This window comes from Orbicella faveolata, unplaced genomic scaffold (genome assembly GCF_042242905.1).
Source record: "Orbicella faveolata isolate gen_17 unplaced genomic scaffold, um_ofav_v1 contig_46, whole genome shotgun sequence".
Taxonomy (NCBI): domain Eukaryota; kingdom Metazoa; phylum Cnidaria; class Anthozoa; order Scleractinia; family Merulinidae; genus Orbicella; species Orbicella faveolata.
This window is the reverse complement of record NW_028301576.1, coordinates 29,163,794-29,235,882: the sequence shown is the minus strand read 5'-3', so window position 1 is coordinate 29,235,882 and position 72,089 is coordinate 29,163,794. Positions and strand designations below refer to the sequence as shown.

The window sequence follows — 72,089 nt, the reverse complement described above, 5'->3', positions numbered from 1 at the left end:
CACACCGACTTCTTCCAATTCACTATGTTCGCTTACAAGGGATGGTTCCGGTTGTGTATCTCCGTCTCTAGTGCAACTATCTCTTTTATGATTACATCTGTCGTGGGAACTCGATTCAGCAGGGTTCTCATTTTCAAATTTTGTTGGACCACTTGGCACGTCAGTGTTGTTGTTGGCAGGTGAGGCCCAGTTTCGACTGTACTATTTCCTGATAAAACTTGGGGGTGTCTCTTGGGCCTTGCCTGGGCTTGTATTTGGCGTGTTGGGAGTAGAGGATTTCTTGTCACGTCTTGGCGCAGAAAACAACTTTGAACAACTTGTTGCTGATGTATGATTTACCTGGTCATGTGTTTGTGGCACTTGACTTACCCTTTTTGTAGGAATGGTTATCGCGTTGGAAATATTCTTTTGTACCATTTTTTGTAGGCTGCAAATTTTGCTGAAATGAGCTGGTTTTGTTCCGGTTGGTGGGTGAGCTTCTCTTCTTTTCGTCGTAATTTGATGTTTTCACCATCATGCACTTTCACGTGACGGTAATCCAATTGTCTTGTGTGTCAACTTTCAACATAGGAACAAAATGATTGACTTTAAACTCCTTTAACCTATCAGGCCACCCATCTGTATCTGTCCACATAATGCTAATTTTTGCTGTTGTTGAGGTACCAACTCGTGGACTGTAAACTGCACTCAACAAAGAGACCAGAGGAATGTCTCTTGTCAGGGTACACTAGCTGGATGTCACAGCCCAATGCTGACACCAAACCCATTATTTGTAGAAGACCAGAGAATCGGTCGTCATGCAAAGTATTGCAGATTTCATATTGTAATGCGCTTTCAAAACCTCCTTTAGCCAGGGTTTTAGAGGAATTATTGCTAAAGATAACGGCGTCATACAACCCTTCCTTTGACCACTTTCTACCCGATATGGTTATGATATCAGATGACGTTACCACTGGATGGACCCCGTAAAAATCCGCATTGAGAATAAGTTCTAAGGCTGTTCGTAGTCTAAGTTTAGTTGCAAGAATTTCAGTTTCACAAATGGCTATGCTGACAGCATTAAAAAGGCAATTTCCATCCCCTGTCGTTTCTATGGGCCTAACGTCGCCCTTGAGATCTCTGTCTCTAAATAGCTTCATTGCTGTGTTATCTGTCATTCGAACAGGCATCGCCAATTTTCCAGCATTAGCAGAATCAATAGGTTTATCATATTTTGCACTGATCTCCTTTGTAATGCTTTGTAGCCGCTGGAAATTAACAGCTACTGAAGTGAATTTCAAGCACCTCAAATCACCTACTGGATTTATGTATGCCATGATCAACCAAGGACCTCTTTAAGCCTTGATGGGAGAAAGATCATTTCAAATTTGCTACGGAAATCAATCATTAGATAAAGATTAGGAAACTTAATTGCTATTTCGGCTTCAATGCTATCTTAGTATCGTTAAACAAGTTATTTCTTGCTGTTACTTTCCACCAATGCAACTGGCAGGGATTTTTGGCATGCATGCCACGCAAAAAATAGCAATTGGCAGTTATACACTCTGTATTGTACACTCTGGAGAATAACAATAATACATTATATATATTGTGGCTAAATGAGTGGCAGTCCTTTTTTGATGTAGCAGTGCAAAGCACCCGAACTCGAAAATAAAGCACTGTAAAGTCAAAGAGTGATTGATGACATCGCAAGCCAGATGAACTGGAACCGGAACAAAATTTCGTTTGAAGTGAGCCGTTGAAATTTAAAAGGAAAAAAATGAAATACAGTGGAACCCCATAAATACAACCACCTTGGGGCCATGGAAAATTGGTTGCATTAATGGGGTGGTCGTATTAAAGGGGTTCTTTAAATAAGAAAATGACTGACTAAGCTTTTGCGGGGGCCAGAATAAAGTGGACGTAATAACAAGGTGGTCGTAAGGCAGGGTTCCACTGTACCTTATCGAATGATAAAGTTTGCAATGTAGCAAAACACTGACAGTTACCCCCCACTAGTGTGACCCTACTCGTTTTACTAAACGTTTTCCTTCTGGTTGCGGTTTCGCATTTTTGTATTCGGCAAAATTGCTAACTTTTCCCAAGGGGGACCATACATATTAACAACTGCAACAAGCAATTTATTGTGGTTTGGTTTTTCAGTGTTTTGCAGATGAAAACCCTCGTGTAAGTGGGTTTGCGAATGCACGTTAAAGTAATAAAATATACTGACATTTGCTGCGGCCACATAATTTGCCGGTATCGTTATTGCTTCACGACTGTCATGCCAGTACACTCTTCCAGTCACATAACCGCCATGTTAAAATTAATTCAGTACTTTGGTGACCAAGTTAAGTGCTTTGCTTCAGACATCAGGGTGCTTCCTGCTTAGATCTTCGTTTTCGGCGCTAGTTTTTGAGTGCTTTGATTTTGAGTACTTCAATTTCGACACTACCTTCTCGCTACTGTGCATGTGCAATAAAATTAATTACAAATATTTTCTCACATTTGTTTTTGCGCCGTTTTTTTGGCGATTGATCTACAGCATGCGAGAGCAGTTTTGCAGTGTTCGATCGAGTCTACGTTTTCTGCTCGAAATATGGGAAATTAATCACACAAGGCATGCAACTCCAACATCGAATAGTGTTTGAAGAATTGGTTACCACCACTGGGAAATTGTGTAGCGAAAAATGCAAAGCGATTGTTGAGAGCGCCATAGATCTCCATTCAAACCCTTTGGTTATATGACGCAGTGAAAGTTCTAGCCTGTGAACAGGCTCCCAGAGAGGACGGAAAAAATATCGGTGAGTGCGAAACAGAAGAATTCGGAGTGCAAAGCAGTTTGGGCTCATGATCACCGGGAGCCTGTTCGCAGGCTATGAAAGTTCAGCATGATCTAGCCACGTGCCACCAACCAGCCTGAGGTTTGAAAACAGCTTTATCGCCGGTAGTCCAAATTTTTTACTTCAATCCCAGTAAAGGAAAAGACCTTCGCCAAACCAAACTATATGTCGATTTAGAAATGGAAAGTGATAAACAAGAGCGCAATAGATCTGAAATCCAAACTTCGTGCGGCCACTTCAAATCACTAATAAGAGGCTCTTCATATTAGCCCAGTCAACCGGGCTGGCTCGGTTTCCGAGATTTCGCCTCGCCACTCTTTCTTTCGTAAAATTTTCGATGCGCTCATATGAGATGGCGGGCTGGCCCTGCTACTGCAATCTCGGTTTTTGCGACCAAGATCTCAGTAACTGGGATGAAAATTTTACCATATAAAAACTTCAGCCCGGGTGACCGGGACGAAACTTTTTAGACAAAATAGTTTCGCTTTCACAACATAGCGCCTAAAATGAGATAATTTTTGTCTTGAATGTATTTCCATTTTAGGAGTATGTGAATTAGTTTTACAAGTAAAGTTGGCAGAGTGCACAAAGCTACGACAGTCGTGAACAATGCAAGGTTATGTTTCACCGTTTTGGTTGTTTATCTTGGATTTCATCCCGATCGACCAAGCTGAAATTTCCCATTTGAACAGACCACAACATTGGTCCCGGTAACCGAAACCAGCCCAGTTACCAGGCTCATAATGAAGAGGCCCTGAATGACCACCATAACCAATTGTCCTCTGCAGAATAGATATTTTTCTACATCTTAAGTCAACTGTACATGTCACATCAAAAAGGCCTTGCTGTATTAAAACCAAGAACTAAGAAGAGGAAGAGCTTCTATTATAAAAGCTGTAAAATATAGGTGTTGTTGTCTTGCGCGACACACCAGATTTGTGGTGGGAAATAGGCAGCACATTGGCGGTTCTATGAAAATAATATTAGTTTGTTCCAATTGAGTGAAAGTCCATTGGGAGAGTTTAATTTTGCTCAGTATTCTTGACAATTTTACTAGAACTGATTTAAAAATATATATATGGACTGCTGGTTTACTAATGAAGCGAAAGCCTAGTGACAGAGATTAATTTAGGCATGTTATCTTTGATTTTGGGACTGCCGGTTAATTTGTGTTATGACTCTTTTTCAGAGTGTCCCCACGCATGGCTTTATATACATATGAAATAAGTGATAACTTACCTCCTTTAATAAAGTAAGTGACCAACTTGTCGACTCTTTTATCCAGTAGCGCTATTAAACAAAATATTGTCAAATTTAGCCAGGAAATGAAGAGAATACAGTCGAGTAAAAAATGACAATTCCGGAATGTACTAGCAAAAAAGTTGTTCATTCTGTCAAATTTTCTGTCATCATCAATGCTTTACTAGAGCGGATGGTTTAATGCATCTTGAAAATATGGTCCCAAATGGACAAATCTGCATAAGGACCACTGACAAAATTTTCCCTGTGTAAAAACTGGACAAAATGGTTCTCATCAGAGCGGCAGTCAAAGCAGTTAGACATTCATTAACCAATCTTTCATACATCATACGAAATACATAAAGATACTGCTGATTTAACTGAAGTTACAGTGTGATAGTTAAATCAACAATGCTGCAACAGGGCGTATTTTTTGTCGGGTTTTTTTCCAAGTGGATAAAAGTATATCTGGTCTACTTCAGTAGTCATCATTGACACTTTTCTACCCCAGTGCGACCCCACTCAGTCTGACATGAGTTGCTTTCTGGTTGCGGTTTTAAATTTTCTGTGGTTTTTTGGTCGGCGAAGATAAAAACTTTGCCCAAGGGCAACCAATGCCTTAATCGTGTGACTTGTCATTCATTTGTCATAAAAGCCATTAGCACTCGGGTAATGTATCTGGTTGCAAAATTGAACATTCGGAAATTCTTAAATTTTCACTGTGGATGAAACAACTAGCCAGCTGAATCCTGACTGTTGGAACTTGAATCTAATGGAAAAGTATTCTGGCCTTCAGTATCAGTAGACCAAGTCTGTTAAGTGCTGGAATACAACAACCATGCCTTCCTGGGCAATACGACAATGGAGTAGTGTTCCTGATTGTATGAAATCACCAAAGATCCGTAAAAGCAAATGAAAAGGGAAATGGAAAGGCAACTTAGGAAATTTTTGCTGATTCAGATCAGAGTTAATTTCGGGTTACGTTTACAGAAAAACCGGAAACCGGAAAATGGGGCAAAAACCGCAAAACACGCTTCTATCGATAAACTGCACTCATTTGATGCTTTAAAATAACTGTTTCTGGTAAAATCCAGACAAAATAGTGGTAATACTTTGGCCTCAAAATCACAATTGGTCTACTGATCATCCCCCAAGGCTGCCAATGGATAAATCGATCAGTCATTTTTTCCTGGTTAATTTTAGGTTTATTCTAACTAACGCACAAAATGATGCGTTCAACTTCTATAAGAAATGACGTTTTAAGTTTACAACCTTGTAATAGAGGAGACAAGAAAAACATATCTGGGAAAAGATTGAATAATCAAAGTGATACCATCTACAAGGATAAGCCTTTTTGTTGACCTAAAATCGTACATTTGATGCCTAACGTTTGGTAGCTAGTTATCTTCGCGCTCCAAAGACATGTTTGAAGCTATTTCATTTTCTTCCACAGCACTGTCAGAAGGCTCTTCTTCCAGTTGTTTAGCTTTGAATTTTCTCAAACTGGGTTCCCGTGAGTTTAGGGCCTTGAAAAGTGCATCACTGGTCCGTTTTAAGTCACGCAAATAGTTATGCAATCTTTCCTTGGTCCCTGATTGTCGCAGAGGTCACTGAAGATAATTTGCTATTTTCATTTTCAATGTATACCAGTAGCTTGGATATCACCTCATAATTTCCAGAAATTGTTTTTGGTGGAGGCGGAGGATGCCAATTGTGGTAAACAGTTTCTAGGCTATCTTGCATAACTTGCAGTTCAACTGTTCTTATCTGAAGAAGTCGATCCTTTCTAAAGGTCCAATCCTTATCAATGATGCCTAGCAATTCTCCATTGTCATACGTGGTACATTGTTTAGAATTATTTAATTCCTGAACTTTTAAATTCCAGTGTTTCCACCTTTCTCTCTCTAGCCAGCATGGTTGGTTGGAAATTTCATCATCTGTGAACAAAGGTATTTGTCTGTTGGGAAAACAAGGGCTACCCCCCTTTTTAACAGTTTGGTTTTGCTCAGTTTTCTGCTCATGATCACTGCCTTTTTCACTTAATGAGACAGCAGATTTTTCTGAGATGTTGAAGGTTTTAGCACTTGAAGGAATAGTAAAATTTTGCTCAACGTTTTTTGCACTGTTTTTTTAGCATCTGGTATTAATCTGCTTTCACGTAAATGCTTAATATCTTGACTTGTTTTTGTTGATGTTGCTCCACATTTGTTCGCCTTATTGCCTTCCACAAATTCGCTGGCCTTTCTCTTCCGATTCTGCTTTTTGTCATAACTGCAAATAACCAGCTTTTTTCAGTCATGAAGGGCATCTCTTATGCTCATCTTGGCCTCCTGCACTTCGCTTATTGGTGGCCCCCATATAGAAATGAAGCAAAATTCTTGTGGAATAAGCTCATCGACCTCTTCTCGTATCTTTTTACGTATGTCTGTTAGCATGGAATTGATGTGTTCTAACACAATAAATGCTAGACTCACTCTGCTTTCCAATGTAATGTTAATGGAAGGCATTTCCACAAAGATGGTATCTTTTGAAGACAACAACTAATCAGTCCACACTGAGTGGCCCAACCTAGTTGACAGTGTTTTAATATAGAACTCAGTGCGATGTTTTTTCACGCCTTGTATGTCAAATAACCTCAGGGAGTGTGGCAACATGTAAACACAAATTAAATTTAACTCGATTAAATGAAAACATACTTTATTCGTCATTTTATTACCATATGATAGAGACAAGAACCGGCTAAGCTTACAAAATGATACAGCTTTCAAAAAGGTAGCTGCCATGTTCCCTTTGGCTTGCGATATAAGGCTACATATTAAGAAAATAACATAAGCGCTAAAATGTATTAATTTTTTTATGTTTCAGAAATAAAGCTGTCTGACAAAAAGATGCTTCGACTACGGCTATTGATCACGTTTCGTTGATATTGGAAAAGTCAAGTGATATCGTACCAAGAAATTGTGGCTGTAACCCCGGAAATACGATAATAACATATAAACGGTTGTATTGTGCCATACTCTGCATGTGACCAGAACAGAAACAAAATACATACAAACAATGTTAAAAAAACATGGCATTATAAATTTGATTTAAATTAATACATGCGATATTGTTATTCAGTTTTTTGTGATCTAGTTTTCATGGGGTGTGGTTTACATTATAACAAATCTCCAAACTAGGTTTCCTGGACTTTAACATCCTCACACAATCTTGTGTCACCTCTGTCTCACAAACGCAAATGTAGGCTAGTTTTGTGAGGGATTCCACGATAAACATTAGAGTAGGAAGGCATATGGGATGAGTAAGCCAGTCAGTAGTGGGTTGCTCTCCAGAATCCAGTGTAATTCCTCCAAAAAAAAAAATATCCTTCTTGACAGTCCAGTGTTCTTAATGTGGCACAATTTCCCAGAATTGTTAATGCTGAACTTCTACCAAACCCATGGGCATTTTCACGAGGCACAGAGATGTATTTGAGTTTAGGTAAAGCAATGATGTGAGGAAGGGATTTATCGCTTATGCGGGTTCCTGCCAGATGGAGCTCTGTTAACTCTTTCATTTCCTAAAGAATTTTTGCCAAAGTCAAGTCTGTTACAGCAGTGTCTGTTAAATTCATTATTCTTAACCTGGTCAGTCCAGCATTTAAGATGCATGATCCATTAAGAAAGTGGCAAGAAAACAAGTTAACTTCAGTCAGTCTCCTTGATGCCATGAATAAAGTTTGTAGCTTTTCATCTTCACAAATGGCTCATCTGATGGAGATTGTGCGAAGTAACAAATTATCAAAAATAAGACGACTCCACCTCCTTGACACGACCTGCAAAATTATCCTCTGCGTAAAAGTTATAAATGAAAAGATTCAAAGAAGGAGTTTGTCAGGTAGTTGATCCATGTTCTTTAACAATTTAGGAATGGATTACGGCAGGGTTCTTTTAATGTTCACGGCGGGATCCAGGCGTTAAGATGTTTGCTACATTCCCACCAGGAGGGGGGAATTGTTCTGAATGTTTCTATTAGTTCTCAGCAGCTTGCTCATCAATCAATAACAGTTTTCAGACTAAACAGATTTCTTGACCAATTTCACTGAGACTTAGGGATCAAAAAGACCAAAAATTAAAACCCAATTCCCGCTCATAATCATGGGCCACAAAGTGGGAGGCCTCAAAAGGTTAAAGAAGAGTGGTGAAGAAATTCTGATAAAAACGCTGACCCCTGCTACGAGCGTCGATCGCGTACAAGTTTATCTTGGTGTATCAAAAGTGGAATTGTGATTTAACAGAAACAAAACTCCTGAAGTATGAACAGATCAACTAAAAGCTTTTTGAGCATGAAACAACTGCCCAACAGAAGACCCATAAGTGTTCGCCGCAAGCACTGTGAGCCTACTAGTACTTTTGATAGCGATCCTGAAGAGGACATTTATGATCGAAGAGATTCCAAGAAGTCCAAACCGGACATCAAAAATCAAAAAGGGGAAAGAAGCGCCTGTGAAGTAAACAATACGGAACAGATAATGGTCAAAAGCAAAATTGAAAAATTGCAAAATCAGTTCAACTCATTTGGAGACAAACATTTCAACAAAGGTATACTGGAAGATTGTGATCATAACATTCCAAATGAAAGCAGGAATGCCGGAAAAGCGGCAGAGGCTGGGGAATGCTCCTTGGAATATGTAACTATGGAAGATGACAGTGAAGAATTTAATTTTAATGACTGGGTGGAAGAACAGAAGAAGAAGATCCGTGAGATAGAGGAGAGTTAAACTCAGTAGTAGTCAAGTTTCAATTCCACATCAAATATTGACTTAAAAATACAACTCTAGAGAGACTTGTTTACAACATTGATTTGACATTGATTGTTGCAAGATACATGTGCATATTTATCCACTTTGCTTAATGTTTGGAGTATGCTGTTAAATCAGAAAAGTGCATATGTCAACTTGAGATTTAAACTGTACACTTGTGAACAGTCACATTGTTTACTGAATAAATGTGGCAGTTATTGTTTATTAATCTGTTTTATATATCCGGGTGATTTTTAAATTCAAAATATACGCAAGACCCCACAACTTTAAAACTGAATGGGTTGTAATATTTACACCATTTATCACCGGAAGTACCCGCCTGTGTGCCACAACATTTAGCTTGTTCACGTTTACACACACACAGAAAGCCCTTAGGTACTCGGGGGACAGTTGTCTGTTTTGAAAAAAAATTATAATATTAAATAGGCTAAGAATATACTCAAAGCTGAGTTAAGATTTACTTTCACAAAAATGTTGTCTGCTTTTGTTGATGATAGAGAATAAAATAAAGTACAATAAAAATGAGGTGTTTTGAGTGAATCGTTACCCTAGGTACCAGAGGTTTATTCTTAGTGGGGAATGCCTAGGCCAAGAAAGTGAGTACCAGCTTTTATAATATCATGGGTGTTATCCATCGGAGAGTGCGGTAAAAAATATGAGTTTTGTAACATGCCTAGAGAACACTCCTTAGCCACTGTTTGAGCTTGTCACACATGGGGTGAAGTGATGTGTGGGTAAATTGATGAAAAACACATTTACAATTGCTACCAGCGGAAGTTATGTTGATCTGGTCTTACGCAACTACTATTGCAGTGACAAATCATTTGTCGTAGAGCGGTGGCCGAAAGCTGTACGGTTATTAATCCATCCAACTATCTGCTCGAAGAGATACAACTGAGTAAATCTGGTGAAAATGAAGCCAATTAAAGTCGAATTGGAGAGTGCTGCCAGTTTGGTTGTTATTTTAGTACTTGACATGGATGCTACACTCAACGAAATAAGAAAACAAATTCAGGAAGAGGTCAGTGAGCTGGTGCCAGAAGATTACCATTTCATTTCTTCATGGGGGCCACCAATAAGCAGAGTGCAGGAGGCTAGATCACCTTGAATGAAGCCCTTCAGGACGAGAAATTAGTAATTAGAGAAAACACGGGTGAAATGAGCAGTTTAGAGCAAAAGGCCGCAGATATCGACGAAAGCGAGACCACAGCCAAAAGAGCAGCATCACGTGGTAAGCGAGCCATACAATCAACGCTTACTAAAGTATTTGGTGCGAAAAATTCACCAACAGCTCGCTATGCTTCTGCGGCAGTTAGAAAAGGAGTGCACATCTTTTCCGAACAAGACATAGCAAGATCGTCAGACAATGAAAAAGAAAGGAAGACATGGTGGAATGAAAAAGCCAAGGAGTTATGTGAAGATCCAGCATATGACATGTTAAAGGGGGAGGAACTAGACCAAGCATTACACGAACAGTGGAGGCTGTACAAGGCTGCAAAAATGCTCAAAGAGCAAAAGGAAACAAAAGAAGCCATAGAAGATTTCTGGAAGAACATATGGCATCGAAAAGTAAAGCCAAGCAGGCAACAATAGAGCGAAACGTGAAACGTTTGGAGATGGCCAAGAGTATAGTGGAGAGCAGTAGCGACACACTGAAGCACTTGAGTCTTCAACTGCAGAATGCAAAAAAGAGAGGAAGAGAGTTTGAGTCACTGAAGAAGGAAATACAAGAGCAAAAAGAAGCACATCAATGCCACTGCGGGGAATTGGCCAAGGCCCTCGATGCTCTGAGAAACATTTTGGCAATTAGAAAACAACAACTTCATGAGCTTTTGAAAAATAAAGACAGAATCAGAAGAAGTGTCTGGATTGTAAGCGAATGCACAACAGACTAATGATAATTTTACAGTGCAAACTTACACAAAACTCTTCTCTTACTGAAATAATTGTCCCCATACCCCTTCAGATTCCTCCCTTTTAATGTGTTGGCTATGATGATCCCTTCCCCATACAGGATTTTCTCATCTTCACAAGACCCCCCCCTCCCCTCGGATTTCCCCTAACCTCAATAGGGGGGTGCGGAAATTAAATGGAATGGCCCATTTGACGTGTTTCTCTCACCATTCGTTGCACATAAAACAGAAGTTTGCTTTTGTTTACATAACGTCCGATGTACATCGCCAACTGTCAACTTGTTTAATGGTCGAATACCATGAATCTGTGACCCTCTTTCGACACATGATCACCACTGCATCTAAGTCAAAAACAGCTGAGTCATTTGTAGATAGTTGCTTGCTTTGCACTACACCAAAATATTAAGTTTGATCAACAGAGCTGAATAACACAAAGGGCTAGGTCACAGCCCAGCGAATGGGAACGTGGGCTCAGGCATGTGCCGTTTAAAATGGCTGCGATTCGTGGGTAATTTTTTTTGGTATTTAAACTTAAAAAATAAGGAAATTGCTTAGAATTTGGAGGAGAGAAATAAGTATTTTGAAAAATGAAGGCCTGTCGAACATTGTGAAAAATTGTTTTCTTCAATAATTTCGCCCTCAAAGTTACACAGACGCTAAAATATTTTTGGGGACATTGTAACCCAATGTTTACATTCATGTTCTGGGTTTTGTCGGGGATATTTCTTCCTCGTATGACGGGAAATGACAGTTGCTGGCTCGCTGGAAAGACAAGACAAAGAAAGGAGAGCTGCTACGGAGATTTAAGGCCACTAAATGACGCTTTGGCAAGGGCCCTGGGTACACCGCCTCGTACAAAAGTGTGTTTAAAGCACTGGCGATCAATCAAGAAGGATGACAACCGATGTTTGTCTACTTTGTCAGAAACACACAGTCCAAAATTAACTGCCATACCGAGGGGACTGTACAACTACATTGACCACCATGGGGAAAATTCTGAGAAATACCGCCCGGGTTTGAAATGGTGTTACAAATGTCGAGCATCTTGCTACAATCAACCTGGATTGCCAGTCATTGAAAGACGAAAGGTAACATTCCTATATAACAAATGTAAGTACATATTCCAATACTTACACCACAGCTTTCTAAAACCTCAAAACTGAATATTATCTTTATTGAATATTGCAGAAAAACAAAGAAAGAAAACAGCTAACGAATGATATTGGTGTAGAGGAGGCACTACAACTGTTCAGAGTGGAAAAAGAAAAATGTGAGGAACTGAAAAAGGAGCTGACTGCAGTACAAAGTCAACTTTCAGAGATACAAGGTTTCACTACACAAAAATCTTTTCATTCTTTGACTCTGACTAAAAAGCCAAAAATGCTATTTGTGATACTTAGATATGCAAAAGTAGATTTAAATACTAGATTATTAACAATCTCTTTCAGAAAATGCCTTTGAAGTCCAAGTCAAAAATCTCCAGCTTTCCCTCTACAAACATTATGAGACTGAACGGGGCAATCTGTATGATCCCAGAGCTATGCAAGAATTTGCTGCAAAACATTCCCTTGGTCTTTGGGAGACCTCCTGAAGGCCTTGACAGGAGATTGTGGTGCGCTAACAAATGAACGGGCTGACCTGCAAAAGAGGCGGATAGTTGCGTTACTTCACATTCTTACTTATTTTACGTAAGTAATAATTTAAAAAATGATTATTTTTTAGCAAGATCCAGCCAAACAATTTTTGGTAGTAAATATTAAAAATATATAATATCGTAAATTCCCACACACACAAAACAAAGATTAATGAGATGCATATCTCGTCAATAACAAAAATAACTATTATTACAATAATATCAAAAGAATAGTTAAATTATTATTACATCTTTAACAATTCTGTAGTGTTATTTTTTATTTTTAGATCACAGAAAACAAGTCATTTTCAGAAAACAAGTGGACTGTATGCATCAGTGAGCAGCCTTTCACTAGATGGTCTTTCTGCTGGTCAAGTGTTAGGCTTTTCAGCAAACCCACGAACAATTGAAAAATTCAGGAAAGAACTTGTTGACAACCATCACAAGTTTGCGGCAGAACAGATTTCTAAGGGAACAAATGTAACTAAAATATTGTCACAATAATATTTTGGCCTAATAGTTTTGTTCTCAAAAAGGTTACATAAAAGTCAAGATTACATTGACATGTTATTTGTGGGAGACGGATAAAATCTCTAAATCTGGTAAAATGTTCTTATTTTTGAACAGCTGAAATGTTTTATGATATTCATGCTGGATGACTACCATAACATTCATGCCAAGAAAGTGCCCCAGAAGCTCAGACCATCAACAGCTGTACACATGGCCTCCAGCTTACTGGACATCCACATGAGCGTTCCAGTAGTTTCCAAGACATCACAAGCCCCTCTCCACCGCCCAGTACCAGTCTTCATAGAAGGACAGGTGAAAGTGTGCAAGGGTGGAATTGCTTCTGAGGTGGTAAAGAGCATAATGGCAGATGCCTTGAGAAGTATGCAGACAATGTACCTTCACCAAATCCATCCCAAATTGGCTCAGATAGATCCAGCAAAGTTAATACAGTCAATGCAAGAAATGAGGTACATACAGTTAGTCTTTTGAATGAAAACACGTAAGACCCTATTTTTGTTGCGTAACAAGATATTGATTTAGGAATAATTTTTCTTTTCTTTGCAGCGTTTACAATGGAGGTAGTCAAGACGAGCTGGCAATATTAGAAACTTGCACACTGCCTGATGTTTTTGAGCAAGACTTGAAAAGCAAAGAAAATATAGAGATGCGATACCGTACCTATTTGAGATGTACCCAGCTTTAGAAGAGTATGCAAAGTGTTACTATTTACCTTTACCAGCTGACTGGCCAGGATTTTATTATCTCAAAAAACTAATCACACAAGCAAAAGAAAAAAGAATTGCCACAATCATTCCAGAGTAGGGACAATTTCATGTTTACTTGAATGCTGTGGAAGAGGTTGTTTTGATGTTTAAGTTCTTTTTTGATGAAATGTACAAAGCAGTTTTTGGTGGAATTCTTGCAAAGAAACCTAAACCATACCGCTCCACATTATGTGTCACAACAGCTTTTCTTGGATGGAGCCTTGTACGTGACAAAATACTGCCAAAATTTGGCTCAAGCAAGTCTCACGAGTTTGTTTCAGTCCTTTATCTTCTTGACCATGTTGTACCAATTGTGTTTTTCCAATACCAAGCATTCCAGAGTGGTGACCAAAATGACTTTGAGAACTTAATGATCCAACTGTCCATAATATTCATCTCATGGCAGCACAGACACTATAATAAATCAACCCTCTCTTTTCTCAGTGACATGGCATATCAGAAAACATTCCATCCAGCTTACTATCAAGTGAAACAGAAATGGCTTTCTATCATCACAGAGAAAAAAGTAGAAATTTTCCACTCTTTATTGAGAAAAGACACAAGAAATTGGAGTACAAGACCAGAAATCCAAAACACTGCTAGAAAAATAGGATCATCTGGATTTCTTGCATATTTCAAGGAATGGTTTGTTCCAACATATCAACAAGGCACCAGTGAAGCAAACTACTGGAAAATGGCTGGGAAGACAGCGGAATATTTGTTGGAATTATTTAAGAAAATAGCTGCAAACATGGACAAAGCTAGCAAAGTATATACAGGTTGTTTACAGTTTATTGTTTTCTAGCCCCATGTTCAATTCACATTCTCCACTAAATGATACTCCTAACAAATTGTAAGCCTTTTGTTTTTGTCTATTGATACGTTCCTTGTGCAACGTCCAGAAATGGTAAACCAAAAGGGAGGCAAACATTTGAACAACCATCTTTTGCTGCAAATGTATGGCAAGCCGTTACTGCCAAAAGCCATTTGACTTTTGAGTCTTGGTCCAACCGGCTTTTAACCTTGGCGAGTTGCAAATCTTAAATGGTGAGCTTGGAATGTGTATGGGTGAATTTAATAAAGCAATGGTTGAGGTTTTTTTGGGAAGCTTCAGTTCTCGCTAGCTAGTTTTCAATTTCTCACTAGCGAGTTTTCAATTTCTCGCAAGCGAGTTTCCAATTTCTTGCTAGCAAGATTTTAATTTCTCGCTAGCAAGTTTTCAATTTCTCGCTAGCGAGTTTCCAATTTCTTGCTAGTGAGTTTCCAATTTCTCGCTAGCGAGTTTTTAAGTTCTCGCTAGCAAGTTTCCAATTTCTCGCTAGCGAGTTTCCAATTTCTCGCTAGCGAGTTTCCAATTTCTCGCTAGCGAGTTTCCAGTTTCTCGCTAGTGAGTTTTCCAATTTCTTGCTAGCGGGTTTTCCAATTTCTTGCTAGCAAGTTTCCAATTTCTCACTAGCGAGTTAACAATTTCTTGCTAGCGCGTTTCCAATTTCTCAGTAGCGAGTTTCCAATTTCTCGCTAGCGAGTTACCAATTTCTTGCTAGCAGGTTTTAGCCAGGCCTCTCTCCCAGGCCTTCACTTAGAAGGCGATTAATAAGTCCTGGGGATTAATAGGTTGCGATCATTCAATATGGCTGATGTTCATATCTCAACCAACGAAGGTCAAGAAGACCTTGTGAGTTTTTTTACTGGTTTTAATGACCTTTTAGAACAGTTAGATTCCGATGCTGACAATTTTGTGACTGAATACCTGGAAAGGAAACTAGAAGATTATGTCACCATTTTGCTTGGAATGATTTTCAAGCTGGAAATTGGTGAAGGTACAGAACATTGAAACAACCTACTGATGCTCTTAAGAATGCTACATGATTTATCTTATGTTAAGCTTAAGGACATATCCAATGAAATGGAGAAACAGCAACCATCTGTTGGCCAGAGATCTGGTTATAATGTACCTCTTGAGAAAACAGAAGGTCGACCCAAGTTTGTAATAACCAGAGAACAGCTCATGAATGTTTGCGAGACTGGGATGACCTGGGCAAAAATTGCTACCTGTTTGAATGTCAGTGAAAGAACTTTGTACAGACAAGTTCAGGAATTTGATATTGATGGAAGTTTTTCAGAGATATCAGACACTAAACTAGATGAACTTCTCAAGTCAATTATGGCGATAACTCCCCGTGCTGGAGAGAGCTACATACGTGGAAGTTTGAGAGGCAGTGGCGTACGAATTCAGCATTGGAGGATCAGAGAAAGGCTTCAAGCCACAGATCCTGTGGGTAGAGCAGCTCATAGGAGCAGTACAATTCGGAGGCAAGTATACAATGTGCATGCGCCAAACTGCCTGTGGCATATTGATAGCAATCACAAGCTGATCTCATGGCGATTTGTTATTCATGGGTGCATTGATGGTTACAGTAGGACAATAACCCATCTGAACTGTGCCACCAATAATCTTGCAACCACTGCCCTACAATATTTTCAGCAGGGAGTAAATAAATATGGCCTTCCAAGTATAGTGAGGGGTGATTGTGCAGTGGAAAATTTTGATGTTGCAAGGTTTACAATTTCAAATCTTGGTACCTACAGGGAAAGCTTCATAACAGGTAGAAGTGTTCACAATTCAAGGATTGAAAGGCTTTGGAGAGAGGTTAATCGACTTGTCACTAGCCACTACTCAGCTATATTCAGGCACATGGAGCATCATGGAATCTTGGATGCTACCAGTGAACTGGATTTGTTTATCCTCCATTATGTTTTCCAGCCTCAAATAGCCATGTCATTAGAAGAATTTACAGTACAGTGGAACTATCATGGGATCAGGACAGTTGGTCACAACTCTCCTCTTGCACTGTGGAGTTATGGTATGGTATCCCTCAATGCCAGTGGTGACTTAGTGGCAGATCTTCAGAGCTATGGTGTTGACTATGAAGTCTCTTGTGAAGACAGCTCAGATGGCAAAATTGTTGTTTCACAAAACCAATTTAATCTCACAGATGAAGAGAAATCAGTGCTCTTTTCAAATATTGATCCTTTGACAGATGATGGAGATTCTGAGATACAGCATTTCTGCAATGCAAGGTCGCGAGTACTTGCCAGCCTTGTGCAGTAGTAGTAGAACAGAACATCATGAATTGATCATGAGAAAGCCTTTAGTCCAGTGTTTCCGCCAGACCACGCCATTGCGGGAATCCCGTGTTGCAATCAGAGATAGCCCCCAGAAAAACAAAAAAGGGTCAATTTAGCCCTTTACTTTTACAAGGCTGCAGGCCAAACAAAGGATAGTATTTTAAAAGCCATCCCAGGGCTCGAAATTATGACCGATACGGTCGCCAATGCAACTTGCAATTCATCCTTGGTGACCAAACATTCTTGTTTAGTCGCCATAATAGCGACTACATTTCTGTGTTGACGATCAGTAATGGTTATTTTCTCACACATTGTCCTTGTAGAAAATCAGTATTGAGAGATCTTTGCTTCTAAAACATTTGATGTAAGGAAAGAAGTCAATCCATCCTTTTGCTTTGCTGTATTGGCTGTTTTTATACTAGAGGACGCTTATCCATCCAGAAGGATTATGCATCCTTGCCGTTTTTATACTAAAGACACATTATCCGTCTGGACGAACTTGGGCAAACATTTTTAGTTCATCTGGTTATGCATCTCTAGTATAAAGACGGGCACAAGGTGTATTATGTGTCTAGATGAACTATACTTCGAAATTGAAGAATTAGGAGAGATAGTTTGTCTAGACACATAACACATCTTGTGCCCGTCTTTATACTGGAGACGCTTAACCAGATGAATTACAAATGTTTACCCAAATTCGTCCAGACAGATAATGAGTCTTAAGTATAAAAACGGCCATTGATTCTCTCACATCGGAAAACTTCCAAATGAATGACCGTGTGTGAAATCGCCCTATAGTGCATCGCAAACCCTTGATCATTGACTACATTATGTATGCCTATGAATTGTTCTCTTGTAATGCACAGATCCTTTGTACTGGTATCTGGCGACCAAAAATTTGCATTGGGCGACTATCTTTTTACCAAATATTATTTATTGGCCACTTTGCTCCTCAAGTAAAATTTTCTGGCTGAAACACTGGCCTTTGCACAAAACTGAGACTGTTAACCAAGCAGTGTCAACTTGCAATATCTACTGTCTAATGTCATCACATGAAGTCACATTTTATTCATTATATCAGGAAATGGTCTTTTGACAAGACTTCTCTTTGCTACTTGCAAAAGTTGAAATTATAGAAAGGTGCTTTCACTCATTACATTCTAAGTTCGCAGTTGAAACAAAGTTTTAATACGTTTAGTCAGGACTGGCGGGTCAGACTAGTATATTTAAATGAATAGGCCTTTCTTTTGAGAATTTTTTGATCATTTTATTGAAAGGAGGGATTCAGTTTAGAAATTTACTGATCTAACCAAACAGATCTTATTAATAGTAGATAAAAGTGCCGTTTAAGGTCTTATTAATGATGGAATTCTCTTCATGAGTGAATCAGTCTCCCTTAGAATACCTTTTCCTGTGTGAAAGTAGTATTTGAATCATGCAATCAGACAGACAAGGCATTATGTTAATTTAAGTTCGCCTGGTGTTATGTATGAAGTGTTTTCATTGACATAAGTGACATTGTTGATATGTATTAATTCTCAGAAATATATATGGATATGAAATTAAAAAGATTAGACCTGAACTTCTTTTGAAATTGTTTAGGTATTGGCAGTTAAATTTTACTCTTGGCTCAATTTTAATATTTCACTTTGTGTGTGTGTGTGTGTGTATAAACAAGGTACGAGTGTTGAAAACAAAGGAAAGAATAATATTGCACCAAGGGTAAAATTGAACCACAACATATTCATGCACTGTATTGTAAATGTTTGATTATTGGCTCAAGCTGGGACCATATGAGCCAAAGAACAGGCTGCACTGTGGAGGTGTCCATATGAATGGTTTCAACTGTTATACAGGATAAGAGCTTCCCCAACACAACACCAGTAATCTATTAAATTGTTTATCTTTACAAAAGAAATTTCAATAAGTTTATAAGTAAAACAGCTATTATAACATGTAACACTATTAATGTAAAACTCTTTAGCTAGCCACAGAGCATGTAGAATTCCTCCCCAAACAAGTCAAAACAAGTAAAAAATCTTACTCGGCACTCACCTAGTATTCAGCCAACATAAGAAATGGTTTCTCCTAAATGTTACTTTTTTAACAACAATTATGGGAACAATAACAATAACAATCTGCAGGAAAATAGAATTCTTCCCAAACAAAGGCATAAAAATGAAAAACCGTTGATAGCATTTGCCTAATACTATTCACCAAACATATATATGTTTTATAAATGTCATTTTTCAAGCACAACAACAACAATAACAATAACTCCCCAGGCATAAAAAGTAAACATTTTCATTAGCCATCACCAAGTACTGTACAACATGATAACTGTTTTTTTGTAATACTACTTTTTAACTGCAATGGCAACAACACCTTTCAGAAGATGGGCAAACACAGTGGTTAGCCTACCTTAGATCCTCTTAAAACACTACCACAGTTTTCAATTACTAAGGGAATCTGCTTACTTTTTTCCAAAGAAAGCACTGCAAAATGCATAGTCATACATTTGAAAGAGCTCTTTGTCATCCGGCAGCTGACAGTTCTGGCTTGAAACACATCTTGGCAAATGAAGTGTTTTGGAGCATGTTAGCCATTGGAAGAAAGGACCAAGCACTGCTGCCTTCAGACTGAGGAAACTCTATGGTAGGTGAAATACTGAACCCCAAAGGTGGTTCCTCATCAGTTCCAGTAGCAAACTGAAGGATGTGGCTAAAAGTGACAGATTCTCTATGCCCACTTGCAGCCTCCTGAACATACCTTAGAAATGCCTGATAGGTTGAGTTCTCATCTGTACGTGCATTGGATCCAACCTCCAAGAATTGCGGTTTAAACAAATCAAGGAGCTTACGCCTTGATAGCTCTGAAGCTGGAGATGGACAGAATAGATGTAAAAAGGTTGGGAGTGCATTTGCAATCTGGTAAATCCCCACTTCCTCAAATCCACTTCTGAGTTTTCCAAGGCACTCAGAAGGTTGTCCAGATCCAAACACTTCCTGAAGTTGGTCTTCTGACAGAAACCTAGGAATATGTCCATTCTAAAGGACACTAAGCGCCATCACAGTACGCCATCACAGGTTTGAATCTCGTTGAAGCCCTGATTTTTTTCAGGCTTCTTCTTTTCAGTTGCTTAAATTGGAAAATTAACTGCGATGATCATTCTTCACTTTCATCTATAACCGCAGTTCATATATGAAATATTTCATATAAACTTTACATCATTTCACTCCTCACGGGAAGACATGAACTCAATTAATTGACCTCGCTCCAAATGTGTGGCTTCATAGCTCAGTTGGTAGAGCATCGCACCGGTATCGCAGAGGTCACGGGTTCGAATCCCGTTGAAGCCCTGATTTTTTTCAGGCTTCTTCTTTCCAGTTGCTTAAATTGGAAAATTAACTGTGATGATCATTCTTCACTTTCATCTATAACTGCAGTTCATATATGAAATATTTCATATAAACTTTACATCATTTCACTCCTCACAGGAAGACATGAACTCAATTGACCTCGCTCCCAATGTGTGGCCTCATAGCTCAGTTGGTAGAGCATCGCACCAGTATCGCGGAGGTCACGGGTTCGAATCCCGTTGAAGCCCTGATTTTTTTCAGGCTTCTTCTTTCCAGTTGCTTAAATTGGAAAATTAACTGCGATGATCATTCTTCACTTTCATCTATAACCGCAGTTCATATATGAAATATTTCATATAAACTTTACATCATCACAGTACCAGCAAAGATATAGTCATCTGACAGGTGTTCCTTTAAACCACTGTCGAAGTAATCCTTCTTAATTTCTTGAAGGCATAAGCGGAAAAATTCTTTCCTTGGCCCACCAGCATCAACGGTACCTTCCCCATAAAAGGACACCTCCAATGTAACCCTGGGATTTGTGACCTCAGAGAGAGACTGAAATTCCTCTTTGGCACTCTGAAAGACATTTTGTCTGTCATCAAGGATGAAATTTGTTTCCCCATCTAACGGTGCAGAGGGATCTGTGACATCCAAAGGTCGACCACAGAGCAGGAAACACTGTGCACATCTTAAAATCTCCACTGGGTTTTTAATGCTTCTCTCTAAGCAGTAATCAATACAGGAATGAACTGCCTTCTGCAATTCTGACTCCAGTGAGTAGGATGCTGCTTGACCTTCACTTGAATCTGATTGTATTGGACCCTCTTCACCTTGTGGGACTAACATGGTATCATTTAAGGATGGTGACTGAACCTCTCCTAGATCTGGAGGTGTATCTATCTGTTCACTTCCTTGTTGTAATTCTTGTGATAATCCTGTCAGTTGAGCAAAACAAGAGGAGGCCTTTATTATCACACCATCAACTACCTCTTATGAGCCCACAGTAAATGAAATCCTGGAATTTGTCACAGTTGTCCAAATAAGTTGTTGCAATTATTCTTTTATGTTACCTGGACCCAGGCCCATGGAGAGGAACTACCTTGCAATTATGTTACTATACCTGAACCCAGACCAGCTGGGGGAAAGGGGACTCTTATAATTTTCAGATAGGGGTGTGCTGTAAAGGTTCTTAAATCCTGACACTATTTAAGGACAAAGGAGACAAAAACTGATACCTTTTTAAGGTTCAGCCTCCAAAAATGACACCCTATACAGGGGCGAAACAAAACTGAGAATGACAAGTTAATAAGGATGGTGAATACTGAGAATGTCATGAACGGGTCTCAAATCCGTGAAAAATCACTTTGCTAAAACTATAACAGAAAGTTAAGCTTTATCAGACCATTTCTTTTATGTTTAGCTGGGTGTTTACACACTGCTCTGTTAGCTTTTACGATTTACATACCCTATCTAAGGATCACGCTAAGAACACAATGCCCAAAGGGGCAAAACTAATATCCTATTTAAGAGAAGAGCACCTAAAAAACCACACCCATATAGCCTATAAGTATATATGGGAGTATCCCCCCTCCCCGGGTTACAGGTCATCTCATATAAAGCTAACATTGTTGTTTTTTAAACTAATGGTTTAATAATAGGATCAGAAAAGTACCTGCAGAACTAGTTGTTTGTGTTGAGCCCCAAATTGGCTGCATTAGTTCTTTTACTTCATACTTTTCATCTTCAGTTTGTTCATCTTCCTAAAAGGAAATCAAAACCTGTTACCATTTGCCTACTGTCAAACACATTTCAAATGTCTCGCCAGTGATTTTGCATTGTAATGATGCCAGTAGTATCTCCCTAGAGATGGACAACAGTCCTCTGCTTAAGATTTGCTGGTAGGTTTACGTAGCAAATGCCATGTGAATTAAATTATCTGTTGCATACACATTATGTGAGATGGAAGTTCCAAACGTAAATACAAGGTGAAAGGGATTTTGTACTAATTTTAAGTATTATATAGCAAGGCAAATAAGCAGAATAAGAAGAGGGAAGACAAGAGTAGAGAACAACACAGAGTGAAACCACAAAATGGGCAAAGGAGCCAGAACTTCAAATTTTCTGGTGTTAGAAAAACAATATTCTATGAACAAAATATCCAATTTTAGATCAGTATATACCCTGCTTGAGACCCCAGTGTTCCAACTCTACATGTACATGTACACACTATATCACACCAAACCAGCTTGTATGAGGGTGTATATAATATATTACATACAATAGTACATTCTATAACACCTAACACTGAAATTAGGTTGTTAACCTGGACAGCAGGCATCGCAAAATTAATTGTAAACTCTCGTTCACGTTCAGCTGTTCTTACCTCGCTGTCATGCTTTGCTTTCTTGAACGATGGGCCGAGAGGAAGTATCTCACACATGGGTCGAACGTAAACGGGCTTGTCTTTGAAAACCTTTTGGAACAGAAAGCTGGACAAAGCCTGGGCCAGAGCTAGGATAGGAGCCATTAAACGACTATGAACTGACATCACTATCTCAACATCATCAAATGCTCCCAGCTTGGAAGGGAATAACACCTTCAAAAAATCGGGTAAAGCTTTCCCATTCCACTCCTTTTGAAAAGTAGCAGCCACAAGAACATGGCCATTTTCCATAAGCCATAACCATGCTCCTTGCTGGGGAACATTCTCCTGGTCTGGCCCTCCAAGTAAAATCACGTCCTTAATGAACGGACCATTCAGTTCTTTATCACTTTTTGCTTTGCCTTTCTTGCGAGTGTTTTGACCAGCTCTTGAATTGTTGAAATTATAAGATAGCCTGAAGTGCGGAGTCAACATAGAAATTGTGCTGTTACTTGGTCCTTGCTGAGCAGCTGTGGAAGTACTAGTAGTAATGACATTGCTAACAGTGCTAGTAAAGCTAGCATTACTGGTACAAATGCTGGGAGAGGGCTGTGCTGTGCTTCGCCTGAAAATTTGCGACACTTCACCTTCGACAGAAACTGTTCGTTCGTTGCTCATGGTTCCACCGTTCGTCTGAGGTGGATTTGGCTGGTTGTTTTTTAGTTCTCTGCCCAATCTGCCAATGTTATCAAGGATCTGTCTTATGACAGGATTCATAATTTTTAGTTTATAGTAAGCTTCTGTTGCTTCACTTTCGCTTCAATTGAAAACCTGACACCTCGAGGGTTCGGGGGAGAAGGCAGGAAAATGTCCCACAGTTCCCTGCGCTCCCGTCTGTAAACTGTTGAAAACTCGCTAGCAAGAAATTTGACGGTCTTTAAAAACTCACTAGCGAGAAATTCGTGAAAAGACTCACAAGGTGTTCTTGACCTTCATTGGTTGAGTTTTGAACATCAGCCATATTGAATGATTGCAACCTATTAATCCCCGGGACTAATTAATCGCCTTCTAAGTGAAGGCCTGGGAGAGAGGCCTAGCTAAAACTTGCTAGCGAGAAATTGGAAACTTGCTGGCGAGAAATTGGAAACTCGCTAGCAAGAAATTAAAAACTCACTAGCAAGAAATTGAAAACTTGCTAGCGAGAACTGACGCTTCTCCAAAAAAACTCAACCATCGCTTTATTAAATTCACCCATACATGTTCCAAGCTCACCATTTAAGATTTCCAACTCGCCAAGGCTGAAAGCCAGTTGGACCAAGATTTAAAACTCAAATGGCTTTTGGCAGTAACGGCTTGCCATACAAATGTGGATGTACATAGCTTCCATTATCATATCAAAACGAACAATTTGGTCAAGTGCAGCCTGATATAGAGGCTTTATGTGACCTACCATCATGTCGTTCCTCTTCTAGAAGACCCATTACAAGATTGGCATGTCTTCACACCTTCCATGAGGCATGTGCATCAGCTACTGGACCATGTCCCATCTGTAGGATTCCTTTGGAGAAAAAAATTAAAGAACTAAGTCAATCATTTAACAAAGGCCTCTTATCTAGCACCTGTGAACATGATAGCTCTGACATTCTGATGATGATGATTTTGATACAGAACAGCACCTTCCAAATCCCTCTACCAACACCAGTAATTACTACACTTCACAAACCTAGGAAAACACCATCACCAATGCCAACAGAGTACAAACACTTCTTCAACCAGCTTGACGACCATCTCAAACCTTTCAAGACCAACTATCTGATCAAACTCCTGAAGGCAGGCCCCCATCTCAAGTTTTCATTTCTGGACTACCAACCCTTAACATATCCATTCCAGTCACAGTGCACCATCACTTTTCAAGCTGGCACTTTCCTAAAAATCTGTCACAATCTTCAATTTAGGGACGGAGCGGAAGCAATGCTTGTACTCTCATAGCCCTAATAATTGCAAAACTGCTTCACATTTTCTTTACAGTCTGTTGATCCTACAGCACCCCTAAACTCAACCTTAGCATATCTTATAGTCTCTGACATGTTAATTGGAAATCAGAATTATGATAGAGTAACCAAGGGAGTACCGCAATACTTTACTGTCAGAGGAGGTGTGTCCAACTTAAGTTGGACACACTTCTTGGAAGTGTTACAATTGGAAGTGAACTCCCTGTCAGCATTGTGGATGAGAATGTTCCATCAGCCTTGCTTCTACACCACTTGAATCTTTCACTCAACTCAACATCCAAGACAGCACACCTATTCATACTAGGTGGAAACACTGTTGCATTCATTCTACTGACAAACAATCAACTTTGCTGGTGGACAGCCACTCTTATGGCCACACTGGAGCTCTGGTAGCACACTGTGGATGCACAAGCCTTCCTAAACTTTTAAATTGGTTCAGAACTTTCAATGCTTACCAGTATACACTTGGCACAGTAGCAAAAGTAACATTTAATTAGGCAAGGTGATAGTTGAAACCTGTAAACAACATTCATTCTTTCATGAGTTCTTTCATAAATCTACAGTGTAAAGCTTGCTTTAATATCAAATTATCCAGTATTCTTTGAAGTGAATTTCTGAATTTCATCATTTGAGTTCAGAACAAAATTTATATTGAAATTAAAATATACACCTAGTTTCACAATATTTCATGAGGGTGGGGGCCTCATGAGGGAATCATTTGGTGTAAATACCCACAAATATGTGAAAAATACTTAGCCAAGTTTCGATAGACATAACCTTTTTAGTCTTAGCTATCGGCTCTGCAGAGGGAGGGAAGTGGACCACTCTCTGCATTCTGAGCAGTTAAATGATATTGGTTTGCTAAAACTGGGTTGACAAGAAGAGAGCCAAAGTTAATGAACTCATCCTTCCAGATTTTTTCCCCTAATTTGTCAGTGACATGGGCATCAATGGGTAAGCCCACAGACTGAAAAAACTGACCTGGAACCAGTGGTGGTCCTCTGGATGTTGAGGGAACCAGACCTGTCACCATGGTTGACACATTGGCTAAACTTCCTTGAACCACTGAGGACGCAATGACGTCAGCAGCCACAGTAGGAGAAGACTGACTGTTTGTTGTACCGACCGGAACCTCGTGAAGGGCTGATGGCAAGGTGGGAGGTAGGCTTGCAGGTTTCTCTGCTGGGGATAAACGGCGTGACACCTCGTCAGCTACTCGGGTGATTAGTGTCTCGATGAACTGGGGGAACAGCTGGGCCTCTGGTTGAGATGGTTGCTCCGTTATCTACATATCACCAGCAAAAACTGACAAGGTAGCATAACTACATATGACTAGCTGCCAGTTAAACTAGCCATGACTACACATGAGTAACTGGCCATAAATAGCTGGCCGAATTAAGGGCTTTACAGAACTACATCTGACAAGCCAAAATATATCAGTGCAAAAGGAATGACGGACCAAAATAAATGGGGGGTAGCATAACTACATATGACTAGCCAAATTAACCCAGCATAAAAACGCCAGAATTTTCGACTAAATTAACTAAGAAAAAAGTGGCTTTACACCAATGCAAGGATCAATTGGCCCCAAGCAGACCCAGAGCCATTAAAATGGTGCCACAATAACTCCAGTAGAGTAAATACTGCCCTGTTGGATTAACGTGAACGCCATCCCTCAGGTATAAGTCCTTATGGGGGCTGTTGAACTCTGAATGAGACCAACAAAAAACATTAGCAAAATCATCCAACACAACGCCAACATATTGATTTAAAACGGATGCATTGTGCCAAAAGGACATAGCATGTGGCACGGAAATGCCAAGTGGGATGACACCACAAACGCCGATTGCACAAACAGAAAATTCCCTTTTAAGCAAACACACAAAGTCCTCAATATTAGAGCCTACCGTCTCAGGAGAGGTATGGGTAAGATCGTTAGTACCTATTTCTAAGATAACAATTTCTGGAGCGAAGTCTCTGACCACATGAAGGTCATTTGCCTGAAGCGTTTGCACAGTGCGGCCACCGACGCCATGCAAGTGAACCAACGCTGTACCACGAAGTTTAAAATTGTTTGCTCGCGGGGATCAAAACCTAACTCCAAATCACGCTTAAGGTGCCTAACAAAAGAATGGCCTAAAATAAGCACTTTAGGGACAACCTCTGCCATAAATAAAGCTTACCTTTAGACCTGAAAACGAACGTGTCATCCAGTGAGAAGCAAGAATGAATGAATGAATGACCGATGCTTTGTAACCAGGTCACGAGTCCTGACATCACGAGTGCGGGGTCAATACAATGAAGAAAACAAACCCCCTTGTCCAGGCCCCCGCACGTGTGGTATGCTTTACATAACAATTACTGTTGTACAAGAATCAACACACGTGCCTTCAATATTGCACCATTAAAATAAACCAAATTTCCTGGGAAGAAAGACATAAAAATTCTATTTGCCTAGCAAATAATCTCTTTTGCGTTCCATGAAACAGTTTGAATATTTCGCCATTATAGTTTTCAAAGGGAAAAAACGAATACCTCCATAATGGCCCAAGGTTCCTCACATCCTTGGGAATATGTAACGAATATTGCAGGTTGGCAGTCTGGTACCTCATACCATAAAGTTCCGCAAAGGTAACACAAAAGTGTTCTATTAAATTTTCTGCATGGACAAGCTGTGTGTTCGTTATCTGCTCCATAGACAACAAAAAGATCGCTTCACTTAATAGCATAAAGTGTTCGTACCAAGCATCTGGAAGGATGCCATTCAGAACTACAGCTCCGTAAAAAAGAAGAAAGGAACGGAGTTCCGATGCCTTCCAATACTTGCTATGGTTCTCGATGGACCAAGGGTAGTGCGAAATGTTGTTAGGGGGCTTTATCTCTGCTAGTTGATTATCCACCTCGGAAATTCTGTTTGCAATACAGTAGCTTTCATTGCTATGGCCGCTGCCATACCATAACTTAAGGAGCAGTTTCATAACTCCCTCTAAAATGCAGTGCATATAATCGAGAGCGCTTCCTCTAATAAGGTCATGGTATTTCAAAGCTGCAAACCAGCAAGGCCCTTTTATTCTATCAACAGTCATGCACTTTTCGAACGCTTGTCTCGCATCTTCACACGTTTGTTCATGAGTTCTAGCAGGTCCAGTGGGATCGGATGATTCAAATGGAAATGCATGAACAGTACCACCTTTTGATGTTCTGATGCTGATGCCTGGTTGCTTGCATTTTAAGCAACCGAAAAAACCATTGTACTGTGTACTGTTGCAAACCATACATTTAGCGGGTATGTCGCACATGCCAAGCAAAAGGATAGCCTTTGAAATAAAGTTTTCTCCAGAGGGGCTTTTGGCTTCCATTCCGTCAGTTTCTAGCTTGGACAGAGCAGTATGAAAAGGCTTTAAGAAATTAAGCATGACTGGCTTTGATTCGCCATACCACAACCCTGCCATGTTTTCTTTTTGAAAACGCTGCGGACAAGGAAGTTCGTTGATAGCAAAAGACAGCGGCCATAGGGAAAACTTCGAAGACTTAAAGAGGGGCACCCCGTCTGTGTTGTAGGTAAAAGATAAATTACACTTATCGTGTAAGAAGCTGTTCTCATGTTCAAAGTGTTCTTTGTAGAGTTCACCATCGTAGACATCTTCAATCACGTTTGGTCTCCTACTACGTTTGAATTGGTGATCAAGTAAATTAAAGAATTTTGGCTTGGTGAATAGTGACTGTAGTTGGGAAATCAGGGGAACTTCCAAGCAGTAACATAAATGCTCCTTAAGTCTTGCTGGCACATCATGTTAGGACAGATATTTGTCTTAGTCTTGTCAGTGATTTTCTCCAAACATCCGGCACGAAAGTAATGGTAGACAACTGGGTTTGGGACATTATGGAAGTGTCTCTTTAGTTGGAACAGTGATTTTGGACACAAGTTTGGCGATATACAGTGAAGGTTTACAAGACAAAGAATTTCATTTAGAGCCTCGCCCGTTAATGAATGATGAATTGCCACAGTCAAAATTAAAATACTTATGCCAACAGTGATTGTCGCCCCTTCAGAGTGGTTTGCTGTCGGTGCTTTCTTGGAATTCATAGCCCTCTCCTTCTGCTTCATCAAAACGAGGTGGCAAGAAAATGCTCTCCTCTTCAACATCGCACTCATCATCAATTGTAAATGGATGATTCACTTCTTGCTGAATTGTTGTAAGTTCTACTAAATGGTTCTACAACTCTTCCATATGTTAGACCAACCAGTTATCGTTTTCTCCTTCTTTAACCATGTGAGATGCTGAAGCGTGCATCAAGTCAAGATATTCGTCCTGGACCTCAAAACGAGCATATTTTGAAAATAGCTCATCTGACTCTTGTGATGTTAAACCCCTAGTATAAGGTCCAGGGCCTGGTTCTTCAGGGATAATCTGAATGTCCTTTGAAGGTTGCTTGTCTGACTCGTCTTGTAATGTTGAACCGCTAGTGCAAGGTCCAGGGCCTGGTTCTTCAGTGAAAATCGGAATGTTGTACTTCTTCTTTTCAACTGCCTGATCTCCAACAGGTACACAACTAGCAACAACTTGTTCAATGATTTCAGCAGTTGTATTCGTCATGTTCAAATGCAAATTTTCCACAAGCTCAGATAGCCTTTCCACATTGATGCTACTAACAGCAGTTCAGTTACAAGTATTTGATTGGTTTGGATAGCGTTTGTATGATTTTAAAATTTTATTCGTGTGTCGATAACATCAACAGTCCCGCATCGATTATCATCATATGTCGGAAATTCCACCTGTTCAGTGGACGTCACCTTGGCCGCAGCAGTGTGCACGAATCATGCGCGCTAGCTAGCAAATGAAAAACGTAAAAGAAATAAATAAATAAACAGTACATGCATGACGCAAGTACTATAGTTTTTATTAAGAGGTGTTAGGGTTGCGTTTTTAGCTTAAGCATTGCGTGAGTTGGTTTCTAGGCATGGCTTTTAGCAACATAATAGTGTGGGCGATGACAGCTTGGTAGTTTATTAGAACACGCACCCACATATGCCTAGATCTGTTCAAAACGGCTGAGCATGATGAAAAAATGTGAGGATGTGAGCTAATAAGATATTGCACTTGATCATGACCGCAATTTATTTAAATTTTGACCTCCAAGCTGCTATATAAAAGTTCAAGATGAGGTGGAAATCAGAGACCATGATCAAGTTCATATTGTGATCATGCCCCTTTGATCTTTACAAGTCATTTCATCACATAATGGAATTTGTTTAGAGATTCTCACGCAACTGGAAAATAATACACGTAGTTTGTTAAGGGCATTTTTCGTTGCATTATCACCAAAACGTAGCATGACTCAACAATAAAACCGACTTTCTGTTAGTCCAGACCATATAAAATATTACAAGTTAGTGATTATTGACGGTTATCCATGCACATGTTCAAATTAAAATGGGTTAATGGTTCTCTTATCTTTGTAAGATAAGGTTACTTGGCAGAGACATGCACAATGCTTTGGCGGTTTATTCAAGTGAAATTGTGACGGTTGATTTTGCTGTAGCATGGAAAGCACTTATCTAAACCATGGCTGGCCTTTCATCAATTGCTAGCAATTTGAATAAGCTACACGAAAATCAGATCGAAGACAAAGCAGATGAAGAAGGTGCCCAAACACCAAAGCCGGCAAAGTCAAAGCGAAAATTTGTTATCGTGTTCTGGGTGGAGACGAAAGAATTCAACGTTATGGCCCTGTCCAACATCCCAAAAGAGTGCAGGGAAGAGGGAAAGATTACGAAAATAAGAGCCGAAGGAAAGCCGTAGACTGTAAAATTGGTTCAAATCAGTGGTAAGTGTTGCACTACTGTTGTTTATACTTGCTCCTAAACCATAATCTCTATTAGTAAAGCCCGTGATGCCATTCCCTTCTTCAAAAGCGGCTAAAAAATTGAGACGCTTTGGCTCTAAAAACTAGAAACAGAGTAGTTTGCAACCTCCTATTGGAGCTTAGAACAAGAAATTTAAACTCAAAGGGGTCGAGGGTGGGAAAAGGGTATAATTATTTAGTATAAGACGACACAGAATTTAATATAGAGAATGAAGTTGAACCGCCAGAATTTAACTTACAACGTTCACCGTATCGCGTGACAGTGTGGTTTTCGATGTTTTGTGACATTTCTGCTTTGACCACCTGTGACACTCCAAGGGTTTGCATTGTTTACCGTAATTTTCTCAAATAAACGCTGGGTTGGCTTCGTATTTAAAACCAAAATCTAGACATTTTCCACTGATGAAGGGCTTCATGGAAAAAAATTCTTTCCATTTACCATAGCAACAGTTGTCACTGATTATACGGAATATGGTCACACACATTTTGTGCTCTCTGATTGGTTGTGGTGAATGAGAGATGACAGAGAAATTACATGAAGTGAGACACAAAGAAATGTTCATTATGTCTCGAAGACGAAGTGCTGACTTCTGTTTTCACTCCTTTTTCTTGTTTTACTGAGTTGACAATCTTTCAAAAGGAAGTGCAGCGACTAATTTTGATTTAGTGTGTGATGCTGTTCGTGTTTGAATTGCTGGAATGGCGATCGTCGGTTGAGATTCATACTACATCTGAAGTCTCCAATAGTGCTATGGCCGATTTGACTCGATATCGAGGAACTAGGTTGTTTTTAAAAACCTGTTAAAACTGTCTTCCAGACCAAAAAACATTTTTACAAGGAAGCGAAAATCATTCCCTTTGTCTGCTATCTACGTCTAACCAGCGTTGTGTGGACAACTATTGGCATGTTGCTCAGTGGTTTTAGGACCTTTGCTAGGCTGGATGCCTTTCAAACAGTTATTGCATTTTGGATAGACTGGTCTTGTCAGGAAGAAACTGTAGAAACTTTGTTTTGTTTGATTTGTAAAGATTGTATCTTGAGTGTATTAAATTCCTAATTTTGAGAATTGCAAAATCTGTTTGGCAGAATATAAAAACTACGCAGTCAAATTGATATAAATTGATAACAATAATATAACTGAAAATACTGGAACCAGTTTTGCGATCATTATGACATGGCTTTTGATAACTGTCCTTTCAGAAAACAGAAAAGAGCTTGAAGAGAGAATGAATCTTCTCACTGAAGAAATTTCAAAAACTAATTAGGAAACAGAGCTATCAGAAAATATTCCTTGAACTAGTGAGAACGAGAGCTCAAAGAAACAAAAACGTAGCATGCTGGTGGCTAAAAACGATCAGGAGGTAGACCCAGAGAAAAAACAGAAAAAACCGAAGCTTCTAATCACACTAAGCAGCAAAAAAAGGAAGCTAAGAAGCAAAAAGAAAATCTGCAAATTGAAGCCTCACACAAGGCAGCAACAGAGTACTTTGAACACAAGATGAGAAAGCAACAGCCACTGCAACCTCAAAACCAGCAGCAATGTCAGGAACAGTTGCAAGGGCAACAGCAGCGGCAACAACAACTGCTGCTGCAACATCAACAGAAACCACAACAGTGGCAGCAAGAGCAACAACTGCAGCAGCAGCAGCAACAACAACATGACCAGCAGCAACAACTGCAGTTGCAACAGCAAGTGAATCCACAACAGTGGTAGCACCAACAACAGCAAAAGAATCCTCAACCATGGCAAGAACAACAGCAGCAGAATCTACAACCATACCAGCAACAACAACAACAGCAGAATCTGCAACCATACCAGCAACAACAACAGCAGCTGAATCTGCAACCATACCAGCAACAACAACAGCAGCAGAATCTGCAACCATACCAGCAACAACAGTAGCAGAATCTACAACCATACCGGCAACAACAACAGCAGCAGAATCTGCAACCATACTGGCAACAACAACAACAGCAGAATCTGCAACCATGGCAACAACAGCAGCAGAATATGCAACCATGGCAACAACACCAGTTGCAACAGCAGCAGAATCCAAAACCATTGCAACAGCAACAACAATTACAACAACAAGGGCAGCAGCAGAATCCACAGCAACAAATGCCGAGCCATCAGCCAACAGAAGTACTAGTGAATAATGCTTCTGTACCACACCTTGATCAACCACCACCTCCAACTTTTGATAACCAATCTGGCCAGACTACACCAGAAGTTCATGACCTGACTGACCTCCATTCCTACTCAAATTTGTCGCTTAATGCTTCCACTTCTTCTTTGAATTCCTCTTTGTCATCTACTATTTACAATGCAGTGCATCTTGCAGATGACTGGACCGATCTGGAAAATGATAATAGCTTTGATATGGAAATGGCAATGGATTCAGACTGCCAAAGCTGTCTTGACAAGGACGCTGAGATCAGACTGCTCAGAGAGGAAGTGGATGAGCTTCGTTATCTAGGTATGGTCAGTGTTATTATTTCTCAGTCAGGACTGCAATATTACAAACTTGAATACCATGTATATTGAATCATTTTTGATATAGTAAAAAACATAATATTGAAAGGTTGCAGAAACTTTTCGACATTATGTCCAAATAAAATTTGGTGGTATTTAAACAATTGCTAAACTTCTAAAAAACCTAGTCAGGTGCCACTTATGAAAATTCCCAGCATCACTTAACTACACTAATAGTTTGTTTTCCAAATCTTACTTATGTTAGTTCCACCTCCTCAAGTACTTGAATATCTCCAGAAAGTTACTGATTGTTTTAAGGTAAAAATGATGAGATGTGTTTGGCAAATCAATTGCATCTTGGTGTAACTTAAATGTTAATGTAATCCATTAATTCTTTGCTATCTTTATTTCCCAAGGGTGAAACACAACATTTCACGTCAACACCTTTAGTGTCAAGAAATGAGAAAATAAAGTCCGCCTTTATGGCCCAAAACTTGTGTCTGACTGGAAGTGCTTCCCAAGGCCAGGTAAGGCTTATGAATTGTAAGGTTAAGATACTTGGCAAAAGTTTTTATTCGCCAAGTTTGAAGGATGTAGCTGGGCTAGAAAGTGTTCAGTTATGTTTTTAATTTCCGATACATTTGTCTGTCTGCCCATTCTTTTTAGCCCTTGTCGTTATTTTGGGCACGTAGTACTCTATACTAATTTAATGTTTATTGTAATTATTTTATAAAATGTGAGTACAAATAAATGGTTGTTGTTGTTATATTTTTTTCCCGCAAATTGACACAGTTCACGGGAAAATTATAGACAAATGTATGGAAAATTAAAAACGTAGCTGAACACTTTCTAACCCAGCTACAGTACTTCAAACTTGGCAAATAAAAACTTTTGCCAAGTATCTTAACCTTACAGTTCATAAGTTGTCCAGAATTCAATTTTTGTAAAAGATATTTGCCGTTGGATTCCCATACAAACACTGTAATTTCTACCCGCTTTGCTAACTTGTCAAGATGGTGTCAAAAACCGTGATAAGGCCTATTCATGATCAATTTTTCTTCCAAGGTTGTGAAGTTGTTTGTGAACCACATCAGTGGATTTCTGATCTTTGCAATACATAATGTCGGTATTATCATCCATATGGGGCTCTCAGATGGTGCGTGAATTAGGTCTGGAGGGTGATGGACATGATTGATAGCCGAGTTGATGGGCTTCTCTGGATATTTTAATTTAAAAAATATACCCTTCAAGTTCTTACATTATTGCAAAAGGAACTCTGGTGTAGAAGACAAGCATTTTGCATGGTCTAGCATAGTTCTCAGATTGAAGTGAAATTTGTACCTGCTGTCAACATGACACTCAAGCGATCAGGTTTATATAGTAATTATCACTGTGGTGTTATTTATTCAGGGTCAACACCATGATCTATTTTCTCCTGGAAATGGGAAGTGGGAGCTTTATACTGGGGCGGGTGTGTACGTCTCCTGTGTAGAGCTCCATCATATCCATGACAGGGCTGGATTTAATCCAGCGGACGTTATCACATCCATGATGTCACTTTTATTCACTGAAGAGAAACTGGCCACCTCAGTACCCTTTTGGGAGAATGGCTCAAAAACCAAAGGGAAAGTTCTGCAACAGCAGATATTACATGCAATTACAGGTAAAATTAATTTGTTATGTCATCTTAAGTTAAAATAAGATCCAGATGAGCTCTGTCAAGGTCTGTTTAGACAGTCTAATTATAACTTGACTTTATACTCATGAATCAGCTTTCTTCATAGCTGAATATTATTATTGCATAGCAAGACTTCTCAATCTGATCAGCGAATTAACGTAAAATAATGGTCACGTCTGCACAAGCACCATACAAACTGTTCATGTACACAGCAGCAGTTTTAATGATTTAATGAGCAATTCTCATTTCTTATCTGTCTCTTTTCTTTGTGTTATAATTTTTCAGCTTATGCAAAGAAATGCCATGCCCTGTGGCAGAAAGAAAACAAACTGTCCAAACCACAAAGGGTGTATGACTGGAACAAAATTGTTCGTAACAAGTGCACTTCAGCTGCAAGGAAGGCAAAAAAGCAGCTCAGCTTCAGCTTTAATGCTAGTCACGGATGCAGCTACGTGGACAGTAATACAAGTATATTAGTTAAACTAGTAGCATAGCAAGTGTTACTAACTTGACACGTAAACACTTAAACTAATGCAGCATAATCTAAAAAAGAAATCAGAAAAGAGTGATATTTTTTCATTTTTGAGATACAGGCAGTCAAAGACTCAAACCAAGCAGCTCTTAAAACACTCTAAGTTCATTTATAGGTATATTCGTTTAATATACTTAATGGTAAGTTTTTATTAACACAAGTTGGTTTTTGAATTTAAAACTTTGGCTGTGAAAATGGCAGTTGCTTTTCACACAAAATACTGCATGATAAGAAAAATGATACCACTCTACAAGTCAAAAATGCAAAGTTTATATAAGTTTCAAATTAGGTCTATGTTAATAATACTGGCTGTGTTATATAATTAAATGCACCTTTGTGATTAAGATATATTAGTTATATATTTGAGCCAAGATAGTAAATATAGAAATATCTGAAACGCCTTAAGCTGAGCTTCTTTTTCGCAGCTCCTAATATATGCAGCTGCATTTGTTGCAAACAATTTTGTTCCATATAAATTTATTTTAAAATTTGTATTTTTCTAGTTGATTGCAAAAGAAAAATAAATAAAGTTTTTGGCTGGAACAGATCCATGCTTTATAGGTTTCAATTATTATTCATCCGAGTTTCATTTTATTTAACCCCATGACCCCATGATATATAAGATCCAATTTTACATAAAAGTTATAAACAGAAAACATGTCAAATACATTTGACTGCTTATCAGCAGCAAAAAGGCTTGAACAGTCAAAGGTAAGTCAAACTGCAGACTTAGTATTTATCGCAGGACTTCTTTAAAGGTCTGTGGTTTTAGTGACAGTTGCAGTCAAAATGCAGTCAATAGGCAGCCAAGTTACAGGAAATACCATGAATTCCTGAACTTTCAATCAAAAAACTGAATTGACTGCATTTTGACTGCCTATTAAATTTGACTGCAGAATGACTGTTTTATGACTGCATGAGCAGTCATACAAAAGTCAAAAAATCAAAGAGTCACAGGCAAACTGCAGTAACCTAAAAACAGTCAAACTGCAGTTATGTGGCAGGTAAACTGCAGTCAAAAACAAGTCAAAAAAAAGAGCTGCTGCAGCCCTGCCAATTTGGTAAGGGTTGCCCCTGTTGTTATCTTTTACTTGACCACTGCTACCTACATGCCCTGCGTAATACTGTAACGCTAAACTCATACCTTGGTCTATTTGCGCTGTGCAATTATTTTTGGTTTACATGTAATACAGTGGGCTACCCTCGGGGAAATGGGTGGTGACTGCTTAATGGGGCTAGCCACTTAAATAGAGGTTGGTGTAACTTGAATATTTAATTTTTCACTATCAGGTTATAAATTTCTCGGTGAACATGGAGTCAATTCAAGACAATCATGATAGACGTGTGTTTGAATTATCACTCTCATGCACCTTCAATTTCAGACTCTTATCTGCCATCGCCCTTTCCAAAACAAAGTTTTTAAATTTTGGGTGGCTGCTTAATTGGGATAATGCATCAGTCAATTCCAGCAGTGTCCATCCCCCCGCGGCAACCGCGGGGCATTTGCTCACGTTGTCAGTCCTGGGGGTGGGGCATCTGCAATCTTATCGCGGCCTGGGGGCGGTACATTTGCGTACCCCGGGGTGACCCCCGGGCATTCCACACACATGTTTTGGAAAGTGTTGTGGATTAGTTCATCGGGAAAGACGAGGCATTTGTCGAACAATGGCTTGTCCGTCAGGGACTAAAGAAACTTGCAGATGTTTCCTCAATTTAGATATTTCTTCATTACTTGTAAGCATATAAATATAAGCGACAAGGTGAACTATATTTTGTTTATCACAAAACAATCACTGACCTGCACACGACTATTTTGCATTTCACATTCAAAACGAGCTTAGCATTTTTTAAATTCATGAAAGTGGAGTGAAAATACCTAAGGTTTGTGAATTCAAACGATGCAATCTTCAAGACACATCTTGTGAGCTTAAAATGTAATGCAACATCATTTAAAATGTCTTGATTCTTCACAGAAAAAGCAGCCTGCAAATACAGGCATCTATCATTGCTCGCGGCTGGGGGTACGTCCGCCGCAATCCCAGCTATCCTCTAGCAAACTGTTGAAAACAAATATAAAGAAATACAAATAATCAGAATCAACTAACACGTACTGTTGTCCTTAAAGTCTTACCATTGCATTAAAATACTGAACAGCTGACCATTTTATTCAATGATTAATTAAAAAACTGCGGAGGTGGTTGAAGGCGACGATCCTGGGGGCGGGGCATTTGCCCCATTTCTTTGTCCCCACCCCGGGCATTTAGACAGCTTATGTGTACCCACCCTGGGGAATTTGACCATTTTTTTAAAAAAACATGCTAATGCCCGGGGGTTAGCCCAGGGGGGGATGGGCACTGCTGGAATTAACTGATGCATAATAAATAAATTTGTTTCTGTTTAGCAATATTAAGAATGATTTTCTGAGTGTCGAGAATCGGAAGACAGTCACGAAAAATCTATTTTTCTTTTATTTCGCCAAAACATACCTTTGGGTTAACTTATTCATGGAAAAATAGTTTAAAGTTCCAACTATTTATTTTACGGCCAAAATTTAAGAAAGTTCGAAATTTGCATACAATGGCGGTTTTCGCGGCTTAAAATGTTCAGAATTTCACGCTTCTTTACGAAAACAGCGGGGGCGTAAAAACAATCCTATGAAAACAAAACTTGGCACAAATATTATTTCATTCTTATACTTTAAAATCATGTAATAAGTTTCTTGAAGTTTTGTTTGTAGCTCTGTAACGAAAGGTATTTGTACAGCCGCCATTTGTGTCTCTTGGCCAGGAACAAATAAAGGCCAACTTTGACTAGTGTAAATGGCCTCTGGTATATATTATTTGGTCAAAATATCTACATTTTAGGAAACCTTGCTGATTGTTTTTTTCACCCGAAAAGTTATAGCTCTGGGAATTAAAATGTTCTCCGTCAGTAAAATAAAATGTTACGGCATGTAAGTGAGTTCAATTTTATGCAAATCACAAGGTTATTCTTTGGAAGTCAACGGTTTAAAACAGGAAACAACGACTCACCGTTACTTACGTTCCTTCTGCTGCTATAGAAAAGATTTTAACTTCCCAGTGTCCTTGTGAGCTGTTCTGTAAAATATTTCCAGTAAAACAGCGAGCATAAACGGCTATAACATTCGACAAGGTCGACAATGTTTATATTTGAGACGAGACACTGAGTGGCACACACAGTCCTGGCTGTTTCCATTGTCTTGCTCAGTTGAGAGTCCTTTAAAAATATGATAGAATATACACTTCAAACTTCCTCCAAACTGGCAATGCTGTATACAACATTTCCTCTCAATTCTTTGCCCCAACAGTCTTTGATATCTGCAATGTCACTCAACAGTTTTTTAACTCCAAAGGAAGTATCATTTAATCATTTTTTAAGCAAGGTTTCTGCAGCTTTCAAAATAGCTTGAGTGTGCTCCAACCAGGTTTTTTTGCAGATGGGATCTGGCAAGTTGACGATGCTGCAAAACTTTTGAGTGCAGAGTAACCACAACCAATTGACTGCAAGGCCAAAATGATTGCACAGTTCAACTCATAGAATCACAAACTCTTTTGTGAGATGTGAAAACATTTTGGATTCTTATAAAATTTTACAATCAACACATTTGCATTGCTGAAACCAAATCTCTCCCTGGGCATTTCTTGATTTTGCTGTCTTTAAGAAGTTTTACAGTCTCTGCAGATGGCAGATTCCTTCAAAGCATCTTGAGGCAACTGTGCATTGATAATATTCAATGAGTCCCACATGTGGTTGGTATCGCACTCATCAGAAGAGTCACTGTCAGCATTACTTTTCTTGCTGTCCCCTCTATTTTTTGCCTGCTTGATCCAATAGCTGTAGCTTCATCCAACTCGGAGTCAGAATCTTCAGACCATTTCTAATAGTAGGATCCTTTATCTGTTGCCGCCAGATCAATGTTTGCTTCTTTGCTCGTTGTATTATTATTTTTGCTTTGTTTTTGTCACTTCTTCAACCTGGTCCGTGCAGATTTCCGTGGTCCAGGTTTATAACTTAAAGATTGTCGATCTGAAGGTATGCAGTAGCCTTAACATGCACAACAACTATTATATTACTGTTGTATTTTTACTTTATTGTACAAGCATTTTTTCTAAGATCATTACATTTTTTGATTAATACCTTTTCATATTTTCCTCCAAGTTTTCATTAGCTTTTTCTCTGAGTACTTGTGGGAAACGCACTCTGGAAAAAATATCACAAATGTCACTGAACACAGGAAACTGAAGCATCCAGTACTGTATTCACTGGTAACGAGAGTCTAGTTATTCAATTTCAAAGACAAATGCTCTGAAGCTTGACTCTATTGATTACCAAGGTGATTCTAGTTGGTCTTGATATGTGTCGTTCTATCCTAAGGAATTGAACTTCTAAATGTGGGTGGGCCCTCAAAAGCTCTCCTGTCTACTTGGATACCTCCGTATCTATCCCTTGAAGGTTTCTATTAGATCTTTCAGACATTGTTATTTCATTCAAAAAACCACAAATTCAAAATCCTTCCCACAAAAATCGTCTGTTGTGTTCGTCACTGCTTCTTGACTCAATTTTCTTGCATGTGGAAAACCGCATGAGTTAATGGGGGTTGTAGTAGGGCACAAGCAAGTTTCCAGTGGGTTCAAAGTCAGAGAAAGATCTTACAAATACGTTCTTTATTAGGGGTTAATCCCTTTGATGTTTTTAAAGCAGACTTGTGTTTTTACGAAGTGTACGAGAGTTTTGACGGAACCCCATCCCCGTAGTTTGCAACATTCAATTGTGTGACCAAATATGGTAGTGAGCACGTGTAGTGACTTTTCTCAGAAACTGGAGAGACGAAGCAGCGAGTTAAACTGTGAGCATACTGAGTTTAGAGAGAGTTTAAGCTGCGAAATAAACCTGAAAACTAGTGAGTACTGTGTACCATTGATAAACGGCTCAGAAGTACTGATGTATAATTCTTTGTTTTTGACAAAGTTATCAAATGCCCCACCCTGGGCAGCCCTTTGTAAGCAAATGCCCCATGGTGGGGACCGACAACCTGCCAAATGCCCTTCCAATTCCAGGGGGGATGGGCAGGCTGGGAACTGATAGTTATTAGAAAATAACATTTACCTGAAATTTTATATCCTGTTGTGTCGTATTTCCCACCCAGTAACTGTTTAACATTCGGTTTCAACTGGGATTTCAAGTCATTCCAGTTCTGTAAGAAGTCAGATTTTCTGCATCTTGTTAGCAAATCCATCGCCACCAGTAACTGCAAAACACAAAAGAAGGTGAAAATTAATCTTAATGAAATAAATATCTAGTTTGGCTATTTCTTTGCAGGACGGAGATGTGTTGATTCCTTTAATTTTCCTTTACTGGGCAAATTAAAGTTTACCATACTTTGCTGGTAGCTGTGGACCCTACAAATGTTCATGTAGAGGTCAATTGAGAGCTAACAGTATCATTTTATTTTATTGAGTAAAAAATAATACTTACAAAGATATTAACACAACATAAGCTTAAGATTTCATGTAAAGAAGGTGTAGTCTTTATTTGCAAGCTTGCTACACTCACAGACACAAACTCATCCCAGACCTTAATTACAGTTGTTTCTTTGTCAAGAAATGGAAGTTTCTCAAGAGTCTTCGATATTACTATCTACATCAGCTTCTTCTATTCTCCTTTTTTGAAGTGTGAACTCTTGGAGCTGTGTAATTGCACCAAAGTTCGCATTCCTATTCTTTAGCTCACATTCTAGCTGACTGTGTAGCTTGCTCTCACCTTGCTTGTCAGCTGCTACCTTCATTGATTTACTCAGCCCAGCTGCTTTTTGCTTGTAGTAATGTGTTGTGTTGTAAATGCTTTCTTCATCTGCCAAAAGGACAATTGCCTAATGAATAGATAGTAGAAAAGACATAAGCTTAGACTTAAGCTATTTAAAACTTTTTTGTTATTCATTGTCAAGGTCTACCACTATGATTTACACTTTTAATACATGTATTCATGAAGATCGTGTTTAAACTTGGAAACATGAAATAAGAAAAAAGCCTTTCTTAAAAATGCAATAGTCAGGTTAAAGTTCTTTCTAGCTTAAGCTAGATGCCACTGAAAATGTAACTTTAAATCATTGAGATTTTGCTGGTTAGATCTGGTAGTTAATATGGAAAGTGGTAAGTTGAGTTAATACTTTAATCAGTGAGGAAAAGTCTTGTCAGTTGGAAAGCCTGTCGGCTTTCGATCCTTAGAATCAGCAACTTCTCACATATTTTGTTGGCTGTCATTGCCTTTGTTTTACCACTGGATTTGCTTCCAGCTTGTTCTTAGAAGCAAGTAACACTTTTCCTTGTGAATTTATTGATGACTTTCTGTGTTGGTCTTGTAGTTTGGGTCAGTTCTGTTTGCACATGCAACTTGAACACAGTGAAAATGGGTCACTCACAGTATGGTTTCCTGATGGCTCCAATTCTCTCTTTTCTAAGATTGAGCTGGTAAGCTCTGTCTAAAGAAAACACAGGTATCACCAGTAAACATCAGTTTTTTGAACATATACACACATGTGCACGTTTCTCAGAATGTTGAAAATCAAAAGACAGTTACAAAATATTGATTTTGCTTGAAAATTTTAAATTTCCTGTTTTAAAAATGTGACGGAATATACGATTCAAACCACAAGGATTGTAATTTCCAATGTTCCATACAGTACAGCCCAAATATAATACACGTGCAAGAAGGGGCGCAAGAAGTTCTTGCGCCACAAGAGCACGCAAACCGCCGCAAGAAGTAAAAATGTCGTGTTTGTGCGGTTTACCTGCAAGAACATTCAAAATGCAAGAAGTTGAAAATCTAACCGCAAGAAGCCGCAAGAAGTTGAAAATCTAACCACAAGAAGCTGCAAGAACTTATGGATCTTACCGCAAGCCGCAAGAAAGTGCAAGAAGTTGTTGCAGGTCAAACAGTTTGTTTGTTTATAAGTGCCATGTTGGTGGTCAAAATGCTCAGTGTTTGCTTGCAATGTTATCCATAAGATAAGTCACTGCAGTGGGAAGAGATATATTTCCAACAGCTGAGACCAGATCTGGATTTATGTTTGCTCATACTGTGAAAATAATATCGAACACACTCGCTCACTTGAACAGTCTGCTGGCATATTATGCGACAATCACAAAACGTCTCCAAATAATAAAGCTCATGAAGAAACAGTCCACGTAGAAAAATCGAACTACGATGTAGTTAGTCTGGGTTCCAACGCTTTTTGCTTCTGAATGCAAAATTCATCATCATTCAGAAGTGTTGTTGTCTTCTTGTGGATATGTGAGCGAAGACAACTTTCGTTCAAATCGCACACTGAACCGCAAAGACTACGTGTGCATTACGATGTTGTAAATTTCTTTAAGAACTTTTCGCAGCGTTAGTATTACAGGCGAAAAGCTCTCGCAGAAAATATATTACATGTTCTACACATGGTAATCAAGGAAACTTGAAAATCGTCCATGGAAGCGAACTTCGTAAATTCTACCCTGTTTGCAATGCAGTGGAACATTACCAGTATAACTACAGTTGTGATAAGCACATAAATGATCTTCTGAACAGCGAAATCTCATGAGTTTACCTTATGCATTCCTCTTATTTCGAAGAGAATCCCATTGAACAAAATCTTCTAAGGCAGTATGCACTGATAAAAATCATGTTATGACGCCTTGAATTTGCATAAGTCTTCAAACAATACTGTTGTGTGAAAAGTCACGCTTGTTTTCGCCGACTGAGAAACTTGCTTGTTTCAAAATTTGGGTTACACTTGGAAGCTACTTCCCAGTAAATATATGTTTTTTCGACCTTTGTTCCGGACAGACAAAGCCATTTCAAGTAAGCTCATTTCACGCTGCTCTCACACTGCGGGTCTGGGACTCCGGGACACATCGTAATAATAATTGTAGACAGCAAAATTTCCTCCATGTCGCCGAAAAAAAAAAACAAAGTGAACTCAGTATCTAATTCAGAACCAACGGATAAACAATGTACTGATACTTAACTGATTAAAATAACTATAAACCAACAGAAAGCCAACGGCCTTATCACAGGTTGTTTAGCACGTGACCAAAATCTTCCCACTGTTGGTGATAAAATCTACGGACTGATTTATTTGTGAATGAAAACTCTCTCCAAGGACGACTTTGACAGCGTTTAGACTTTATATGGCTTACACTTTAGAACTTACAATATTAGTCACATCATTAAGAAACTTCCCAAGATCTCTTGTGTAACGGTAGCCGTATAGGTAATAAGGTCGATGATTTGTTTGTTAGTTGGTATGGCTGAGAATCAACTTCTTCTGTTACATTTGTTTACGTTTTGATGGATTGAAATACAGCTTTGTAGAACATGTAAACAGAAGCTCGCGCCAATCAACAAATTTGAAGTTTCATCAAACGCAATCTGTTCATTACTTTTTCTTTGGCCGTGGATCAGGGATCGGTCCAAATTGGAATTAAGTCAGGTTCATGAAAAGTTCATTGTCTGAACTGAACTTCAGAGTTAAAATTGTCAAAAGTTAAGAATTTGTTGTTTTAATACTCCTTACAGTAAGTGCTGGCATTAGTTCTAGTTGTGTTTGTTAGTTGTGTTTTTTAGAACCCGTCACCAAGACAGAACTGTTTTGATACAGATTTTTGCGTGCTAAGATGTTAGCGCAAAGAAGTTCTTGCGGTTTGAAAATCCTACTACAAAGAAGTTCTCGCATTTCGAAAATCCTACCGCAAAGAAGTTCTTGCGTCTTGCAGGTTTTAAGCGCAAGCAACCCACAAGAAGCCGCAAGAAGTTGCCGGCTTGTGCACGCAAAAAGGTCTTGCGCGTGCATTATTTTTGGGCTGTACTGTACCTCATGAGTAAATAAATCAGTCCCTTTACCTGAAGACTCCAAGTGAAAGTTCAACATACTGGCATTAAATACTCCTTAATCATGGGTTAATCAATACCACTTGACAACTATGTCGTAGACAACATCCCTGCATTGCATGTGGCCAACACTTATTGCATGGAAACCCTTGTGACAAACATACAGGTGTTCATTTTCAATTGCTGTCCTGATAGGTATCAAGGTTCTATCAGGTGCTCTTATCACCTTTGGGAAGCCTGCTAGTTTATAAAACCCTCTCTTGGTATCCTAGAATTGCAATAATAACACGAGAAGCATACTTTTCACTGCACAAACAGTTAATCAAAAAGTGAGAGGAAAACAACAAAACAGAAGTGATAGAACATTTCTTTTTTATCAAAAAAAGAATAACATCAACCTGAATGACCTCTATGAATCTTGTCAGACAATTGCCTGCAAATGATGCAGACTACTGACAAAACAGCAATTCAGGGATTATACAAAAAATTGCAACCCTTTTTAAGGACTTTTCGAGCACTTTCCAATGGATGTCATGTTACAGGTTAAACAATATAAATTGTAGGCACCTTCCAAATCAACAGGTTTTTAACACTAGAAGTTTCTCTTTAATCATCTCTAGATTCTTTAGTTTATTTCCCTTTTATTTGGAGGTTTTTCTACCAGAATTTGCGACAATGACAAAGGGCTGATGAGACAGCAGACTCTGCCACACCACCAAAACAGAGAAAAATTTTTGGAACAACTTGTGACATGAGCACTAGTGAAGTGTAAGATGACAAACGGTCAGATTCAGAGGTGTTAAAGATGGCACCAAAAACAGGTTCAGGTTACTCGCCACATGTACAGAAAACAAATGACCCAGCCACCATGGACGATGAGTTGTTGAAAGAAATTGCCCAAGATTTCAAGTCAGTCGAAAAAACCACCCCAAAAGTAGCTCAAAAGTTAGCTGATATTGCCAACAAGAATGAACTCCAGAAGTTTCAAAAGATAATCCCCCAACAATTTCGAGAAGTTAAGGGGTCCAAATGTCAACCCAGAGATCTGGAACAAGCTTAAGCATATTACCAGGAGCTCAGATTTACAACTCACAAAATATACAGAAAGCGCTTGTTAAAGTTGGTAGTGCAGTTGATAAATCAACTGACACATTCCTAACTATCAGGGCAAATCCTGACAAATTTCCTCCTGCCGCTCTAGCCAAGCAACTGGGAAACTTGGTCACATATAATATGGATGCCATAGCCTTGTTAGGCCATGTGATCATGGAAATGTCTATTGTCGACACAATGCTATTAAGTGGCAGTCCAGCTAAAAGTGGTCCACTTGACTTCAGAACCAAAAATAGTTTTTCATTTGTTGTCAGTGAAAAGGGTTAGTCGACTGTGATCAGAAAGGTAAAACTTGCTGATTTTGTGAAGCATGCTACGTCCAATAAAATGCAGCTCAAGGAATTTTGTTTTCATGCAAATTCTAAGCTACATTCGTTACTTTGAGTGACAAAATATGGAAACTTTTTAGAAAATTCTAAGCTTACCAGTGAGGCTGGAAGACACCCTGCTCTGAGGCTTCTTGTTCGCCTACTAAAATTCGGCCAAATTTGAGAGAAAAAATCTCAAAAGTTGGGTCAAAATTAACGCTAAAAAGCACATCACAGTAAATTTCTTACCTTAACAAACCATTCTATAAGTACAAACCAGTGGGTATCTCCTTGGATTGCATACAAGAACCGATTAAAATCTGCCACAGCCAGTGTATTTACATTTAGCCAAAGGTCATTTGCATAACCCTTGCACTTGGTGAAAATACCTCCTCTGCTGTTCAGGTTCATTTGATGACCTTCTGAATAGTGGCAAATAGTTTCCTTTAATACTTGTATACACTGTAGATCCAGTTTTGAGGTGAAAGTTGCATTAAAGTTGATCAATTCTTAAGACTTGCGAGATTCCAAAAGTAAAGAATGGTGGTCTGCACAAATTAACTGTAGCCGTCATCCTTACAAGTTGCTTCAATAAATTCTGCTGCAGAAGTAACACAAGAAGACAAAAGTAGTAAGTTTCCATTTACCATTTAATGGCAACTACTGCCTTTAATACTGCCTTTAATACTACCTTTAATACTGGGAACAGGAGGGCTTTGATTCTGAATTTGGAAAAAACAACGAACACTTGCCAGTTGATCACTGGGAAGTGCATTCGACAAATGAACACAACACGCTTGAATGGAACCATGTATTGTGATGAATAGCCTTTACTTCTGATTCATACTTGGTGCTTGTATTCTAGTATCAGCGCTTGTACAGCGCATATAATGAGTTTCAGGATCTGTTTATACAACGAAAGCTGTACCAACCTTTGTCATGAAAAAGCAAACAAACAAAGCATAAAACTATTGAGGCAAAAGCTTGCAAAAATTTTTTTTTCAATCCTTATCTCAATGTTAAAAATATTAAGTTTCATTTTGTTCATGAAGATGTTTGCATCACTGCTGTATACACAAAAGGTAAAAACACTTTCCTTGCCCTCCGTAGACGTACAATTATCCCTTTTTCAGTTATCAATAACATAGTAAAAGGAAAGGGTGCATTTCCCTTCATCAAATCATTCAAATGAACTCTTGGAATTTACTTACCAGCCCTGGTAGCTGCAGCTACACAAGTTGACAACCTTCAAAGAAACAGACTAAGCAGACCTGCAGAGCCAAGCTTTGTTGCGAACCTGACGAAACCACTTTGATGGGTGTACAGTTATCCTATTTTCTTTCATTTATCAATAACTTACTTAAAAGAAAAAATGTGTTCCCCTTCGTCAATCTTAACGATAATTTTAATAAACTACCTGGTAGAGTAACAGTTTACTTACCAGCTCTGGCAACTGCATCTGAAATTGCACTTGCTTTTTTCTCCACATTCGCTACGGCAAGAACATAAGTGGAAGCAACATTTCCGATCCTTCTGGTGACCATGGAGACTGATGTTGCTGTACTGCTGGTTACTGTTGATGTTGGATTTCTGAGATTGTGGTGGCAGGAACAGTCCTTCCAAGGGCAACTCGCTCTTTGAGTGCACGTTACCCTTGTTGAGACACCATGGTTTTTGCAAAAATTACAAAAATGTGGGCCTACTAGCACAAAAGAGAGTGCCCAAAAGAGAGAAAAAAATTGTTTTGCCTTAGCTAGGAATGGTCACACAGTTTTCTGCCAAAAAGACACCATTTGCCACTTGCCATCAGCAGCTCATAGAAAGCTAAGAGCTACACGGCACTCGATTTTAAAAATTTTAATCTTTACAACAAAAACAGACCATGGTTACTTTTGTTGAAATCTCACTCTGCTTGTCTGTTATCTGCATGCGGGAATGGGTTTGAAAGAAATTTGGATTACAAAAGAAATTTCATCAAAGAAAACACTAATCCCTGCGAGTTGACCTGTCAGAGAATTTCTATGGCGAAATTTTCAAAGCATAAGGTAAAACACTAAACAAAGTGTCAATTATTAGCCTAACTTACATCATACCGCCCAATGCAAGAGTTCATCCAGTAGAAAAGCCTCTTAGCTACTGAACAATGTAACTGGCAAGCAAGTATCACATAAGCTTACTTGTATTCCTGAAGGAAGCGAACATGAAGTCTTGCATTCACAGCATGAAGTTGAGAAAAACGCATACTTACATTCCCAAATTTTGCTCCCATAAATAATGATACTACCACAACATCTTTCCTTTCCAAAACCATTTATTCCTGTGCCATTTTCATCTAAATGCAGCTCTTCAAAAACTCACAAGGCCGACAATTCTTTTGTAGCTTTCTCAAAGTATGGAGGTGAACCACGTAATGCTGTAAGGAACTTAAACCCTTCATCATAGCGAATTAATCGATCTACTGCACCTGTGTGTTTAAGTTGCCGTGCATTAAGATTTCTGTTATTTCCCTTACATTTTCTCAGTGCAATAGTTGACTTGCCTGAAAGAATTTTCATTTGCAACTTTTTTGCTTTGTAAAAAATGTTCTCAACACACATGGCTGCCCTTCTGTCTGATCTCAGTTCTGATTTACATATATCACTATAATGAATTTGCTTGCATAAAGTACGAGGTTGGCCGAGAAATATTCCTGGATATGCTAACTCTTCAGAGAATTTATCCCTGAATACACTTAAGGGTATATTGCCTTCTGCTGGTGCAATGTTAAAAATATGCTGGCGCTCATTATCTTCTAAAAAGTCAGTTGATTTAACACCTGCTGGCACTATATCTTCACTCTCACTTAAGTGATCATCATCATCTATTCTTTCAGAGTGACTATTATTGCTGTTCTCAACATTTTCTGCAGATTGGTCACTACAAGCATCATCCAAATTTTGTTCCTGTTCAGTTTCTTTGTTATATTGATTGGCCCATTGTGAATTAATAACAATGCCTTCATCTTTATAAAGACTGCTATTTCTCATCGACCAATCCGCTGCTTGCACTACCTTGTGGGGCCATAAATTCATTGATAATGCAGAACTCTTATATTGAAGCTTTCTTTTCAAATTGACTTTGATTGGGCCAAGTCAATCAACACTTGCAGGCAAACCGACGTCATACTGCTTGATTTCTCTGAAGCATTTGATTCTGTCCCCCATCAAAGACTTCTAATGAAGCTCGACTACTATGGTATTCGTGGGAACATGCTTATGTGGATTAAAGCTTTTCTGTCAAACCACACCCAATCAGTGTCAGTAAATGGCATTCAGTCTTCTTCCAAACCAGTGCTCTCCAGGGTTCCGCAAGGCTCAATATTGGGCCCTGTATTATTTTTACTATATATAACTGACATCTCTTCTTCTGTAAAGTCACGTCTACACCTCTGTGCAGATGATTGCATCCTCTATAGTGAAATCCGTGAAGTACAGGACTGTTGGGCTCTGCAGGATGATCTTGAACAATTGTCACTCTGGTCAAACACTTGGCAACTTAACTTTAATGTCAAGAAGTGTTATCAACTTGGTATAACGCGTAAGAAAATTCCAACTATGTTCCAATATTGATTGGCTGGCCAGCCCATTTCTAGAGTTTCCTCAGCCCAGTACCTTGGAGTCACCGTGACAGACAATCTGCCCTGGAATGAGCATATCAATCAGATCTGTAAAAAGGCAAATTCTACTCTTGGGCTACTGCATCGTATTCTAAGTGATTGTGATACTAAAGTCAAAGATACGGCCTATCGCACGCTAGTCTGCCCAAAACTCGAATATGCGTGTTGCGCTTGGAACCCTTTCACCAAACAGAACATCACTCAAATAGAGATGGTTCAATGCCAAGTAGCAAGATTTGTATTAAATGACTATTCAAGATTTAGTCATGTTACTCCAATGATTGAACATCTTGGTTGGGATTCCCTTAAAGATTGTCGACTCCTCTTTCAAACTACTATGTTCTACAAGATCTTAATGGGACATGTTGGTATTAGCTTTCCTCCTGAAGTCCACGAAATAACAAGGGCCACCAGATTACCGAACAGTCGTCCTTTCCAACAAATCCATGTATCAAATGACATCTATAAGTTTTCCTTTTATCCAAGGACAATAGTAGCATGGAACAATTTACCTATTTATGAAGATGTTAATATAAATAATTTTAAGACTACTGCTCTTGCAGCCATTAAATCTTTTGTATAATGTATATTCAGACGTCCTAACTTATCTCGACAAGATTATACTTAATCTATTTTATTTTATCCTTTATTAACTTATAATTTTCACTGTATATATACATATTGTAATTATTTATTACGTGCTTTTATTATGTTATTTTCAACTCCTAGTATAGTTCCACTGTTTCAGAAGTATACTCATTAAAGAAAAAAAAACATTGTTGCAGCCTCACTTGGTAACCGTGGTAACATGCTGACTGTGCTTGCTACATCAGCAGGAACATTCACGATATTGCCATGTATTTTAAGTTGTTTTCCTCTGGGAGCTTGCATTAACTTTTGAAAAGTAATTCTTGAAGCTAGTAATCTACACTCTAATTCATTGAGATCGAAGAATGTTGGTTTCTGTGGAAATACCAAACCGTTAACGACAGCAGAGGGTGGAATTTTATTCTTTACTAAATGGCTATGGCATGTTTTGCAAACCCATTCAGCAGTATCAGTCCTTCTCTTTTCTTTGAAATATTCATGGATAACAGGATTGAGATCTTTTAGCTTTTTTGCATTTAGAACACTTTGCTTATACCATAGCTGATTGCAACAAAAACATATATAGACAGGACCTTCTGAAGCGATGTCGTGGAACTCTGAGATGGCTGGCTCAATGGGTTTCTTTCTTGATCTATAGGCCTTTTGCGTTTCCATACGTTTTGCCTTTTGATCAGGTGTCATTTTTGACCTGTAGTTTTTTAGGTATTGATTTTGTTTTGCCTTTTGGTCAGATGACATTTTTTTCCCTATAGCCTTTTTGGTACTGGTTACGATTTGCCTTCTTTTCTGCAGGAGACTTAGTTCATTCTCTGCATTTCTCTTTGGCATGATATGTTGTTTTAACACTATCATCAGTATTTGTATCATCATATGTTGACAATGCATTTGAATGTGAACGAGTTTCAACCCTGCTACTTGACTTGATTTGGCTTTCTCTGAGATTAGTGCATTTTCTTTTGCAAGCATTTGTGGCTTCAGAAGAGTTTTCAAACAACTTTCTTTTGACAACTTCAGGTGAGGTAATTTCAGATAACAGTCCTCTTGTTGAGACGTAATGCAACTCTCCAATGTGTCCTATATATATAGACCTTGTTGTTTCAGACAAATTAAGAGTTTGAACCAATGTAAGCTCAGCAAAGGTTTGACTTGACTCTATGACATGAATTCTTAAGTTCATAGTTTGTGCTATAGCCTGTAGGATAATGTGATCACCCCATGTTCTGCCATAGACATATTATTTATGTATTCAGACCATGATGTGTTATCTACAACAGCACTTTCTATAAATCAATCAGGATTATTTTGCGAATACTGAATACCAGTTCTTCTGATTTCTAAATGATGATTTGCATCACCATATATCTGATGTGCTATGGCTCTAAATAAGCAATTACCCATTCCTCCAACCTCTAGTGCCCTTAATCCGTATCTACATAATCTGCTGTTAAAAACAGAATTGGAACCTTCTCTACACATCATTTGAGATGAGTTGGTATTTGTTGTTGTTGGGCCAGGATTTAATTCAATATCCCCACTGAGCAATATATTTCTTTCTGATGCATTATATTTCATTGTATGAATTAGAGCTTTGTCAAAATAATTGCTAAAGAAGCTGTCTTGATTCTTAGCAAATGTGATATTCCATTCTTTATAGTTAGAAGCAATGCTATATAAAACAGATGAAACAGGTACTGATTTTCTAATAAAACGCTTACATTTGGGTCTCGATTTTCTAATTTTCAAGGATTTAAGAACACGTTTTAGTCCAACTCTGGATGGTTCCCTATCTCTGACCTTGCAACCCAAACGAATATGTGATCGAGGATCTCACACTCGAATATTTTCATACTTTCCATAATTTATTTTATTCACAGATGACAAGGTATCACACATGAAGGATGTATTTTCATCACACTTAATTAATAATTCATCATCACCACTCAAATAAGACACAGTACTCAAGTTTATGTCAGTGTCCAGCAACCTATTTTGGTCTGCATGTTCAGCATGGCAATCAAAAAACCCATTGTCAGTGTTCACCATGATAACAGAACCGACTGTAGGGTTACTTTTCAATTCGGAATCAATTATTTCCCAAAGGACCGTATCTATTTCCATAAGGGAGTTCATGTTGCCTGAAAAGGCAAGTTTTTTAGAGTGTATTTGAGATGTGTTTCACAGTCAATATTTTTACACAAAGAGATCGCACTTTTACGGAAAGTGGTCGGTGAATCCGCTTGTTACACTAGTATTTATGTATTTGACACAAAAAGACGTACTACCAGATTCAAAGTAAGAAAGCTCTAAACAATAAGTTTGTTTGTGTTTTTATAACCTGTAAAGTCTATCAAAATTGGATGCTTATCAAATTTACTACCGGCATTATCGTGTGCTAAGAAAATTGATCATGATCCGAAGGTCTCCGAAAGCCCTCGTAAAATCGACTCTATCCATCAAAACGACAGCATTGTAGCTACTTGCACATGCGCAGTAGCTACAAAAAGAAACACAATTTTGTTAACAACAAGCATGAAGACATCATCCTTGAATGCCCTTAAACAGTAAGAGTACGTCCTTCAACCATATAACAACAATGTCATTTGACACTATGGCGACAATGTCCTTTCAGTAAAGACTGGTTTTCAGTGGGCATAAGCAAATGCATGAGTACAAGAGTTAACATAAGCACAATACCCATAAGTAACGCATAAACACGAGAAAAACAAAACTGCTTGTTCTTCTTGTCGTTATGCTTGTGGCAGATGAGAACATCATAAAAAATGAGCTTTGAGAGTGTATTCGTTCTTATGCCCTTGTCATGTATTTGGTTTATTTCGATTGAAGCACATGGAACAGAATGCGCATAAGTGCGCATGCTCATAATGTCAACCGCTGGCTCAATACACTACAACTCCTCCCCCTTAAGCCAGTCTCGTACCCCCAGAAGTTCAACACAACATGCTATTCTTAAAAATAAAGTCAGAGCCCTAGAAATGGGCAGTTCAATGTTCAAAGGTCCAGTCGGGCTGGGGGCTTCCTCTCTCTAGTAGGGTATCTTCTAACAGGAACATGTTCAATCTGGCTCGGCGGGCTGCTAACTGAAGGTTTAGCCGCTGGATTGGATGGCTGAAAACACGTTTCCCGTGGGACGGCTTCTGTCTGCTCAGGCAGCTCAGCTACTTGGTCACCATGGCATTCGACTGGGGGCGGGAACAGCAACGGCTGGATAACTGGCGTATGGTTGTCTGCAACAGGAACATTGGAATCTTTGATTTGGTCTGTGTGTCGATGCCAAACTAAGTTAGGCCCAATCTCCACTTCCTAAGACAGGGGTCCTAGTTGTGCACGCACAATACCTGGTACCCACTTTGATTTTCCATTGTAATTTCGTGCTATTACTCTCTGGCCAATGGAAAAATGCTGCGTTACAGAACCACCCTTGGCGACAGACTGGTCTATCTGATGGTTGTTTATCTGGACGCTGAGATCTGGTTTTAAAAGCTCCAGTCGAGTGCATAATCTTCTTCCCAAGAACAACTGGGATGGTGGCTCTCCAGTGGTTGAGTAGGGAGTGTTCCGATAAGCCAGCAAAAATCTTGCCAACTTAAGATTCAAGGATTTCACTTCAGTTTCGCTCTTCATCGCACTTTTGAAGCTCCCCACACCGCATTCCGCCAGCCCGTTGGTAGCAGGGTGGTACGGTGCTGACGTGATGTGTTTGATTCTGTTTCTCTTAAGGAATTGCTGAAACTCTTCTGATGTAAATTGCGACCATTATCGCTTACCAACTGGGCTGGTATTCCATATCTGGCAAATAATTTCTGAAGGACTTCAATGGTCTTCTCTGAGGTTGTACTAGTCATTCTCTCTAGCCATCTTGAATGTGCATCCACTACCACCAAGAACATGCTGTTGAGGAACGGACCTGCAAAATCAATGCGAATTTGTTGCCAGGGGGATGAAGGCCACTCCTATGCGTGTACCGGTACTGTACTGGGCTCCCTCTGTGTTAGTTGGCAACCTGAGCGGGACTTAACCGTCAGTTCAATTTCCTTGTCTATTCCAGGCCACCAGATGTAACTTCGGGCGAGGGCCTTCATCTTCACAACCCTCATATGTCCCTGATGCAGTTCCTCGAGAACTTGAGGGCGCAACTTTGGAGGTACTACGACTCTTATTCCCCACATCAGACAGCCTGATTGTAATGTGATCTCATCTTTGCTAATAAAATAGGGGTTGAGTGCAGGAGCAGTGTTGTGTGGCCAACCTTTGCTGGTCATCTCATACACTTGAGCCAAAACAGGATCTCTCTGTGTTTCTTGTCTAACGTTATCCACTGTGACTGGCAGCGGATCAAACTGCATCAAATTAAATACACCCACAGGGTCGACAACTTCTTCATCTCTGGATTCCTTTACGAGTGGAAGGCGGGAAAGACCATCGGCATTACTGTGAACTTTAGTGTTCTTGTATTCAATGGTGTAATCATAGCCCGCCAGGAACGTTGCAGTCGAGCTGCAGTGACCACAGGGATGCTTTTCCGCGGATGAAAGATTGACGTTAAGGGCTGGTGATCTGTGTACAATGTGAAAGAGCGGCCAAACAAATACATATGGAACTTCTTTACCCCCCAGATTATTGACAAGGCTTCTTTGTCAATCTGTGCATACTTTTGCTCAGTTTTGGTGAGTGTCCTTGAAGCAAAAGCTATGGGTCGCTCGCTACCATCGTGCATCACGTGAGATAGCACTGCTCCAATACCGACAGAGGATGCATCACAAGCAAGCCTTAGTGGTAGGCTGGGATCATAATGCGTTAAAACTTGCTCTGACGTGATCATTTCTTTCACCTTGTGGAATGCTATCTCGCACTGTTCTGTCCATTTCCACTGATGATTCTTCTCCAAAAGTTGTGTCAGGGGATGCACTACTGTCGATAGGTTAGGCAAGAACCTGTGATAATAATTGATTAGCCTGAGAAAAGATCTCACTTCAGCTACATCGTTTGGACGTGGCACATTCAATACTGCTTCTACTTTCTCTGCTGACTTGTGTAGGCCATCTTTGTCGATGTCATGTCCACAATAAGTTATCTTCTCCTTGAAAAACTCACATTTTGCCTTGTTTGCTCTCAACCCATGAAGCTGAAGCCGTCATAGAACTTCTTCTAAGTTAGCCAGGTGTTCTGCATCATCCTTGCCAGTAATGATCATATCATCAAGGATACAGCTTGTGCCAGATGTTCCTTCCAGCACTTGATCAATGGTGCGCTGCCAGATTGCAGGTGATGATGTGATGCCAAACACCAGTCTGTTGTACTGAAACAGGCCCATGTGTGTGTTGATGGTGAGGTATTTCTTGGAATCTTCTTCCATCTCTAGTTGGTGGTATGCCTGACGAAGGTCAATCTTTGAGAATTTCTGCCCACCACTAAGCTTTGCAAAGATATCTTCAATGCGGGGTAAAGGATACTGCTCAGCTTGTAGTTCTGGGTTCACTGTGTCTTTGTAATCACCACAAATTCTGACAGACCCATCTTTCTTTGGGACAGGTACAATGGGCGTTGCCTAGTCCTCCACTCAACTTTCGTGAGAATACCTTCATTCTGAAGTCTTCTCAGTTCTTCTTCAACCTTGGGCCTCAAGGCATAAGGTACGGCACGAGCTTTGCAGAAATGAGCTTGGCTATCTTCTTTGAGGGTTAGCCTTGCCTTAGCTGATTTGAATGTTCCCAGTTTATCTTCAAAAACATCAGTGTATTTGCCTAGCATGGTCTGCAGACGTTCATTAGCAATTGGTGGGGTTTGTGAAGCTTTCAGTGATTTAATAGCATACCAATCCAGGCGTCTCTTGTAGAGCCAATCCCTTCCCATCAACACAGGGCCCTTATTCTTAACCACATACAGATCCAACAGTAAAGGTTGCTGACTTTTGTACTCAACATTTGCCTTAAGCACTCCCAGTGGAACAATGCTTTCCCCCGTATAGGTTTTCAACATTAGTTCAGTTTTATGCAAGGGTTTGTCGTTAAATTTCTCCTCGTACAAATCATGTGGAATGATCGACATAGCCAAGCCTGTGTCCAGTTCCATTTTCAACGGTTTCCCTTCTACTTTCAGATCTACCCAGATTACATCACTGCTCGGTTTCTTCACATTGTGTATCTTCATGCTTCCTAACACATCTTCAAATTCATCACTTTCACTGTACTGAACAGTATGGACTTGAGTGTTTTGTGGTGTTTTGAGTGGTTGCTTTGGCTTACCTTGTTGTCTCGAGTTACAAACTCTGGAAATATGGCCCACCTTCCCACAATGATAACATGTCTGGTCCTTGAATCTGCAATTGTGTGATGCGTGCAAGTCTCCTCCGCATCGATAGCAACCCTTAGGCATGACGTTCGGTGGCAGCGGTGGTGGCGGTGGTTTGCTGTTATCTGAGATCTTGTCACCTTGAGGTTCTGTGTGCAGCTCACTGTGCAATTCCGAAGCATCACGAATGGCAGTTTCCATCGCTATGGCTATCTCCAAAGCCTTGGAATACTTCAGTTTTGCTTCTGAAAGCAAACGCCTTCGTATCTGCATATTTTGAAGGCCACAGACCAATTTATCCCGTAAAGCTTCGTTAAGGTTCGCGCCAAAATTGCAGTGAGTCGCTAGTTTCTTCAGTTCTGCTACGTAGGCCAACACGGTTTCTCCTTCTCACTGATTTCGTTTGTAAAAACAAAAGTGTTCTGCTATTTCCAATGGTTTAGGACTTAAGTGTTGCTGAAGGGTCGTGACGATCTCTTGGAAGCTCTTCGTGGCTGGTTTATCCGGTGAAAGAAGGTCCCTCAACAATGTGTACATTTTGCTGCCGATCAAGCTTAACAAGGTTGGCACTTGGCGGTTCTCATCGATGTTGTTTGCTAAGAAAAACTGTTCTACATGTTCCGCATAAGTTTCCCATTTCTCTTGTGTCTCATCAAAACTCTCTATCTTCCCGATAGCAGTCATATTTTCGACGTTTTCCTACGACTTCATCCTCGTCGCCACTATCATGTATTTGGTTTATTTCGATCGAAGCACATGGAACAGAATGCACATAAGTGCGCATGCTCATAATGTCAACCGCTGGCTCAATACACTACACCCTTACATTTATTCTGCCCAGTGAAAACCAGCTTTAACAATAAGATGGCAGTCCTTTCCTATGAAGACAACTGCGAAGTTTTCAGATCAGATTCCCATGGTATCTTTTAACAGGTGCCTGTGACTTTCTTTTAGGTTTTCTCTTAAAGATTATTGAATCGATATGTTTCCAGGCTGGAAAGTAGGGTGACAAGCCCGTATGCAAGAGATATCAAGGTGATAATAGAAGTTCTTTGCACCCACACTTTCTTGGATGTCATTGAAGTCACCTTTGAATGGATACTGGTATCATTCCTTGTGAGAGAGGCAGAGGTTAAATGGTGTATTGCTTCCTTTGTTGAACGCTTTCTTGCACGTGATACACTTCCTCTGGTTTGGGGTGATGAACATCAGTTGAAAAGGGTTTTCATTCTGCCAAATTGTGGTCCTCTCTACTCTTGGGGAGTCATCAATAGCAATGCTGTCGTTCCTTGAAGTGGGATTTCTGTTTCTGCTACGAGGTCTTTTTGCTCCGGGTTTGTGTCCAGTACTGCTGGGAGCTCCTCTAGTAGCCACCACAGACAGATTAAGCTGTTGTTCTGCCTCTTTAAACCACTGGAGATGTTGTGCCAATTTGCCATTTTGTTTGGACACAGCAATGGAGTGGCTGCACAGACTTGTTTCCTGAAACTTTTCACAGTCGCAAACAACTCCACCGGTAGGTTTCATGACCACATAATTGGGCTTGGAGGGTCCTCCACTTGTGCTTTCTACAAAGAATGCTTCATGCTGGTGGGTGCCTGGGGCCGGGTATATAGAGTTTTGTTTCTGAACCAATTGGCTTGCTTTTAGCCGGGATGCTGCATGTACTAATCTTGATAACCCAGAGTCTCCAAATGAAAGTGACATGTGACAACCAGGATCTGGTGGTATTGGCCGTGCTACATCTTGTTTGGCTTCTACGGGTTTAACTTCTGTGGCCATTAGCTTCTCGATATGCCACTGATGTTGTGTAGGACTCATTTTGTGAAACCAATCATCCAGATTTACCTCCAAGTGTTTGCAGTACTCGTTTTGCAGACGATATGGTCCTTCGCCAATGATTGCCCGTTCAACATTTTGTTGTTGAATGTCTTTGATTTCTCTTCATCAGCGAATTCCACAACAGCTTTACGTTGTTTGTAGTCCTTTTTCCGTTTTACAGTGTTATTGATGGATTTGTTTGCATTGTTGAAGTAGTGGTAGTATCCCAGTCCAATATCCTTGCGAACAGGATACAACATCTTTTCTTTCATCTCGTCTGCTTTGTACTTCAGGAACCAAGAGTGGAACTGGGCTTCTTCAACATTCCGTATGCTGAGTTACTTTCGATCCCAATGGCCTTTCAGGAATTCCAATTGTTCGACAAATTGTACAGGCTATGAACAATCAGCCAGGCCTCTCTTGCTGTTTTCAACATTACCAAAAATGTCAGTGATAAAGGATTGCTGGTTGCTTGTAGTAATGTCTAGGCTCGTTAATTTACCTCTCACGATGTCTTCAACATGCTTTTTACACAGCACACACTTGGAGGCAGGAAATTGCTTGTTCATCCCATTGAAAATCTTCCTAACACCATCGCTTCCGATTGACTGGATGTTTCTTAATGCTGGTTGAACTCTTGTCATCGAGCTGCAAGGTAACTGTAGCATGCCGTATTTAAACGCTTGTGAATAGCCACGGGACCCAGCATTGTCGGAGACTTCATTGTTTTCTTGTCCACCAGCAGCAGATGCGGATAGGTGGTTGGTGTAGCATAAAAATTACCACAGTTGAAGACAGTGTCAACGCCCAAGACTCCAAACTGCTGAGGGTTGGTACAAAATGTCCAAGGTCTGCCAATTGCCTGTCATCTGCCAGAAACACATTGCCAGTGGAACAGTCCCGAAACCTGATAAAAGGATTTCCTTCCTCTGCTTCCTCTTTAGACATATTGGCAATGGCCCACAACTCATCCTTCTCCGTCTTTTCCTTTTGTGTGCTTTTGAATTTGCTAGCTTGATTTTGGCGAGGAAGTGATCAAAGGGACTCTGCTTTCATCAAGCCTCCCTTTTCCTCAAATACAGCGTCATATACTTCAGAAGGTTTTTTCCATCTTTGACCATCTTTACCGTTTCCTTAATACTCTTCTCAGTGCGAAGGAAGGACTTCTGTGTTTCTTTGGAGTTTCCATGGGGCACAAGGTCAATGCCATGTTTTTAGCCTGTGAAGGAGTACTCCACCATTATGTACTTCACAGGTTGTCCAGTTCAGTCACATTCTCCACAGCTGTCTACCAAAATCATCACTTTTCAAGTGCACCCAGTACTTCTTTTCCAAAACATAGACTCTCTCTTCCATGGTAGTAGGTTGTTCAACCTCAATAAAACCTTCATTTTCTTCTGCAACAAAGAACCAACGCTGTTGACCATTGTGTCTGAAAGGCCCCAAGTCGTCACTTAAGCAGTCATCTAGATTGTCCAAGAAACTTGTGTTTATTATGAAAGCAGCATTGTTTTGGTATCTTCTTGGCTTAGCACTACAAATCTTTCCAACAGGAGGGCATTTCAGGACCTCAGCTACCACCTTCGGACTTTGGCGCTCTTTGTACTTTCTTCCAAGTTTGTAGAACAGAGTATCTGGGTCATCATTTAGGACCTCTACCTGGCTGCGAACGTAACATAAGAAATTTATAAAACTGAAATAAATTGGTATTAATAATGCAGCTGAATTAAGCAAAGCGATAATATCACACATCCAATACTGTAAACTGCCACTTATAAGCCCTCCTGCTTATAAGCCCGTCTGGTTATCAGCCCATCACGTGAAGGTTATCCTGTTATTTTCTACTGTCCCCAAAGGCTGAAACACCCTCTTGAATGGAGTGTCTGATATGCAGAAATATTTCTTCAATCAAGTCTCGCCTTACTTCTATGCTCCATAGATTTGCTGCTCGTGGATTCACTAAAAGTCGCCTGTGGATCGATTTTAACCACACACAGACTTCGGATGATACCATAGGCGAAACTGGAACGTAAGACATCAGGACTTTATTCGTGCCATTTACACCCATTTTGTGCCTCCAGTAAACTTTCCATAGCATTCCCTTCACATCCTCCTGAAAGCTGGTATAATTGCATTTTGATTGCTGTAAACAGTTGAAATTATCCATGCACATCTTTAAAACGTCTTCTAGAGGCAGAAACCCTATCTCTTCATCCATTTCCTCTACATTCCACACTTCCTCTAAGGCTTCCTCAACTGAGACAGATGCCAAAGCTGCCATAATGTGGTCCCGACTTAAGTGTGCATTACTGCTGTGCAATGTGAACTTGACAGCGGTCACAAAATGAACCTTTTTTGCAAGAGCTAAAACGTTTTTTTGCTTAAGTTTACATGCAAGCTTACACCTAGCTTACATCAATTAAGAGCCTATTAAGCTGACCTGCAGTGAAAACCCTTGAGTGGTGTGCATTGCCATTTCTTTTTTGTAGTTTGCTGTGCTACGTTGGAATATTTGCTGTCTTTCCCACGGTCAATGAAGTTGTGTTGATTTATTTGAGCTATTATGGTCAAGCCTTCCAAGTTCATTTTCACAGAGAAGTTGAATCGCCAAGAAAATCAGCTGACTCCTGAAGGATGACACAGATCACAAATCGATATGTTACCCAGGCAGTTTTGGAGAAAATACAGCACTACACAACTTTCTGGTGCTTAGATAAGTACCTTTAAACATTTTAGCTGGTAATAGTTGGAATAAATCAACACAACTTCACTAACCTTGGGGAAAACTGTGACGATTCCTACATAGAAAAACAAACGAAGAAAAGCACATGGAAATGCACGGGTAGCACTTCATGTAAGACGTCGCTATTATTCAAAGTGAGGTATCACATCAGACCGAGGCTATGTGCCACAAAGCCAGTCCAAAATGGCATCCAAACCCTCAAATCATCTGGCATCGTGGAAAATTGCGGGACATCAACCCACAGGAATGAACCGATTAGTATGCATTCTCCTATTGTCAAATGCAATGATGTGTTTGAATTTGCTGATGAAATTTGTTCTATTATGAATGAAGAAGACATACTGGTCTCCTATGATGTGATGGCCCATTTTACCAATGTGCCGTTAAGTGAGACTAAGTGAGACTTAACATCCTGGTTGAGAGAGCCATTACCAATGATTGGCTTAATCAAACCTATCATCTTAATCTTGAGAAAGAGGAACTTGCACAGCTGCTTGAAGTTTCCACCACCAATCAGCTTTTCCAGTTTGATGGTCATTTATATGAGCAGACTGACGGTGTAGTGATGGGCTCTCCTCTTGGCCCACTAATGAGAAAAACTCGTGATGGTTTGGTGCCCTCTCTATATAAGAGGTATGTAGATGATACTCTTGCTAGCATGCCTAACACCAGTGTTGCTGCTGACTTTCTGACTACATTGAATGGTTTACACCCAATGGAACTTCCTGCTGATAATATGATCCCTTTCATTGGAATTGAGATAATTAAGAATGGAACACAACTTGAAACCCATGTTTACAGAAAGCTGACCAACACTGGTCTAGCATTTTGAAAGCCATGTAGACAAACATTACAAAGCCAGTTCATTGAAGACCATGTCACATCGTGCCTATGCCCTGTCATCTATGACAGAAACCTCTAATGAGGGATGTGCCAAGTTGTGTTCTATATTCTCCCGACTTGACTATCCAATTGGCCTAATAAATTCCACCAGTAATATGTTTATTTAAAATGTTGGCTGGATCTGCAGTGGCTAGATATACTTGAAGAACTCTGTCGTGTGGGTGCTTCCACTGGCTCACTTGAGGGGTTTGTTTCCTTACTGAAAATACCGGGTGTAAACTGGGTTTCATGGTCCTCTGGTGCTGTTGGGTCAGGGTTGGCCTGATGGTCATCATTCCTGGGTGAGATAAGTTGATAGCGGTTCCGGCTGTAAACAGAATCACCTATTTGTACTTTATAACTATGAGGACCCACCCCACCGATGGAAGTGTCAGCTATCCATGTGGAGTTGCCTGGCAGCTGTATACAGATGGTTTGGTTGGGCACGATTGGCTGGAGTGGCCTAGTGTGTTTGTCATAAAAATGCTATTACCGATGCTTCACGCCCATTATAGCTCTTGTTTCTCCTTTGTTTGAGTGTGGAGGTAGGAGCAGTGTACCAGACAATGGGAACAGTCTTGCAACGGCAACCAAAAAGGCGTTGTGCTCGACTTGTCTCAACACCCTTCATTGGTGTATTTTGCCAATCAAATAGAGCAAGATACTTGGACTGGCCTGATGCTTTGCATTTTGTGAAGAGGCGCTTGAGCATCTGGACGGCATTCTCTGCTCTCCCATTAGATTGTGGGTAACAAGGAGATGACGTGTGATGTTTGAAACACCAGGTTTCTGCAAAGACCGCAAATTCAGTTGATGCAAATTGTGTGCCATCGTCAGTGACAAGGACATTGGGGATGTTATATCGTGCAAAAACATATTTCATCTCTTAAATAACACTTCTTGATGTCATAGAGTTAAGGCAGGTTGCCTCAATGAACTTGCTGTAGTAGTGTGCTATGACTAGTAACATAGTACCATCCAGTTCACAAAGATCTGCAGCCACCTTTGACCATGGTCATGCCACCAGTTCATGTGATAGTAGAGGTTATTTACCTGGAGTACTTTGATGCGTAAGGCATCGCATTTGGATATGTATTCCTTTCATTCTGTCGCCATTTGAGGCCAGCAAAGGGTGTCTCAAGCTCTGCAGATGCAACCTTCAATGCCTATGCAAGAGAAATGTGTAACAACCATGAGTTCCCTCTAAGGTTGCTGGAATTACTGTTTGCTGCCCTTTGAAAACGAGATCTCCCTCAACTGTCAGCTCATCACGAGAGTCAAAGGGTCTCCTTCTGGCTCTCAGGCCAACCATTCTGGATGGTGTAGCGTAACTGCTGTAACACTGGGTCATCTGCGGAAGCATGTATAATTTGCTGCCAGCACACTTTGCATAGGGGAAGGAAGATTCTGTGGTCGATGTCTTCTAGTTCTCGAGAGAAGTTGCAGGAATTGACTTCAGGGAGGTAGGCTCTGCTAAAAGTGTCTGCTAAGAACATCTCTTTTCCTTTCTTGTAGTGGATCCTCAGGTTGTACTTCTGTGTTTTTATTAGCATACGTTGCAGATTGTGAAGTATCACACTGGATGGTGACTTCTTCCTCCAAGTTGTAGTACCGGAGCACAGGGGTGGGGTTGGCTTTCTTCAAGGTGTCCAACACTTTCTGTTGGGGACTTTCCCAGTTCCAATCCACGTTGCTTTGAGTCAGCTCTAGCAGTGGTTTGGTTACATCTGAGAGATGCAGCAAACACTTGCTAAGGTATTGTGCTAGACCTAACAGCCTCTGTACTCCAGCTTTGTCTGTGGGTGCAGGCATCTCTACTATGGCTCGCACTTTGGCTTGGTCTACACGTAAACCTTCATCTGTAGCTGTGTCCAATGAATGGCACCTCCTTCTGTCGACGAGTGAACTTGTCTGTGTTTAGGATGATTCCCTGGGCTTCACAACGGTGTAGGAATTTCACAAGGTTTTTGTCGTGGTCTTGAATGGCCTCCACATGGGGTGTGTCCAAATCCGATGACCACAAAGTCATTTTGCAATGACCTCCACACCCTGCAGACCTTCGATGAGTTCATGTATTCGTCGTTGGAATACCTCGGGCTGAGCTAATTCCAAAAGGCATTCTTTTCCACCAGAAATGCCCAATTGGTCTTTGGAATGTGCTAAGGTATGACGACGTCTCATCCAGCACAATGTGCCAGAATCCACTTCGAACATCTAATTTTGTGAAAACTTCAGCCCCATGAAGGCATGTAGCTACATCCTCAATTGTGGGGAGAGGATAATGTTCCCGAAGGATGGCTTGATTCAGTCTTTGGGATCCAGGCAAAATCTCAAATTGCCATTTGCTTTGGGTACTACCATCATTGAACTAATCCAGGCAGTAGGAAATGTCATGGCTGCAATAATGTCTTGCTACTGAAGGTCATCTAATGTCTCCTTTAGTTTGTCTCTCAATGCCACTGGCACCCAGCAGGGTGCATTCCGTACTGGGTCTACTTCAGTGGCGATTCTAATGCAATATTTGCCTTCCATCTTGCCAACATTTGCTCTGAAGACTTTTGAGTACTTTTGTAGGAGGTCATCTTTGGAGAGGGGAGAGTAATTTGATACCTCACCACTGGTGCTGTCTAAATTGTAAACAAGAGCACTCCCAGTGCTTGGTTTATGAAGTTCATCATTGTTGATGTACTCTATAATTTTAATTTTAATTTCAATACAGGCTTTGCTTCCCAATAGCCGCCGTATTTCTGTATTATCAACCAGTTTACAATCGAGATGACTCAATTGTCACCACAGGAGACATGAATTTGAATTTGGCTTACCACAGGAATTCTCGAGCCACAATACCCTACTATCGCTGTCTGATATGTCTTCACGTGCTTGAGGCTGTGGTCTTTAGGTGCTTTCTTGTACAAGTGTAGAGGTATGAGATTACATTGTGCGCCTGTGTCTGGTTGGAAATGCAGGTAGTTTCCTGACGTAAGCTTGAGAGTTACCAGTTGAGAATCATCAAGCTAGACTGTGGTGATATCTGAGATGCCATATATTTTATCACCCTTGGTTTCTTCGGTTTCGTTAAGCTCCACAACTCTTGCTGTTTGGCTGTGATTGTTTCCATCGACCAATGCTCTGCTCCTGCACACGGCTACAAAGAAATTGTACCTTCCACACTTAGAACATGTTCTTCTAAATGCTGGACAGCTTTCTCTCCTCCTCATGTCGTGTGTTCCATAGTTCCCACATTCCTTTGTTGGCTGAAACCCAAACCATCATTTCCTCTGCCCCACATGGTTCCCTCTTGTTCGATTGATTTATGGCATTCACTTGTTTTGATTTGGGATTTTCTTCAACAGCCTTCATTTGCTCGGTTGTGCTCTCCAATGTGAGGCAAATTTTGTCTGTTTTCTTCAGCATTAGACTTGTTCCGCATAACAGTTGTCTTCAAACCTTTGGATCTCGTATTCCAAATACCAGGCGGTTGCGAAGAATTTGTTCAGGCGTAATTGTATCGAAATTGCAACCCCCAGCTAGCTTGCGTAGCGCTGTTCTGTATTGATCGTAGGATTCTCTAAGCTCTTGCACCCTGTGGTTGAATCTGTAGTGATTGAAAGGTACATTTTGTGGCTCGCAGTGCATGGCAAACTTCTTCAAGACTGGCTAAATTTTCTTGTTGTCACCCTCATGTGCCCAGTCTGTAAATGTCGAATACACTTCTCAGGCTTCCTCCCCTATCACTGTTAGTAGAGTGGTGACATGGACTTTCTCATCCTTTTCGTCCAGCTCTGTAGCCAATGTATAGTTTCTCCACGCTAGTTCAAATTTCTTCCATTTCTCACCCATGTTCCATTGTGTATCTCCAGCAGTGACAGCGGCGGTAAATGTGATGTCACCATCCTTCTTGTTTGTGAATCAGGTTGATCAACGTACCACCAAGGTATCTGACAAAAGTTCTATCCTGACGCTGCCACCATGTAAAGATTTGCACAGGCCCAGAACATTTAGAAGTGATTTATTCAAGATTTAAAACGGGAAAATCACGCAACTAGGACACTACCCATTGCATGACATTAACATTGATCACATGATAATCTTGAGGCATCTCAATACAGGAATGTCAGTCTTAACTTCCTCCACTCTGTTATCTTCCCTTCCTTGCCCTTCTCTCTCTATTTTTTTCCATCACCTAGAGGGATTTTAAGGCCTTTAAGAGTTGCAAAATCAAAGTGCATATGGGTGATTTGGTTCAAAGTATTGACACAGTTTTCATAAATCCAGTCATATATTGGCATACAATGTATCCTGACATTTCTCAGAAAAAGTTGAACAAGAAAGTTAAGTGTAAATCTTAGGAGAAACTAGATGACAGTGGAAAGGAATGCTTGCATTCATTAGCTTCTACACAAATTGCACTTTATGCTACCCTTAGTAACCTTGAAGTCGCTGTTGGAAGAAAATCCAATGCAGCTAAAACAACTTTACTTAACGAGTAAATGTCTGATGCACAACTCTGCCTACGACTCCCATTCACAATTTCGGGGGCAATGTGAGGATATCGCTTCCTGTATTCTTTTTGTTTGACTTGAGATAACAGCATTACTGTCTTAGGATTTAAAAAAATGTGCTTTGCTGAAATCTTTTATAACAGGATTGCATTCCACTATAGCAACCATGAGGAAAGAAATCTGAAATCGAAGTATTTTTGTCAGGTGATTAAAGATGCAAAGGGCAATGGTAGAGAAATGTGACCGGCGATAAAACAAGTGCTCCCTGATGCTAAAAAGTTTACTGTGTTTTTCATCTTTGGGAAAGGAAAGTGGCACATCAAAAACCTCTCTGCCCTAACGATTATGAACCACTACTTTGTGTTTATTGGTAAAGCTTTGGCAAACTCCTTTTGAAATATATCTTCTACTCCTACTTTTAGCACTCTACAATCTGAATTCCACCTATATGACATCAAATGAAAATGAATCTATAATGAAGGCAACAATAGTGAGGGTCTTAAATGACTGCAACAAATTTAGATCAAAAACAAGAGTTGGCTGAAGAATCCAATTATGAAGGTTTCCATTCCTGCTCACGCCATTCCATCACAATGTTGTTAATCCTCAAATAGTTGTGCAAATGCCACGAGAGTGTATGTGGTCTAACGTTTTGACGGTATCTTTCAAAATTCCAAGCCAAGTTGGTTTGTCCAGTTTTTTCTTCTTGATTAGGTTGGACAAAGTTACACTTTTGTCTTTATGGCCTTGAAACTTTGTAATGAGATGTTGGAGCTCACTCTTGTTACAATACCAAAGGGAATAAGGATTCCACATTGATCTTCAAGGTGGCTGATAATTTTTTGTCATGCCAAATGTCCTTCTTCATGTAGTCATGACCATGTAGTCATGACCACCATCATGACTTTTCAGCTTCAAATTCTCTGATGCCAATTACGACCTCCCTATAAGCTACGTAGCAATTTCCAAAAGTACCACAGCCCAAAAACATTTCCAATTTCACAAGTAAGGAGGGATCTATCTTTCTTATGTGGCAATGTTCAACTTGTCTCTTAGATTCAGTGTCTTATGTGTTTTTGGAACTGGGTTTTCCAGGGACAAGCTCCTGCCCATTTTTTGTTGCTTTCTTGCGGTCCTTTTTGTTCCCCCACCTCTTTTAGGCTTCCTTTCTGATTTTCTTCAATTTTTCTTTGTCCTTTACCACTTTATGCTTTTTTTTCAAACATTTTTATTATTATCACAACATCACTTAAATCACTTTCACTACAAAACTTAAGGTTACAAAAATTATATTACAAGAATTAAGATTACAACTAACACAATACATAATATATATCCAGGCTTGCTTTGACCCATACTGTATAGTATGTTAGGTTATAACCATTTACAGTAAGGAGAGGAGAGGCTTCCATAGTAAAAGAAATTTTGCCTTTTGGGCTTTAGAATATAAAATCAATCTTTGGACAATTAACTTATCTTTAACAAATTCAAGAAAGTGAAAAAAGCTTGACGGTTTAAATTCAATTCTTTGGAGAAAGATGTATCTCTTGCCAAGAAGGATGTAATAATTAAAGATATGCAGTTTAGGATTTAGGTAAACATTCACTACTGTGATTTTTCCACCGGCTTATTACTTCAAACCAAAACGTTTGAATTACAATACAGTTAACTAACACATAGAATAGTGTTTCTAACGAGTCACAATGTATGCAAAGAGGAGAGTTTACGATCTTCATTTATACAGCAACACACCACGTGGAAGAATATTATGAATAGTCATATTGAAATATGCTTGATTTTGTTTCTTTAGTTATTTTAAATGGAAGTGTATAAATTGTACTAAGCTTGGAACTCTCTACTCCTTATCTACAAAGTCTAAGGCTAGCAAGCAGTTCTGCAATTTTCCTTTGAATAAGTACATCGTAAGCCTTTTTACTAGTGGTTGTGCTAATTTCTATAGTTGTATTTTGTTCCATACCTTGATTGACCATGATAAATCCTGGTCTCAAAGGACACTTCCATCTGTAAGGTATAGCTGATATTAGATCATATAACCTAGTAAAAGGAGCTCAAGACCAGTTTTTAAAAGAAACTTATGAAGTGTAAGAAATCTAAGAATGAAAGATGCGAATGCAGCCATGACACTACTGGAAAAATGACCTGAAAAAATTTCAGGCTCTGAACGGGATTCAAACCCATGACCTTTGTGTTACCGGTGCAATGCTCTGTAAGAATATCTGTTGTTTTCATCTAGTAGGTCTTTGATTCCTAGTATACCAGCTTCATGCCATTCTTTCAAATAAAATGATGTACTGTCTATTAAAATGTGCTTGTTATTCCATAGAATTACATTTCTAAAGTAGATTTCATTGTCTGAAACAGGGGGAGCTGGCAGCTACCTTTGATCTCACTGCTTTCCTGGTTACTATGATTGCCCCAGTAGAGAAATCTGTCAATCACTTGAGAACCGTAGGGAGCTTGCGCAAAACGCAAACATAATGCAAGGTTCGCCACCATTTCTGTTCAGGATTTTCCTTTGATGCTTAATTTTTTAATTCACTATTAGTACTTTTTAGCAACAGCTCTGAGACAATAAGAACTAAGGAAATGAGGGGCCAACTTTGTGCCAGATTAGCAACAAGTTCAGGCTGATATTTTTCTGCTGAGCGTGGTGAATTTCACATTGTTGGTTGCTTTATTAGGGAGATAACTATTGTAGGCTGCTTTTATTTTGCTGTGGAAATTTTAAAGTTCATTACCTCCCATCTTCACACCGACAAAAGAGAAGTTTTCCTTTGCAATTATTCTTCTCTAATTTCTGTGGAAAATAGCGATGTTGAACGGTTTCATGTCTGCCATCATGTATAGCGAAGCCTCTGAATGGAAGTCTTTGAAATATTTCCCAACTGTTTGTTACGTATATGGTTTGTCTTACCATATTTGGAGTAAACATGTGCGTTCTAGTTCTATGTAGCTTACATGAAGTACGCATCAAACGAGTTGAGTTGCATTGCAAATGGTGTCTTGTCGTGCCATCTGTAACATGGTGTCAGAAGTGTTTTGTTGATCTTATGGCGAGCTGCAGCACTCAAGATTACGTCTTCTGGTTGATATTCAGTCAAAGCAGTTACTGAAGCGAAACGAAGCGATGATTCCTTGATTTACGGTACGTACAGCGAATTTCAACATCGACCACATGCGTTGAAACCCAGCGAAACGATGTCAGACACCGAACAAGATCCTCCACCACCAGCTCCACCGCAAGCTCCACAGCCTACTCTGCCGCCTCAAGTCCTCAGTTTTCCTTCAAATTTTCCAGTACCAAGCGCTATGGTTTGTCGTGGAGATATCACGAGCAACTGGGAATTTTTTAAGCAACAATGGCAAGATTATGAGGTAGCAACGGGTTTGGATCAGAAGAGTCAATCGATCCGATTAGCAACCTTCCGTTCTGTTATGGGAAAGGAGTGTCTGCAAATTTTCCTGAATCTGAATTTTGGCACCGAAGTACTGACGATAACTTCAGCATTGAAGGCGCTGGAAAACTATTTCCTACCAAAGAGAAATGTCGTCTATGAGAGGTATGTCTTTAACTCTTGCATTCAAGTACCCGAAGAAACTGTTGATTGCTATGTCAATAGATTAAGAAAACTTGCAGCATCGTGTCAGTTTGGAGCACTTGCAGAAGAAATGATACGTGACAGGCTAGTTATTAGAATACAAGATAAGGGTACAAAAGCCAGATTGCTCAGAGAGAAAGATTTGTCTTTGGATAAAGCTCTTGACATGTGTAAATCAAGTGAAATAACGAATAAGCAGCTAAAGTCGATTCAAAAGGATGAGAAACAAAACAATGAGGAACTGAACTTAGTTCATGTGAAGCGTAAACCGATGCAAGGCAAGATGCCTTCTCATCCGAAGAAACCACCAAATCCAAAGAAACCTGACAAAAAATGGAAATGTAAATATTGTGGCCAACAAAAGAAGCATGCCAAGCAGACAGAATGTCCAGCTTATGGTCAACAATGTCGCAATTGTAAAAGAATGAACCACTTCGCCAAAGTGTGTCAGGCAGGCAAAGAGAAGGTTCATGTCGCTGAAGTGGCAGAAGGTTACGAGTCTGAGGAATCATTATTGAAGATAGAAGAAATTACTGCAATTAATGGTAGTGGTAAACAGTTGACATCCAGTATTACCTTTGTGATAGAAGAGCAGTCAAAGAGCAACTAGTATGTCAGTTGGACACTGGTGCAACTTGTAATGTGATCAGTCACAGAAATTTAGTTCAGCTGTTGCAGAATGGTGATCCCCCCTTGTCTAAGTCCAATGCCCAGCTAAAGCTATTTGATGGTAGCTTGATGAAGCCTGTAGGTGAGACCACACTCACAGCAGAGAGAAGGGGCAAGCGTCTGGACCTGAGATTCCAAGTTGTTAAGAGTTCTAACAAACCCCTCTTATCGGCTGAGGCTTGTGAGCAGTTGGGACTTCTCAAAGTGGATATAGATCCTGAAGAGTCCATTCATGTCCTGAAAAGCAGTAGTAACCTGACCAGAGATCAGATTCTTGTTCAGTACAAAGATGTTTTTGAAGGGTTAGGCCATATTAGTGATACAACCATTATCACAGACCCCAGCGTAAAACCAGTGCAGCATTCTCCGCGCCGAGTGCCAGTTCCCCTGCGTGATAAGGTCAAGGCCAAACTTGATGATCTGGAAAGGAAAGGAATCGTGGAGAAAGTCACAGTACCGACCGACTGGATTAGCAGTATGGTGGTTGTCGCAACACCAAATAAGATTAGGATTTGTTTGGATCCTAAAGATCTTAACAAGGCAGTCATCCATCCAAAGTACCAAATGCCTACTCTAGATGAGTTGTTGCCCAAGCTTAGCAATGCCAAAGTGTTTAGTACCTTAGATGCTAAAGATGGGTTTTACCAGGTTGGATTAGATGAGAACAGCAGTCTCAAGACAACATTCTGGACTCCCTTTGGGCATTACAAGTATTTGAGGCTACCCTTTGGTATCAACCTGGCTCCAGAAGAGTTCGAATGCAAATTGCATGAGAAGCTCGATAGTCTTCCCAGTGTAGAAGTGATAAGAGATGACATATTGGTCATGGGCTATGGAGAGAATGATGAAGAAGCAAATCGAAATCATGACGAGAACTTGATTCGTCTGCTAGAGCAAGCTCGAAAAGCCAATCTGCGTCTAAACAGCAGCAAGTTGAACCTCAAGAAGTCTGAAGTCAGATTCATGGGACACTTGATCACCAAAGATGGGTTACAGCCAGATCCTGAGAAAGTGAAGATCCTGAGAAAGTGAATATGGGTTAGGAGCAGCTTTATTACAAAACGGCCAGCCAGTTGCTTTTGCTTCACGGTCCCTATCACAGACTGAGAGACAATACGCTCAAATTGAGAAAGAGTGTTTAGCGATTGTCTTCTCCTGCGAAAGGTTCAATCAATACCTCGCCGGTCGTAAAAAGATAACAGTTGAGTCAGATCACAAACCCTTACAGTCCATTTTCCAGAAGTCAATCCTCTCTGCTCCATGTCGACTACAAAGAATGATGTTGAGGCTACAGCGCTTTAACCTAGAGGTTAAGTACAAGCCAGGTGCACAGATGTATGTTGCCGATCACTTGTCTCGAGCCTCGCTTGCTGTCAAGAAGGAGATGACAGACAACTTTCAAGTTTTTGCTCTTGAACTTGAAACACTTACTCCCTTTGATTCCATCAAAGTGGCTCCAGAAAGGTTAACTCAGCTGCAGAAGTGCACAGCACAAGACCTCGTCTTAGAGAGCCTGAAGACCACTGTTCTAACGGGATGGCCTGAGAGAAGAGAGCAATGCCCAGTACAAGTTCGTGACTACTGGAACTACAGAGAAGAGATTTCACTCCACAATGGTATTCTATTTAAGAGTCAGGGAGTGATTGTCCCCAAAGCCATGCGGCCAGAGATGCTCTCAAGAATTCATTCAAGCCATCAAGGAGTCGCATCATGCCTAAGAAAGGCCAAAGACATCGTATTCTGGCCTGGAATGAATTCAGAAGTCAAAGCCCTGGTTGAGAGATGTGCTGTCTGTGCCGAGTTTCAGGTTAGGAATGCTAGTCAGCCAATGCAGTCTCATCAACTTCCAGACAGACCTTGGAGTAAA

At 39.8% G+C, this 72,089-nt stretch overlaps 3 protein-coding genes and 2 pseudogenes across 3 annotated transcripts; 2 read left to right on the top strand and 3 right to left on the bottom strand.

The window, feature by feature from the left end:
- Positions 1-25,476: 25,476 nt before the first annotated feature.
- On the bottom strand, positions 25,477-28,149 carry LOC149099523 (uncharacterized). The gene has a single exon (XM_089278796.1). It carries the CDS (start codon positions 27,997-27,999, stop codon positions 26,938-26,940), a length of 1,062 nt encoding a protein of 353 aa, XP_089134922.1. The 5' UTR covers positions 28,000-28,149; the 3' UTR covers positions 25,477-26,937.
- A 5,008-nt stretch (positions 28,150-33,157) lies between these two features.
- Positions 33,158-35,706, top strand: LOC149099522 (uncharacterized). Its single transcript, XM_089278570.1, has 4 exons — positions 33,158-33,207; positions 33,306-33,416; positions 34,300-34,552; positions 34,853-35,706. Exons 2-4 carry the CDS (start codon positions 33,372-33,374, stop codon positions 35,059-35,061), a joined length of 507 nt encoding a protein of 168 aa, XP_089134696.1. The 5' UTR covers positions 33,158-33,207; positions 33,306-33,371; the 3' UTR covers positions 35,062-35,706.
- Positions 35,707-47,706: 12,000 nt separating this feature from the next.
- LOC149099521 (uncharacterized) lies at positions 47,707-50,357 on the bottom strand (annotated as a pseudogene).
- Positions 50,358-64,617: 14,260 nt separating this feature from the next.
- LOC149099520 (uncharacterized) lies at positions 64,618-65,713 on the bottom strand (annotated as a pseudogene).
- Positions 65,714-68,980: 3,267 nt separating this feature from the next.
- Positions 68,981-70,531, top strand: LOC149099519 (uncharacterized). The gene has a single exon (XM_089278126.1). It carries the CDS (start codon positions 69,153-69,155, stop codon positions 70,161-70,163), a length of 1,011 nt encoding a protein of 336 aa, XP_089134252.1. The 5' UTR covers positions 68,981-69,152; the 3' UTR covers positions 70,164-70,531.
- The last annotated feature ends 1,558 nt before the right edge of the window (positions 70,532-72,089 follow it).

Bases quoted from the DNA above. Each gene is read 5' to 3' on its own strand.
- LOC149099523 (XM_089278796.1), bottom strand. From the start codon at position 27,999: ATGGCAGGGTTGTGGTATGGCGAATCAAAGCCAGTCATGCTTAATTTC.
- LOC149099519 (XM_089278126.1), top strand. From the start codon at position 69,153: ATGTCAGACACCGAACAAGATCCTCCACCACCAGCTCCACCGCAAGCT.
- LOC149099522 (XM_089278570.1), top strand. From the start codon at position 33,372: ATGGCCCAAAACTTGTGTCTGACTGGAAGTGCTTCCCAAGGCCAG. The intron at 33,417-34,299 runs GTAAGGCTTATG...TTATTTATTCAG, and splicing joins GAAGTGCTTCCCAAGGCCAG to GGTCAACACCATGATCTATT. The intron at 34,553-34,852 runs GTAAAATTAATT...ATAATTTTTCAG, and splicing joins GATATTACATGCAATTACAG to CTTATGCAAAGAAATGCCAT.